This window comes from Gossypium hirsutum, chromosome D07 (genome assembly GCF_007990345.1).
Source record: "Gossypium hirsutum isolate 1008001.06 chromosome D07, Gossypium_hirsutum_v2.1, whole genome shotgun sequence".
Taxonomy (NCBI): domain Eukaryota; kingdom Viridiplantae; phylum Streptophyta; class Magnoliopsida; order Malvales; family Malvaceae; genus Gossypium; species Gossypium hirsutum.
This window is the reverse complement of record NC_053443.1, coordinates 20,980,560-21,052,648: the sequence shown is the minus strand read 5'-3', so window position 1 is coordinate 21,052,648 and position 72,089 is coordinate 20,980,560. Positions and strand designations below refer to the sequence as shown.

The window sequence follows — 72,089 nt, the reverse complement described above, 5'->3', positions numbered from 1 at the left end:
TTGAAACCCTAGCCGACCCCCCGCCCCAATTCTCTGCATCGTCACCTCCACATCAAGATGCAGATCTTCGTCAAAACCCTGACGGGGAAGACCATAACCTTAGAGGTTGAGTCCTCCGATACAATCGACAACGTCAAGGCCAAGATCCAAGACAAGGAGGGCATCCCACCCGACCAACAGCGCCTTATCTTCGCCGGGAAGCAGCTCGAAGACGGCCGCACCTTAGCCGACTACAACATCCAGAAGGAATCCACTCTCCACCTCGTCCTCCGTCTCAGGGGCGGCGCCAAGAAGAGGAAGAAGAAGACCTACACCAAACCCAAGAAGATCAAGCACAAGAAGAAGAAGGTCAAGCTCGCAGTGCTCCAGTTCTACAAGGTGGATGAGTCCGGGAAGGTTCAGAGGCTGAGGAAAGAGTGTCCTAATGCGGAGTGTGGGGCCGGGACTTTCATGGCTAATCATTTTGATAGGCACTATTGTGGTAAGTGTGGGCTCACTTACGTTTACCAGAAGGCTGGTGGAGACTGAGTAGCGTCCGGCTCCACCTTCTGTAAAAAAAAACCGAATCAATAGTTCATTTTTATCAGTATGAGTAGCATTCATATTCATAATATTTGGACCTTTTTTATTTATTTCTAATGTTATGATACTTTAGATATGATTTTCGACTTCTGCTTACCAATTTGAATTGAATTATGGGTTTTTCTACTTGTTTTTGTTTGGCTGATGACCTTTGTATATGCTTTATTTATGTTATTTTGGGCTCGGTGGATTGGTGAATTTGGATATTTCCAAGCACCGTGAATCATTTTATCTATATCTCCTACCTTTGTTGGGTATTATTTGAATGTTTAACGATGGTAAAGTGTAACGATTGCACTAGAATGCTTGCTATTTCTGACCAAAGCCGTTGTTTGCTATACGTGCCATGTATGTTATGGGGTTTAGCAGCATTATGATGTTGAGGGGGCTGGAACTCTGAGCAAATATGCTAAGTAGATGGCCGAGTTGCACAAGTCTGGTATGTTGAAAATGAAGTCAGAGAAAAACAAGCACTTATTGTCTGTTGCCTAGGGCCAGAATACCAATGGAATTATGGAACATCAATGGGGTTTAGTCAAAGAAAATACTTATTGTCTGTTGCCCGAGTCTTTTTTACTGGCTTGTTAATTTGCTCTCTCAACTCCATACCATTATAGAATTTGTTTTCATTAGGTTTATCGAAAGAAATATTTCAAGCTAGAACTTGTGATGAATGTGAAGCATCATTTGCTTTGGTGGAGGATATGGAAACAGTAGATAAATGGTACCTTCTGGTGTTATTTATGAAATGGTTTACCTGTAGGAAAATGAGACCTTAAAGTGTATTTCTTCTGTCTGTTTATGATGAGTATGAAGAGTGGGAAAATGGATGGAGTTGAAGTTTTCCTTCACATTCTAGTTTATATCATCCTGAGTTTCAACTTTCACCACTATCGGATTGGAGTCCAAGGCTTTAAGCAACATCCAAATCAGATTGCTCTAATGTTACTATTATGTTTTTTCATGCCCAGCTTATTCTGCAATAAGCTTTAACGGGCCTTTTGTGTTTGGATGAGCATTCGGGTAACTGAATTGATTATAATATAAAATAATCGAATTGGACCATAATTGACTTGGACCATAATTGGCTTAACATGACTTATGGCTTGATTAATAGTGCTTAAAAAAACACTTTTGGCTTGAAAACACTGATGAAGAAAAGCTGTGTTAAGCAAATTATTTTTAGTTGAATTCTTTTAGCTTTTCAAAAGTGTTTTGAAAAAGGAAAAATATTTTTCCTCTCCCAAAAGTACTTTTGGTGTTTAATTACATTTTCACTCCTCTAATAACATAGTTCTTTTCTTTCTTTTCTTCTTGGTGTTTAATTATAAATGTGTTAAAATCATTAATTAAAAATAAAAAATTATTTTTTAAAATAAGACAAATGTGTTAATATCTAATTACAAATATTTAATAATTATATTTAAATATTTAAAATATAGTTTATATATTCTAATTAAATTTTATAAACAATTGATATTTATTGTTTAAAAATATTTAAAATTTAAAATTTATATATTAAAATATTGACAAGAAGTTATAATAAATTAATTTTTTTATATTATTACTAAAATATAATAATATTAACTAATTTAAACATTATTTTTCAAAAGTACTTTTTGACAGAATGCTAAACACTCAAATCTTAAAACAAACTTTTCAAAAATATTTCTCAAAAGTACTTTTTCACCACATTTTTCAAAAGTATTGCTAAACAAGCTCTTAATCGAATTAAATTTTTTTAATTCATTATTTCCCTTTAATAAAGATAAAAATATCAATTTTAAGACCAACAAAAATATATCAAATTAAATAATCACAATCCAAAATAAAATAAAAGCTTTTGAAGCCTGTATTACACAGGTCTATGCATAATATTAATCCTTTTTTTAGTAATATTTTAGATTCATTAAACAAATAACTTATTAAAATAGTCAATTTTGTTTGCTTCAAGTTATATTTTTGTAATAGCCCGATTTTAGGCCTAGTCGGAACAGTGGTTTCGGGACCACAAATCCGACGAGAAAAAAAAAATGTAATGGCCTGAATTTTCAGAGGTGTCGGAACGGTGATTTGAGATCACTAAATTCGAAAAATGGGTAGAAAATATTATTAATTTAGTAAGTTAAATGTGAAGTTAGGAAAATTTTTGAAATAGTGAATAGTGCACTAGAAATAAATATTAAAATAATTAGAATCGAAATGAGGTATCAAGACCTCAGAGATTTTAAACCGAGCCATAAATATTTTTATAAATATTTATGGAGTGTTAAAAAGTTAGTATTAAAGTTTCGTTAAGAAATTTTAAAGTTCCGATAATTAATTGAACAAAAAGGACTAAATTGTAACAAATGCAAAATTTTGGAAAATGATTAAATAGCTTAAATGATAAAAGGAAGAGGGGTTAAAAGGTAAATAGACCCAAGGTATATTTGGGCTGGACGGCAAAGGCATGAAATCAGCAAGAAAGTAAGAAGGATTAAGGGCAAAATTGGAATATTGCAAAATTTGCTTAATAAAGTTAGGACCAAAGAGGAATTATCTAGATTTCTCTTCATTTTTCTGAATTCTCATCAGCTAAAACACCATGGAAGGGCTTCTTCAAGCTGGTTCTTCATATTTTTATTACAAGTAAGTTCAATTCTTGACTATTTCTTGAAATTTTTGTATTTTTATGACTTTTACAATTAGGCCCACTTGTTAAATTCATTAGTTTTTGATTTTATGAAAGAAGTTGAAAGTTGATATGAATATGTGCTGGAATTATATGATGATTTATCATGAAATTAGAGCTTTAAATTGTTCATATGCTGATTTTATTGAAAGAATTGAATAGAAAGTGAATGTTTGGGGCCTAATAGTAAAAGAGTTTGAAGATAGTGTTATATGTGGAAATTCTGAATTTCAATAGTTGTGTAACAACTTATAATGTCTAGGAAAAGTATTAATTGAGAAAATTATATTAATTGAGGGGTTAATTGATAAAGGACCGAATTGTATAAACTGTGAAATTTGGGGTAAAATGGAAATCAACATTTTGCACTAAAGCAGTTTTGGACAACAGCAGTAGTGTAATTTTGAAAAATCACCAAAAATTGTAGAGATTGAATTAGAGGATGAATAAAATATGAAACTAAATCTTATTGAGTCTAGTTTCTTATAAAAGAAACGGTGTGAGCAATGAAATTGTAAATTATGAGATATAATAGATTTTGTGAGACAAGGTCAGAATGAATTCGAGTTCCTCTGTTCTGACTTTAGAAAATCATTAAAAATTGTACAAAAATTATTATGAGTTATAATTTATATGGTTAGAATCATTAATGAGTCTATTTTTAGAAGAAACAAACAAAAACATCATCCAAATTCTGTAAAATGAGATAATTAATTTTTAGTTAATAGTGGTCGGAACTGTCAGACAGCGAAACAAGAGAAAATTTAAAGAATAAACTGTACTATTTGGCTGAACCAAAAATTCTGAAAATTTTATGGTATGAAGATATGTGAGTCTAGTTTCAGGGAAAATTAACGGATCTTAATTTGGAGCTCTGTAGTTCCGGATAAAAATAATTTAGTAAGTCTGACTCGGATAAACAGTTTTGAATATACATGTGAGTGAATAGTGAAATTATAGCTAATGTTGTTTAAGTGTGTTATACACATTAAGGATGTGGAATGGAGAGGAGGAGGAAAATTGGGAAATATATGAATGATTTGTGTATAATTGGTCATATGCTTGATTTTAATTGATAAACGATGAAATAGAAATGATGCTTATATTTGTGTATTATTGGTCATGGTTTAAGCTCATGTGTGAAAATAAAAGTTTCATAGTATGTGTGTATGGTATATTCGGTATATGATTTGGCATGAAATAATGTCATGAATGGTTTATGAATTAACACATGTTGGTAAGCCTGATACATGAATAAATGTTGTGCTCATCCATGCTTATAATGCTTATGCTATAAGTGTATTTGACTAACATATTTGGTGTATATGCTTAGAATTTGGCCAAGTAGTGGCTAGATTATGCCACGTTAAATTTATAAGTTATGCATTGAAATGGTTTATCGTGTGGTTAGTTCCAAAAAGAGTCATGTTTAAATACACTAGCTTGCAACTATGGTTGAAAGATATGCTTATATCTTGTGTGATGTGCATAGAAACAAGTGTGGAAAGATAATGAAATAATAAGTTCATATGGCTGAAATTTAATGATTAAATGTTAATTTCATGAATTATATAATGTATGATGAAATGTATTCATTTTTGAAATGAGAATAAAATAAAAATGTGAAAAAAATCGAATAAATGATCAAATTAAGCGGAATGCCGGATTTGAGTACTTCTGATCAAGAGATAAAGTGATAAGTGGTAACTTTAGCTACACTTATCTGATCAAGTGAAAAAGTGATAAGTGCTACACTTATTTGATCAAGAGACAAAGTGATAAGTGGTAGCTTTAGCTACACTTATCTGATCAAGTGAAAAAGTGATAAGTGCTATACTTATCTGATCAAGTGACAAAGTGATAAGTGTTAGCCTTAGCTACACTTATCTAATCAAGTGAGAAAGTGATAAGTGATAGCCTTAGCTACACTTATCTGATCAAGTGACAAAGTGATAAGTGGTAGCCTAGCTACACTTATCTGATCAGGGACAAGTGATAAGTGATCATACGTAAGACCATAGTTATACTATGGCAAAGTGAAAGTGAAGTACTCAATTTTCCGTAACCGTTCCCTAATTTGATTAAGGATGGTAAGTGACAAAAGGACCCAAAAGAATTAAAGTAAATGGATAAGTGGTAGTGTATTTATATCAGGACGATGTTGTTATTCAAGCTAAAGTGATATTTTCATTGCAAAATTGAGAATTTCATAAATGTGTTATTGAATGGTATAATCAATAAACATTGAGTTAAATGGTAAATACGTATTAGTGTTGAACTTGATGTCATTGAATTGTACGTGAATTAAATGGAAATTGGTAGTGATATGATCTAAATCGTGAGCATGAGAAATTGCGAATTGAAGGAAATGGAAATGAAGCATTGAATTGCATGAGTATGTATCGGGTCTCGTAAGCCCTAATTATTATGATTATAACATTTTGAGGATATATTGTGAAAGTTATAGGAGCATGTTAATTATTTTGAAAGTTTTAATTTAGATGAAATTTTATAACTCGGTTAAATACGTTTACAAGTGCATGTGTTTTGGTAATGCCTCGTACCCTATTCCGGTATTGAATACGGGTAAGGGGTGTTACAATTTTAGTCATTTATATTTGAAATGTTACATTTTAGTCACTTACTTTATCATGTTGTAACATTTTAGCCATTAAGCCATTAATGGTCATTAACGGTATAACAATAAGCTGACGTGGCACGTTAAATTGTCATTTCAAACGAAAATTTTAGGTTAAATTATAAAATTGGTCCCTATATTTTTTCGTTTTAAGCAATTTAATTTTTTTTCTTTTATGTTCTTTTAACTTTCTTTTTTTTCCATTCTCTTCCGCTTCTTTCTCTGTTTTCCTCCCTTCCCTATTTTTTAACGTAGTTTTTCTATGCTTTCCATTTGTTAAAACTAGTCCCTATATTTTTATTTTTTTTGATCAAATTTTTTCTTTATTTTCCTTTTAGTTTTTCTTTAAAACTAGTCTCATATTCTTTATTGCATAAATATAATCTTTGCCCACCAAATAAACCAAATTATTATTTCTTTCGCATGATTCCTAAATTGAATTTCAATCAAAACCAAATATAAATAATTTTTAACCAAATCCCGATTTGAGTATAACCTAATTTTGAAACTAAAATCGGATCTAACTAATCAATATAAAAAAAAATCATATCTTTAATCAAATCTAAGCATAAATTGAATTATCTTTAAGCAAATGATAAAATTGATCTAAACCTTCTTGGATATTCCCAAGCAAGCTTGATTGGAAGCTGAGCATAGATGTAATGGCCCAAATTCAAAGTTATCGGAATAGTGGTTTCGTAACCACAAATCCGATTTAAAGATAAATTTATTTTAATATTTTTGCATGAATATTGATATGATATGAAAATCGTATGAAAATATCGATAGTAAAATTTTACCGATTTAGTGGTTAGTTAGAAAAAGAAATTATTGAAGAAATTGGGTAAAAATAAGGTATCGAGACCTTGATCTCGTAAAACCGAGTCAAAAATAATTTTATAAATAATTATGAAATATTAGTAATATGGTATAAAAATTTCGTTAGAAAATTTTAATGTTTGGATAGTCAATTACGTAAAAAGGACTAAATTGAAAAGGTGTAAAAGTTACTAGAAGGATTAAATAGCTCAATTGTTAAATGAGGAGGGACATAAATTGCAAATAATCCCAAAAGAAGATATTTTGGGCGGCATATGTTGAGAAAAATCAGGAGAATTGAAGAATTAAGGGTAAAATTGGAATATTGCAAAAATTACTTTAAAAGTTAGGACTAAAGTGGAATATCTAGAATTCTCTTCATATTTTCTGCATTCTCATCAGCCAAAAACGTCCCAAGGGTTTCTTCAAGCTGGTTTTTCATAATTTTTGCACCAAGTGAGTTAATCCTTGCATTTTTCTTATAATTTTTGTGTTTCTAAGACTTTTACAACTAGGTCCTATTACTAAATTCATTAGTTTTTGATTTCATGGATGAAATTGAAAGTCACTATGGTTGAGTGCTGTAATTTCATGATGAAATAGCATGAAAGTGAAGCTTTAATTTGTTTATGAAATGATTTTATTAGGTAATTTCAATAGAAATTGATTTATAGGACCTAATTGTGAAAATGTTTGGAATTAAAGTATAGTGCTAAAATTCTGATTTCCAAAGGTTATAAAGTAGTTTAAAGTGATGGGATAAAGTGTTAATTGAGAAAAATCAGCTCAATTGAGAGGTTAATTGAGCAGGGATGAAATTATCATTTATTGAAAGTTTAGGGAAAAATGGTAATTAATATCATACATTAAAACAGTTTTGGACAGCAACAGTAGTCCAATTTTGAAAAATCACCAAAAATTGTAGAGATCGAATTAGAGGATGAATAAAATATGAAATTAAATCTTATTGAGTCTAGTTTCTCATAGAAGAAATGGTTTAATCAATGGAATTGTAAATCATGAGATATAATAGATTTTGTGATACAAGGTCAGAATGAATTCGGGTTCCCCTGTTCTGACTTTGGAAAATCATTAAAAATTGTACAAAAATGATTATGAGTTATAATTTATATGGTTAGAATCCTTAATGAGTCTATTTCTAGAAGAAACAAGTGGAAACATCATCTGAATTCTGTACAATGAGATAATTAATTTATAGTGAAGAGGGGTCGGAACTGTCAAACAATGAAACAGGGGAAACTTTAAATAATAAACTGTACTTATTGGCTACACCAAAAATTCTGAAAATTTTATGGTAAGAAGATATGCGAGTCTAGTTTCAGGAAAAATTAACGGATCTTAATTTGGAGTTCCGTATCTCAAGATATAAATAATTTAGTGACTGTGACTAAGTAAGACAGCTTTGAATGCACTATAAATAATAATGGAATTATAGAGAATCTTACACATGAACATGAAATGTATTAGATTAATGATTAAATTTATTTATTTAGATCCAGAAAGTTCAAATACGAAGCTAGATCGAGGAAAAGAAAAAGTTCGGGATTAGTAGATTTTTTTGTTTACGAACAAGTATCGAGGTAAGTTCGTGTAACTTGAATTATATTCTTAAATGCTTAAAATGTTTGTTATTGATGTGAAAATGAGTTGGATGTTTATTGTATGATAATTGATGAAGTATTGATATTCTTGATGAAAAGAAAAAATAAATCCCAGTTGAATGGAAGGAAAATTCGATGGATCTCTGAAAAAGAATTGACGGTAAAAAGGATCTAGCCCGGACGGGTGATCCTATCCTGATATAGCCCTCCCGAAGAATATGTGGAAAATAGATTTAGCCCGGACGGGTAATCCAAATTAGGGTCTGAATTTAGCCTGGACTGGTAATTCAAATCCAAGCTCATTAGAGTAATTGTCGTTGCAGGGGATTTAGCCTGGACTGGTAATCCCGACAATACTCTATGAGTTTATATTACAGGGGATTTAGCCTGGACTGGTAATCCCGCTGTAAGGATGAGGTTCGCGGGAGTGTGCTATCTGAAATGGAAATGTGCGCACATGAATATGAATTGACGGACCCGGATTTGTACACTTAGGTGTACCCCTGAAAATCCATCGAAATTCCAAGTAGTTTAACGGGATAAATATGGAAAAATAACAAGGAAATGGAAATCATGGAATTGATGAGCTCATCAATCATGGTATAAATTATTGATACATGGAAATTATTGGACTAATTTGAATGTTGAGTTTGTGCATGATAGGGGAATAATGTATTGAATGGATGTATGAATGTTTATTGCATTGTATAAAAAAAATATTAGGTAAGTATAATTCCTGTTACATGAGCTTACTAAGCACAAAGTGCTTACCCTGTTTCTTTTTCCCCTGTTTGTAGAGTTAAGAGCTTGGAGGTTGGATTTGGTCAGAGACACATCACACTATCAACCTCAAGATCTCGGTACATAAAGAAACTTATTTTGGAAATCAATGGCATGTATAAGCTAGTAAAGTAGATGTTAATGTGGAATGAATGTACGGTTAGCCATTAATATGGCTAACAAATTTTGGTTTTGGTATGTGATAAGATTATCTTATGAATACGGTAAATCTATCTTGAAAATATTTTGAAATGGCTTGGTTGTGTTGGATTGGTCTCGGTTTTAAAATTTTAGGGAAGAGTAGATATTTATAAACGGGTTATATTGAGTTAAAAAAAATTTATTCAGTAAAATCTGGTAATACCTCGTATCCTATTCCGGCGACGGATATGGGTAGGGGGTGTTACAATAGATGAACTGAAGAGAGAAAGAAGCATGGAACCAAACTAGTTTGGGTAAAATTGAGGGTAGTTTCGTATGGTGGTCATTTTACTCATTGAGAGTGTAGAGCTCGTTTGAAGAATCCGTGAAACAAGATAGTTTCAAGAGGATGAGAATGTTGCAAGTAAGGTAGATAAGGTGGTTGTGGGGGTTGTTTAGGAGGTTGAGGGAATGGGCTTGGGAAACTTTGTTGAGAGTAGATTGCCATAAGTCACGACTGACGAGGTCTTCGAGTGAGACGAGCTCTTCGAGTGAGACGAGCTTGTAGACTAAGTCATTGAGAGGCCCAACTTGATTCGTTAAAGCATTGATGGATGATGAGGGTTTGTAATTGTGGGGTGAGAATATGCGAAACAAGTTTTATTTTGGTTTCAGCTTTCGCCTTTTTTTTTCCATAAGTATAAAAAAGTTTTAAAAAATAGAAAACATAGAAAAACTACGTTAAAAGAAATGTAGAAGGGAGGAAAATAAGGGAGAAATGGAAGAGAATGGAAAAAAAATAAAAAAAAAAGGTTAAAAGAACATAAAAAAATCAAATTGCTCAAAACGGAAAAAATATAGGGGCCAATTGTATAATTTAACCTAAAAGTTTTGTTTGAAATGATGATTTAAAGTGCCACGTCAGCTTATTGTTACATCGTTAACGATAATTAAAGGCTAGACAAACAAAAGTGACTATTTTAGTAGTTTACCCTAAAAATTATTATATTTTATATCATTTATATTATAGTTATAAAAATATTTTAATAATGTGAACCTCATGTGTTGGCTTGATGAACAAGGTGTTCATCGTCCCAAGTATAACCTAGGTTTGAATCGTGCTAATCACGTTGTTGTTAGGGCTTTACCCTAAATTTTTTAATATAAGGGTATAATTGTTACTTTCAAACTATTTATTACCTATTTGGTAATATTATTTTACCAACCAAGCAATGTCTATTCAATTCAATTATTATGCTTATTATATTTTATTGAAGCTCTGTTCCATTCCCGCATAATAATATTTCATTCTCATAGAATACAATTTCATTCTATTTTAGTGAACCAAACCCGTTGTTAATGTTTTATTGGCTGTTTTCTAACCTTGAATAAATAGCATTTGTTTTTTTGGTAGTTGTTCAATGTATATTTTAATATTTTTTAAATTGGGTCGATGTTCATTGGCTTGCTACTCCGATCGATCCGATTAAAAATTTATTAAAAATTAAAATAAATAATTTTGATTCAATTGGTTTTTTTACTCGGCTCAACCAATCCGTACTGATTCTCGATCTGATCTGGTTGAAACAATATTGTTATATTGTAGTTGTTGTTGAATTAATGTGCCAGTCTTCTTGGCTTCAGCTTCAAGTTTTTTAATCATCATTAGTGGTATAGAACTGTGGCTTATTGACCCAATTTGCTAGCTCCATGCTTCTATACTTCAACCCTCCCACATTCAAGGAAGGTTATTTCATTCTTTTACTTAAACAATAAAAAAAGTTTCAGGAAACAATTGAGATTTTGGCAGACAAGACTGATGGATTTGTGAATATAATATATATATATAACATATAGATATGTCCCCGTGTGTGTGTGTGTTTGCAGATTACAAGGAAAATGCACATGCAATGTGCCGGTCGAACTTGGCTGATAAAGTTTTAAATAGGAGCCGAATTAATGGCCAATCTTTATTAAATATTGCGTTCTAACAGTGATGACTAGCATTAGTTATGAACTTCTGGAAAACTGTAATTAACCACTGAAAAGCCTCCATCAACTGCCAAGTTTTGGCCACTGATGTAAACGGATTCATCAGAAGCAAGAAACAATGCAGCCTCCGAAATGTGTCTAGCCTTCAACACAATACCTTTCAAGTTGCTCCTGGAACAAGTATTGGCCTCTACTTCACTTGGTTCCATATCGAAAATTTTACAAGCAAGAGGCGTGGCCACTCCAAATGGAGAAACGCAATTTACTCTGATCCCGTAACCCCCTAGCTCACTACATGCTCCTCGAACAAGTCCTACAACAGCATGTTTCGATGTCGTATAACCAATCGTTGCGATTCCTCCTACACAAGATGCTACACTCGCAGTGCATATGATGGATCCGCGTATGTTTTTAGCCACCATAGCACGAGCGGCATGCTTGATCGTGGCTGCAACACCTCGAACATTTGTGGCCATGGTGTTGTCGAAGCCATTAACGTCAAGTTCCAAGATCCCAGGTAACGGTCCATAGACACCAGCATTGCTGAACAAAATGTCCAGCCTTCCATATTTCTCCACCGCGTAACTCACTGTTGCCTCTACCTGCTTCTCGTCTCTTACGTCACAGTGACAGTAACTAACCTTGTCTAGGCCGATGGATGCCGCGACTTTGTTCCCGAGATCATCTTGGACATCAGCAATGATAACAAAAGCCCCATGTTCCACAAATAACCTCACCGTCTCCTCACCAATCCCGCTGGCGGCACCAGTGATAAGAGCTACCTTACCTTCCAACCTACAACATCTCACACATAGAATGGTAACAATACAACATGTTTATACTCTACAGTATTGGAGAAACACAAAGTAAGATCTAGCATACCTTGACTTAGACATCTGAGTGAGCCTACCTGCCTGCCTGCTACAACTTTTTTTTATAAGGCGCCCCCTGGGTTCTGCTGTTTTTTTTTCCGACCTCGTGATCTTTGTGTATTTATAATCAATCGTTCGCCTTAGGGAAGTCCATGTATTATTTTAGATTTTTGTATGCAGTTAGGCAATAGTTTAGGTTGTGTAGCAAGCCGCCGGTCAAACTCAGTTGTTAAATATTTTACATAAATTGCTTTTATGTCGGCTCTGACATTTTCCTTTTGGTAAGCATCCTATTAAATATTTAATTCGCAGACAAAGACACTGATTTTTTTCTCTAATGACTTTTGCCCGAAGGGGGAATCCTCAAACTATTATGGTATGTTTTAAACAATTTATTTTGTAGTTAAATAAGTCCATAATTTATTGTTTTTACCATTAAAGCCCTGAATTTTCACTCATGTCATAATTTTATTAGCTACAAGTATCTCTCTACAAAAAACCACAGATTTGTGGGATTAAAATTCGTTTAATCTACTAAAATATTTATAAAAAAATTAGTAGATTAAAAGAGTTTCTCATTCACCTACAACCCCTTTCCCCCTAACCTCTCGATGCCTTCCCCAACTATTTTGCTTACTTCCTATCCTTTAAATTTCTTTCATACCCAATCATCTTTTATTGGAGGAAACTTCAAAAGATTCAATATTTCTACGATTTGACTAGGCTTAATTAATTAACTGATGTTGATTCTTATATTATAATAACTAGGTTGATTATTTGTTTGTGTTAAATTATAAATTATAAATTTGAAGGTCTAATCTTACTTTTTATTTTTAGAAATTTAGACCTTTAATTTACTTTTTAGATTTAGAAATTTTAGTCCAATTTTTACTACAATTAAAATTCTTCTATCAAATTTATTAGCGTGACATTTTGAAATTAAAAACAAAAATCACTTGGTAGTCATATAACAATAAAAATAACATTAAAATTTTTTATATAGATTATTTTTCTTAAAACATTCATTCGAACTCATCATGATAAATAATTTTTTTTGTTGGAATAGTGTTCTTAAAAAAATTGATGTAAGCAGTTTGGTTGAAATAGTTAAAAATGTTAAATATTTAGACCGACTAATGATATTATAAAAGTAGAATGATAAAATTATGCCAAAAATAAAGTATAAAGAAGTTTTTGTTATGAATATCTTATTAAGTGGATGTCCATCATGATCAAGATAAAGTTTTGATGTACTTTAAATTCTAATAGTTATTAGAATTAGATATCTACTTCTTTTATACTTCTTATGCCTATAAATAAAGACTCTGATGAAGCATTGTAAATCATCCCTTTGATCAATAAAGTACATTCTTTATTACTTTCATATTTTCTTTGTTCTTTATTCTCTCCGCCTCTCTTTATTTTATTACACGTTATCAGCACGATGATTTACAATTGTACAAGCATGGGTAAAGAATTGGTTTGTCAAGGTGATGACGATGATGTTAAAGATTTTCAGGTATATTTTACTATATTTTATTTATCATATCATGTTTATTATAATTGGAGACTAATCATGAAAACATGAATATATAGATTCTAATTTAAAATCCACGCATGTTTGTGATGATGATTATGAAATAAAGAATCTATTGAGACGTTTATAAGTTCGTCCTAGTAAATCTATTGCATTCCCCGAAGTGAATGTATACAAAAATATATATATATATATACTCATGGACCACTAAAAGTGTGAATATATAGTAATAAATAAGAGAACAATGAGAGTTCTCAAGATAACTTTTCAAAGGGTGAAGATAACTTATGTTATCAATGTGATATGAAAGATTATTGACCACATATGTGGCATATGCCCAAATATTTTGTTTCTGTTAATATTCTTTGAGGAATGATATGAAATTGTAGTAATGAATTCTATAATTACAAATAGAAAATATTTATATTATTTGGTATTGAAACAAACAAATATTATTCCAATATTTGATAGTACAAAATTAGATGAAAGCTCCAGAAGAGCTAATAAATCACTATCTAAAAAGCACAAAATTTATGATGGTTAATACATTACTTTTAAAAGTTATTTGTAATGGATCTCATATTGACATTGTAAATAAGGAAAATATTATATTTCATATGAATAAAAAAAGGAGATTGAGTTATTAATTTATATTTATTTTATAATCTTTGTGATATTCTTTTGTCATCATCCCTATTAAAGGGTTGAAAACAAAATATTTGATCGTGAAAGATACACTTATGACCAATAGAATATGATAATTCTATCTAAAGCTTATTATGGTTGGATGCACCTAAAGTTGCAAGTTTTTTTAAAAACTGTGAGTATAACTCTACAGTATTTAGAATAAGTTCTCAATTAAAATTATGTGATAAAATATTACTGATGAGAACTTGCAAGAGAGAAAACTTATGTATGAAAAGTTAATGGTTATGTACCTGGTGCACATCTGGAAAATAAGATCTACTCTCAAAGTTTGCTATTAATAGATTTTTAGGCATTTGAAGATTTTGGCATATTCCCTAAAGCGAATATTGCATATAATTATTTGGAAATTATATTTATTGACTTGGTGGCATTATAGACTTCACATTGATTTAGACATTTCCAGTAGTAAATGTCACAATAGTACTTATATGTGGATAAAAATTAAAAGAAATGATAATAAAATTATCAATTTGTTACAATTTAGTACACTTGAAACACATGTTAAAGTAAACCAAAAGTTTACTAATACAGATGTGTTTGCTACTTGGCGTGACCAATTAGACCATCCTGGATAGTATATGATGCGAAAATTAATTGAGAATTCATATGGACATCCATTAAAGAACCAGAAGATTCTTTAATTTAAAGAATTCACATTTGTTGCTTGTTCTCAATAAAAATTGGTTCTTAGAAACCCACTAGCTAAAGTTGAGATTTAATGTTTGGCATTTCTGAAATAAATATGGGCACATTCATCCACCATGTGGATGGTTTTGATATTATATGATTTTGGTAGATGCATCTACAAAATAACCACATGCGTTATCAACTCGCAAAATGTCATTTGCGAGATTGCTTGTTTAAATGATTAATTTCAGATTATGCAACTAAAACAATTCATCTTTCTAATGTTGGTGAGTTTACATCTCAAGTTTTCAATGATTATTGCATGCCAATTGTGATAAAAGTTGAACATCCTGTAGCTCATGTTCACACACAAAATGATTTAGTTGAATTGTTTATCAAATGCCTTCAACTAATAGCTAAATCATTACTTATGAGAAAATAAAACTTTCTATTTCAGCATGAGATTGTAAAAAAAACTTTCTATTTCAGCATGAGATTGTATTGATTTACATGTTGTACACATCAAACCAATAAATTATAAATACTCCTCATTACAAATTATTTTTGGTCAAGAGCCAAATATTTCCCATCTTACAATTTTTTGGATGTGCGGTATATGTTCCAGTTGTTCCACCACAACACACAAAGATGGGTTATTATTAGAGATTGTGAGTCTATATTTATATGAGTCTCATTATAATATTTTTGAGCTATTAATTCGATATTTAGTTATGACAAGAGTTGTCAGTTTTCCCAACATCAGGGGGAGAGAATAAAAAGCTGGATTAATAAAGTATTTGACATGAATTATAAATATCTAAGATCCTCGTATTAAACAATGTGAGCCAGAAGTTCAACAGATAATTTATTTTACAAATCAACTGCCAAATTCATTAAATCTCACACACCAGCTGAAAATGCTCCAATATGAATTAATGTCCTAATAAGGCAAACTGTTAATGCAAAAGAAAGTAATCCATGCATGAAGCGTGGAAGACCGATCAGTTCCAAAGATAAAAATCCTCGTAAAAGTAAAGAAGTAAACATTCAAGATGGTCATATAGTGGAGGCGGAGGTTCCTGAAGAAACTCATGACATAATTAATTATAAAACTCAAGAAGAGATTCAGGTACCTAAAAGTGAAAATGGAAATGATGAAAATAAAGAGATATGCCAATACGAGAAAAAGATGGAACCAAAAAAAAGTAGTTGTCGATAATAATTTTGCTTATAATATTGCTATTAAAATAAAAAAAATGAGGATCTTGAGCCTAAATCTACTAAGGAATGTAAAAGTAGAAAAGATTGGCCAAAATGGAAAGATGTAATTCAAGCAGAACTGAGTTCACTTTCTAAACGTGAAGTTTTTGGACTTGTAGTTCAAACACCTAAATGTGTAAAAGCCGGTAGGGAATAAATAGGTATTTGTGTGAAAACAAAAGGAAATTGATGAAGTCGTAAGATATAGAGCTCGCCTTGTAGCACAAGGATTTTCGCAAAGGCCCGACATTGATTATGAATAGATATATTCTCATGTGGTGGATGCAATCACGTTTAGATATCTTATTAGTTTGGCAGTACGTGAAAAACTTGACATGCATCTAATGGATGTTATTATATCCTATTTATATGGTACATTTGATAATGAAATTTAAATGAAAATCCCTGAAGGATTTAAATCCCGAAAAGATATAAAGTTTCTTAAAAAAATTGCTCGATCAGATTAAAAAAAATTTATATGGAATAAAAAATCTAGACGTATGTGGTACAATCTTCTTAATGAATCTTTGTTAAAAGAATGTTAAGAAAATGATCCAATTTTTTCATGTGTCTTTATAAAAAGGTTTGGATCAGATTTTGTGATAATTGTTGTTTATGTTGACGATCTAAATATTATTGGAACTTCTGAAGAGTTTCAAAATACAATAAATTGTGTAAAGAAAGAATTTGAGATGAATGATATTGAAAAAACAAAGTTTTATCTTGGATTACAAATAGAGCATTTAAAAGATGAAATTCATGTTCATTAATCACCTGATATGGAAAAGATATTAAAGAAATTTTACATGGATAAAACACACCTATTAAGTACTCTAATGGTTGTACTATTGTTAGATGTGAATAAAGATCAATTTCGTCCTTGTGAGAATGATGAAGAGTTTCTTGGTCCTGAAGTGCCATATCTAAGTGCCATAGGGGTATTGATGTATCTTGCAAACAACACAAAATCTGATATAGCTTTCGTTGTAAACTTGTTAGCAAAATTTAGTTCTTCTTCAACATGTAGACATTGGAATGAAATTAAACATGTATTTAGATATTTCACAGGGACCATTAGTATGGGGTTATTTTATTCAAATGATTCAAAATCCATATTAGTTAGCTATGCTGATGCTGGATACTTATTAGATCCACATAAAGGTTGATCTCAAATAGGATATTTATTTACATGTGGGGGTACTATTATATCATGGCGTCAACAATGCAAACATTACTTACCGCTTCTTCAATCATGCAGAAATAATTGCAATGCATGAGGTAAGTCGAGAGTGTGTTTGGCTAAAGTTATTGACCTAACATATCTAGAAGATATGTTTTTTGCCTTTATAGGAAAAGATGTCAACTATCTTATATGAAGATAATGCAGCATGTATAGCTCAATTGAAAGGTGGTTACATCAAAGGTGATAAAACAAAACATATTTTGCCAAAATTATTATTCACCTCTGATCTTAAGAAAAAAGGTGATATAAATGTTCAACAAATTCATTCTAGTGATAATTTAGCAGATTTTTTTACTAAGGCATTGCCAACTTCAACGTTTGAAAGACTACTACACAAGATTGGAATGCGTCGACTCAAAGATGTAATGTAATGTTGTCATCAAGGGAGTCTAAAAACAAGTTGTACTCTTTTCCTTTAACCAAGGTTTTATCCCATTGGGTTTTCCTGGTAAAGGTTTTTAACGAGGCAACTTGTAATAGAAGATTGTATGCTCTTTTTCCTTCATTAGGTTTTTTATCCCACAGGGTTTTTCCTAATAAGGTTTTAACGAGACACATTATCTACCAATGGACATCCAAGGGAGAGTGTTATGAATATCTTATTAAGTGGATGTCCATCATGATCAAGATAAAGTTTTGATGTACTTTAAATTCTAATAGTTATTAGAATTATATATCTACTTATTTTATACTTTTTATGCCTATAAATAAAGACTTTGATGAAACATTGTAAATCATCCCTTTGATCAATAAAATACATTCTTTATTGCTTTCATATTTTCGTTGTTCTTTATTCTCTCCGTCTCTCTTTATTTTATAACAGTTTCAACATAGTATAAGGTTAAAACTGAAGTTTAATCATTGTCTTATAATATAAAAAATAAAACAAGGCAAACCTAAAAGGAATAAAAAGCTATGTATTCATCTGTAAAACCTTAAGGCATTCAAATTATATATAACCTAATAATATCTTAATTGAAAATTAAAAATACTAACTATTTTGTCTAATTAATAACAATATAAAACCATAGGGACCAAATTACATTAGAAATTAAAATGTAGTATCTAAATTTCAAATTTAGGCATAATAGATGAACCAAATCTAAAATTTAACCATTTTCTAAAACTGCAAAAAAAAAAGGGTAAGCACTTACGTAAACCTAAAAGAAATGGGAAGTCATATGTCAGTCTCTAACACTATTAAGGTATTCAAATTATATATAACCACAAAATATTTTAACCAAAATATTAAGACATTAAGTATAGGTTATATAGATTAAGGCATGTAGTACCTAATTGTATTTATGTATGTATTGAAGGCTATTTATGTTGATTGTCTGACCAATTTAAAAGTTATATCATATTTACTTTTAAATATGTTAAATGTCTATGTTTATTATTATTTATTTTTTTCTCTACCTCTTCGGCATGTATTTTTCTGCTTTTTAGCATGGTCTTTGCTTTTTTGCACGCCTTTATGATTTTGATTTCTTTAGGTTGTCTGGTTTTGGGTAAAGTGTGTTTACTTTGAATATATTACGGAAAAATCATTCAACAACAAAATATGATTTACAGAAGAGACTCCAACAGTTAAATGAGAGCTACCCTACGGATGTAATTTTAAGGGACACAGTAGATATGAAATTAACTCTAAATTTAGAGGCTGATAAAAATGAGGTTTATTGGGAACAATGGGCAAGAGCCAACTAGTTGAAAAATAGTGACAGAAATACTACATATTTTCATAATTTTTCTTCACGTAGGAGAAGGAGAAATCATGTGTCAAATCTGATAGATGAGAGTGGCACTTTGTATGAGGGTGATTCGGATCTGTTGAAAATTGCCAAAAATAATTTTCTTTCTCTCTTCTCTTCGAAGGGCTCAACGGGCATTGATGAAGTTTTGCAAAGGGTTGAGACTTTCATTTCAGCGGATATTAATGAAAATTTGTTATAGAATTTCTCGGTTATAGAGGTGTGCGATGCGATTAAGTCCATGAGTCCGTTAAAAGCGTCTGGGAAGGATGAACTCGGTGTAGTGTTTTATCAGAGTTTTTGACACATTGTGGGAATGAAAGTGGCTGCATACTGTATAAAAGTTTTGGTTGATAAGCAGGACATTACAAAGATAAATGAGACCCGAGTGGTTTTGATCCCAAATGTTAGTAACCCGTAAAACATGACTCAATTTAGACTAATGAGTTTGTGTAATATTCTCTACAAAATTATCTTAAAAATGCTTGTGAATAGATTACAATCGATGATTTATTTATGTGTTGATGAGGCTCAAAACACCTTTATACCTGGACGGCTTATATCAGATAATATTCTAACAGCTTACGAGATATTACACTGTTTAAAGAATAAGAGGAATGGAAGATTGGGGTCTATTACTCTAAAGTTAGATATGAACAAAGCCCATGATAGAGTTGAGTGGGTTTTCTCAATGCAGATGCTTGGGAAGATGGGTTTTTTGGATGGGTGGATCGAAATGTTGATGAAATGTGTGGAATCAATCTCGTACTTGGTTGTGTTTATAGAAAAGTGGGAGAGTCTTTCCGACCGGGTCGTGGGCTACGTCAAGGGGACCACCTTAGCCCATATTTGTTTCGAACCTGTAGCAAAGACTTATCTGTATTATTGCGCACGACATCTATGCAATGGCGATTAAAGGGAATTCGTATTAACCAGTATGCCCCTACCGTTACTCATTTACTGTTTGTTGATGATAGTATGGTTTTTGTAGACCGTTGTTAGAAGGGGAGATTACTTTGAAAAGGGTTTTGGAGAAATATGCTGACGATTCGAGCCAATTGGTAAATTTTGATAAATCAAGAGCTTTCTTTAGCTCGAATGTGTCCCACTTTTGAAGAATAGATGTGTATCAAATTTTAGGGTTTCACTCTATTCAAAATTTTTAGAAGTATCTAGAGCTCCTGTTGATCGTAGGAAGGAACAAAAAGGAGGCTTTTAGGGGACTAAAATAGAGATGTATGAGTAGATTAAATAGTTGGGGCTCAAAAACTTTATCTACTGGAGGACGTGAAGTTTTTATAAAAATTGTATTACAGGCTATCCCAATATTTGCCATGTCATATTTCTTATTGCCCAGTTCTTTTTGTAGAGAGCTAGAAGCTATGATGGCCCTTTTTTGTGGCAGAAATTGAGAGGAAGGAAAGGGTTGCATTAGTGTTTTTGAGAGACATTATGTTATTTAAAAGAGGATGAAGGGATGGGTTTTCAGGATTTGGAAAAATTTAACATCGCTCTATTGGCGAAACAGTGATGGGGGCTGCTTAGAAACCTGGATCGCTCTCGGTAAAATTGATTTATGCGAAGTATTACCCAAACACAAGTTTTATTGAGTTGAATTTAGGCTCAAATCCTTCTATTACATGGACGAGTATTTGGAGTACAAAAGGTTTGTTGAATTTGGGGCTAAAATGGAGGATCAATTTAGGTCACTTGGTATCAATATGAGAAGATTATTGGTTGCCGGGTAAGGAACCCGGAAAGATCACCACGTAGTGAGTTGCAGGGATAGATTGTGTCAGTGATTTAATTTTACAAGAGTCGAAAAGCTGGGATACTAGACTCATTAGATCTCTATTCACAGAAGAAGAGGTGGACACCATTATGAGCATCCCATTATCAATGAACACCACTTTGATGATTTGTTACCCATTATCAATGAACACCACTTTGATGATTTGTTAACAATTATGTTCCAACCATGCAAATTTTATACTATAAAAGAATTGCAATAGGACAGTTATGTCTACGATATCAGCTGGAGGTTGAATCAACCACTCATGCTAGTTGTGATTGTTATTTTGCAAAGCAGGTTTGGGGAAAGTTGGGTTTCCAATGGCCTGAAGTGGTGGCCAATGTTGGTTTTCTGGATTGGTTATGTTGGATTTTTGAACATTCAACCACAGATAATAAAGAAATTGCTGCTATTACAGTTTGGGCGCTATGGTATGCGCAAAATAAATATCTCCATAAAAGAATTTTGCAGAGTATAAATGAAGTTGTTACCTTTATTCATAGCTGTGGAAGTGAATATCGGGGGACTGAAATCTGTGTTGAGACACCCTCCTCCTACTGCGGTAGTCCATTGGTCCCCTTACTGCCATTGTGGGTCAAGATTAATGTGAATACGGGTTACTATGGACTAAGAAATAAAGTGAGTTCAGGGTTTATTGTACAAGATGATATAGGGCAAATTTTAGGATCAGGGTATCGTATCTATATCTAGGTTTCTACAATTTGTGTGGCGGAGGCGATAGCAATCCTACATAGTTTATAGTTTGTCCAAGAAATGAGCTTCCGACGAGTCATCCTAGAGAGTGATTCAAAAATTGTAATACTGAAATTACAAACAAATGATGAAGATTATTCAGCTCTTCGACCGATTACCTGGGATGTGAAAGCTCTTTCGAGAAAATTTAAGTTATATCGTTTCAAATTCGTGCTTCGATGATGTAATTCTACCACATATGCAATGGAGGCGCTAGGTCAGAAAGATTCAATTGACCGGTTCTGGGTGGAAGATGCCCCTTCAGAGGTCAGGAAGTTGCAGCAAAAGATTAACGTTGACTTGACCCACTGTGAGTTAGTTTACTCCATTAGGTTCTAGGATTAGGGTTTCATGATTTGGGAAAAGGGTTCCCTCAATCTCCTTCCTTCTCTTAACCCCTTCGGTGTGTTTTGTAGGGAGATTCATCGTTTTGGTCGATTTTTAAGGATATGGTTGGTCGTTTGTTTTCTGTTAATTTTAAGGTTTCAAGCTATGTCGATTTTGGAATTTGGGATTTTCTGAGTTGTTTTTTTTAGTTTTACTTTACTTTTTAGGTTTAGAGTGTGCGCGTGTGTCTTTCCTTTATTTCTCTTTGTATTTTATTTTGTCGTCTGGTCATTATCCCATTAATAAAACAAAAACAATTATTCTGAAAATATATATGTTAAATGTCTATTTTATATATGGTTAAGAAATTTATATTTTTAACAAAAAAAATTGAATTTTCATTAATTTTATTATTAATTATCATTTTCAAAGACCTTTTATCATTTAAGAAAAATATTTTTAAATGTTATTGGCGAGATGAATGTTTTAGATTTGTTTGTTTAATTAATTTAGGGACACGATTTTGAATATAAAATACAGATAAAATGAAGAATTTATTTTTTTTATAATTTAAAATCTATATTTATCAAATAATTTAATTATATTCTGTAATTAATTTTAAATAATATATCAAATAATTTTATAATTTAAATTCATAATTTTTAGTTTATTAAATTAATTAAAAGAGTTAATAGGTATGAAAGAAATTGAAAGGAAGAAAAGTAAATTGGCCAAACACCTAGTTAAAGGGAAGGCATGTAGGAGGAAAGCAATTATAGCTGAATAATTATGCTTAGAGAGGTGGGGAAAGCAGAGCCTACTGCCTAGTAGGAAAGGAACTGTAGCTGAATAATTAGCAGTTAACTGTCTTTTAAAAGTGAGTAGATTAAAAGCTGTGTAAAAATAAGGTTTACTAAAAATGATTTTTGAAAAATGATTTTTGAAAAATGATTTATTTTTTTAGAAAAATTAATATTTTCTGGTGTTTAGATGAATCTGTGTAAAATATTTTCTTTTGTTTGGCAGGTTTTTAAAAAATATTTCATAAAAGTCGTTTTCAATTAAACAAACATACATTTGAGATTTTTTTTTATTTTTTCATTGTTTAATTGAGTTTATTTTATATCTATAATTTTATATTTTACATTATTTTTACATATATTAAAAATATTTTGTTAAATTTAGGTTTATTGCAACGATTATTTTTTAGTTACATGACTACCAACTGAGTATTTTTTTTATTTAAAAATGTGACTTTAACAAAATAGACAAAAAAAAAATTAACAATGTCAGCAGTTGGACTAGATTTTCAAATCTGGAAAGTAAAGGGACTAAATTCTTGAAAATAAAAGTATAGAAACTAAATTGCAAATTTGTGAAGAGTATATAGACTTATGACATAGTTTAACAATTATACTACAAAACATTTATTATTAATATATTTATAATTGTAATAAATATTTAGTATTAAAATATTAGTATTGATATTTTCAATAATATGTGAATAATATTATTTAAAATTATTATTTTTAAAATTTACTATTAAAATAAAATTTAAATATTAAATAATTTATTATATAACTAAATATAAATAATTAAATACGTATGTTTAATAATATTAAAAAATATAATATTTTAAATATTTTTAAAAATAAAAATAAAATTTATTATCAATATAATAATATTAAACTTGATTTAAGTTAATTTTTATATAAAAGTAAAATTATCTATTGAGGAGCTCTTTTCTGGAAAATGACTTACTTTTTTTAAAAGGGTAAGTCATTTTACAAGGAAAAAGGCTTATTTTCAGTTGACCTGTAACTCATTTTTCGTTGACCAAGCTGTTTTCTGTGAAACAAACACAGGAAAATGCAAAAAAACATTTTCCGTAAAATCTTTTACATGTAAACAAACGGACCCTAAAAGATAAAAAAATATACCTAAATTAAAATTAAATGAGTAAAAATAATAGATTAAAAGTTTATAAATATTATATAATTATATGAAATTTTATTAATAAGAAAAGTAATTATAATATATTTTTATGTTAAATTAATGAATTAAAATAAATTTTAAAATTGTTAATTATGAATATAAAATATTTTTATGCAATAGTTATATATATACAAAATTAATAATTATTCAAATATACAGAATTTAAATTTAATGATTATATAAAATATATAATGATATAATATATTAATTTAATAATATAATAACTCAAGCATAGTAAATTAATAAATCAAAATAGAACCAAGTGGATAGCTGGGTGACTATTTTCATAATTCACCCTAATTTTCTTCCTAGTAAAGAAAAAGGAAAACTCGAGTTTTTATGATGAATTGAGTTACAAAGGAACATTTGGCTTCATTCCATTTCCGTAGTTGAATAACTCAATTCTTAGTCTTTTTGTGAAAAAATAAAATGAATTTAAAAAAGAAATGAGTGAATGGAGCGAGGGCAATATAACATCCGATTAACAATGACGATGGGTGACCAAAATGAATGGTATGGTCTAAAATGTAAACAGCTCAAAATGATACTTATGAAAGTTGAGTGAATTTACCCTTTCGTTTAACAAAAGAAATAGTATTAAGCATCCAACTAATATTAAACTTATTATTAATTAAATAAATGTTACCGTATTACTAAATAACAATAAAAAAATTTACATTATTAATTTCATAATAACAATTTTTGGATATGGTATTAACATTAAAAAATAAATTGACCAAATTTCGTAAAATTTAAAATACAAGAATTAAATTATATTAAATTAAAGTAGAGCGTAAAAGAATAATTAGAGCAGTTAAAAAAATATCTAAGCATAATTTGTTTCATCTTGATATTCACGTTTTCCTTCATTTGTGCAAAACTAAAACGCGTGGCAAAGGCCTCAGTGACCACATCCAATCAAACTCGTACTTTGCTACTCATTCCACAAAAATATTTAAAAAATTATATAATTACAAAGAGCAGAAACTTTGGGTGAGTATGGTGTGTAGTCCAGTCGCCTTCAATCTTTCATTTATTTCTGTTGAAAATTTGTTTTCTGCAGCAAAAAAGTCTAGCAGATATGTGTTCGTCTGCAATTTCCTTCATTTCAAGTCCACAATCACTTAGCCTCACCCATGTCTTCCCAACTAAAACAAATCCAATATTCAATTGCAGGGTCCCTCCCTTGAAGCCACCTTCCTTCATCAGAATCCCATATGGTTCCTTTAAGAAGCCCTCCTTTTTCACTTCCTCCAAGCCCTTTTCTCCTCTCATGAAATGGCAGGATTGCACGTCTGTTTCATAATCTTCTTCTCTCTCTCTTTTCTTTTTCCTCATAAACAAGCAAGTATAGGTTGGACTGAATTTTTGTTGACTGAATTCAGGGTAAAAATGGAAATTGATGTTCCTGCCTCGGTGGCTTACCAATTGTACTCAGATCGAGAAGCAATTCCCAATTGGATGCCATTCGTTTCATCTGTGAAGGCAAGTATTGTATGTATATATGGTACAAGGGCAGGATATTTGTGAGCTTGCTTCTTTGTTTTGTGTAACTAGGTATTAGAAGACAAGCCTGATTTGTCACGGTGGTTCGTGAAATATAAAGCATTTGGTCGTAATATTGAATACTCTTGGCTTGCTAAAAATATGGAAGTATGTATCAGTCATCTCTTATCCTTTCAATTTGATAAGTTTTTGTTGCATATTTTGATTCAACTAGTGTTTATGCTGCAGCCCATTCCCAATCAGAAAATTCATTGGAGATCTTTGGAAGGATTTGGTAACAGGCAAGCACAAAAGAACCCTGTAACCCAATTTGTTATCCACTCAATTAGTACAGTTTCTGGGTTTAGTTCTGCTCTGTGGTTTTTTGACATCTAAAGCTTTAAAAATTAACACTAACTGGGCTTTTAACATGGTAGGGGTGCTGTTCGATTCTATCCGAAAGGTCCCTCATCCTGTTTAGTAGATGTGAGGCAGCTCTACACTATATTTTCATCACACTATGAGCATATATAACCTGTTAGATTGATGTTGCTGTTGTAAGACCAATATGATAAAACCATAGACGAGAGCTAATGAGTGTTTTTATTCGAACTGTACTCACTTGCTGCAATCCTTCTTTTCTTTTCAGCTAAGAATTTCATATGAAGTTCCTCAACTTTTGATTCCGGTGGCTTCCGTAAGTAATCTTTTTCATCATTTTGAGGTTAACATGAAGTAATCCGTTATTTTTCTGATATATTCAGGTACTTCAACCTTTCATGGAAAATTTACTGGAACGAGGTATGGACCGATTTGCAAAATTTGCTAAAAGTTCAAGCTCAACAAGATAATCATTTCATAATCGCTGATCCATTGATGTGACAGTTCACCTATATTCAAACCCCAATACCCCACCGTGTGGGTATAGTTCTTCATTCATCTCTTAAAATATCTACCCTGATTTTAAGATTTATCACATTATTATTATTATTTTATTTTTTGCATAAGCTCTGTAATTCCATTAAACCAGATGCAATTTTGTGGGGTTGGAACTAAAGGCATCAAATTTTCATTGATAAGATCTTCAATGTTCATATTCTGCAAAATCCTAATTGATAAATATCTCTATTGACAGTATAACTAACTAGCAATATATATAGAGGACCATCCTGTATGTACATTCCCCTTAAGCCCTGCAAAACTGGTAGCTGCTTTTTATAGACTCTAACTGAAGCAGCCAGAAACAGTACGAATGTACCCTACTAACAAATAGTATCATCTAAAAAGTGTATTTACATTCACCGGAAGACCTCATTTACATGATGTAAAATGTTACCATGTTTTGATTATTGTAATACTAAAAGCTTGTTGGATTTAGTTTTTTTGAGTATTTAAATTCACCGATTGGCATTTCCATCCAACAAACTCCTCAAACTACATAGAGCTTCTGCTGATAGACTACAACATTTCAATCTTCTTTGCCGAGGTGATGGTTGCTCTCGGCTGTCAGGTGCGGAGAAGCATATAACAACCACCGTGAGATTGTCAAATGTGTTGCGACGTAAGGCTTCCATGACAAGGTCTTTAGCACATTGCTCAGGATCGTCATGCCGTCGCAACCCTCTGCAAACTAGGCTTACTGCATGCTCACTTGACATAACATCCCAAATCCCATCACACCCGATGATGAGGAATTCATCATCCTCTGTAAGAACCATCCGTCGGAACTCGGGCTCTGCAATGAGAGGTGATGGCAAACCCTTTGGGGACTTCATGTCCCAATCCCCCAAGGCTCGAGAAACTGACAGAACACCATTAAGATACCCGTCATCAATAAACCCTCCCAGCTCTTCTACTCTCCTCCGTTCTGATGGATATATAGGTCTGTGGTCTTCAGACATATCTATTGCCTCCCCTTTTCGGCAGAGAACTGCTCGGCAATCACCAGCATTGGCCACCATTAGAAGCCTAAAGCACACAGAAATCAGGCATAGATTTAGAAGCTGAAAACAACACTCACTCAAGTAAATATATAGCAATCAATGCTATAAAGCATGAAGTTACCTTCCAAATATCAGAGCAGTAATTGCTGTTGTCCCAGAAGAGCTATTCACCGTACAATCACCCGCAAGAGCTAGGTCTGCAAGAAGAAATGATTTCCGGAGCGAATTCTCAACCCCTTCCAAGAAAACATCATCAACCTCACATGTCTGGGGAAATTTGACATCTTCGAAAAAGAATCGAAGTGCATGTTTCCTGACATACGCAGCTGCCTCAGGACCGCCATGACCATCAAACACCTGCATACAAAATAGAACCAGAAATTAGTTAACAAGTCGTACAACATCATCGAATTAAGACAGTAGCAACATTGGCCGAAAAGTAATTACCCCATAAAACGCACTAGGCTTTGGAAACTTGAAAATGGATCCTAAATGTGATGATAAATTATCTATTCTAATATGTTCATCTTCCATGTATCTTCTGGGTCCGATGTCGGCAAAACTACCTGAACGGATGCTCGGTAAAAATTGCAGAATGGTGGATTCAACACATGGATCCGGGACTTTTTCTACAGATCTCGCATCCTGAAATGGGAAAAAACTCTCATCTGGTAAAAGGTTTAAGCTTTAATCTACCAAGTAGATTTCCTCTTAAATTGAGATTACAGCAACTAATAATACATTTACTAGCACCTAAAGGATTCATTTTTCATTCCCTAGATTCCATTCACCAGAGCTTGTAAATTTAACACCTTTTCAAAACACCCGAAAACATAAAATCTACGAATCCCAAAGCTATGCTATGAACATATTCCATCTAAAACTTTCTAACCGTACTAAAAAAATTTAGTTGGGGAAAAAAGAGAGAGAGAGAGAGAGAGAGAGAGAGAGAGAGAGAAACCTGTTGAGAGAGGGATACATCGGATTCAGCAACACGAACTTGTCCGAACTTCGGCGATCGAATCGCAAGAGTTTCATCGATCTCTTCAATATTACTTCCTTTAACAAAAAACGGAACGTCCGACACCGGCACGCTCTGGTGACAAACAACCTCAGCTTCAGCTACCATCTCCCTACTTTCAGACAATTACCATAAACAAAAAGCAAAAGCGCCACAACAAAATTAAAATGATTCAAACTCAGATTAAAACGATTTGGGTTTTTCTTTTTCCTCCCTACTCGCGGTTGATTTGAATTTTTTTTTGGTTTGGGTCAGCAAAAATATTGATCAAACTTGGTGCTGGTGGGCTTAAACTGAAATAAGTTCGGAAATGGGGATGGACATGTAATTAGCAACGGGTTTAAAAGTTGCTGTTGATTGACGCGTGTAAGCCTTACAGCCTTATAGGCTTATAGCATATTTACAAATTCTACCCAACTAAAAACATAATAAAATCCAAATCATACGCAACATAATAGGAAGCAGCTTTGGCTTGACGGACACGTGAAAAATCTTATAGTTTTTACGTCCACGCGTCACACTGTTTGTTTGTTTATTTTTCCGCAAGCACTTTGCCGAATGCCTTGCTTCGTTGGGTAAAATGACCAATTCATCCTTCACGTACCTTCCACGCTTCCACCGGTTGTCAAATTTGACTTGGAGTAAAATGTAAACAACAAACTTGCTCACCTTGGGAAACTATGGACTCGTCGGTTGTTTATATGACTTTTTGTTGGGTTGTACTGCTCCTCGTTACTTTACATATCATTTAAGCAATTTATTCCTTTGTAACTTTATTAACCCACGGCCTTGTATCTCAATCTACTATCGTACTGCATCATCGAATGAACTGAAGCAATTATACTAGCACATATGGTGTATTATCAGATAAATTAAATCAATCATATTGATATACATCATGCATCATCAGATAACTGAAGTAATTATATTGACACATAAGTATATTATCGGATAAATCGAAGTAAATATATCGATATGTAAGTGTATTATCAAATATACCAAAGTATAAATCTGTACCGTTAACAGAGTAATCAATTTTCAATTTCATCACATAGTTTAATTCACATTCCATCATTCTCAATTCAACACCAATTCACCATTTCATTATATATATTATGACATAATTCAGCTTAATTTCACACCAATTTCCTATATCAGTTAAGTCAAACAACTTTCTATTTTATTCAATTTAATCTCTATCTCTATATTCAATTCAACCATAGCATTTCAACTCAATAACCATTAACAACTCACATCAACATTATATAATGCATAATGTCATGAATATGCAGTAATTAGATTGATTTCAGATCATAGAGATGCAAACTGAAACTCTAAGCTATTTGTCGTCAACTTTCGATTTTCCTTTCCTTCTCAACAATTCCGTGTCAACTTTAGCTAAATAAAATCATAAAACACATAATATTATCAAATTCCATTCAAATCAGGACCAGTCACAAAATCAAGCATATTTTACAATTTAGTCCGTAAACTCGAGACAAACATAACTTCCAATTTAAAGCTTTGGATTGAAATCCAATTAAACAATTACTCACTAAGGACCTCCTATTTCTTATTCCTATTAAAATTTCATATCAACTTTACATTTTATTCAATTTGGTCCCTAATGTACAAAACTAACAACTGAGCTTTACATTTTAGTCATTTTCTTAAACTAAGCTTAATTTCTATCAATTTAACACCTAATTCTTCAAGAAACTATTTCATGTAAATAACTAATGCAATTGTGCAAGTGTACACGTCATTCAAGTAATAAAGTGATAAGTAAGTATCGTCTCCACAAGGATCAGAAATTGGTAAGAAATTGAGTAAGTTATTATAATCCTATTGACTATACTGAAGAGCAGGAAATACTTTCAAGTTGAATAAGATGTTTGTATAATGAATTAATGAAATCAAATGGTAAAAACAAAAATTTGATATGGCAAATAAAATGTTGTGGCAAATTATAGAGAAAAGTAAGAGTATTTATGTTTTTTAATGAATATGGATGGAATTATTCAGGTGAAATGCTCATATCAAAATAATACCATGAAAAAATATTGTCTAATCAACTGCTCAGAGAGTCACTACTATAACCTGTCTCTTTCGATAGCTAGAACTTAAGCTAGAAATCTAAGTTGTTGTATGTCTACAGAACTCTAGATTAATAACTACAATGAACGTTCTTATCTGTACAACTTGCAACATCTATGTCTAGAGTGTTACGAATATTCTATCGAGTATTCACTTGCATCAAACAATTCAAGATCCAGTATATTTAACCTTTTCAAAATTAAAAATACATCTAAAAACACAATACACAATCAACTATGTTTAGGGCTTGCATGCATGTATTTAAAATAAGCATAAATCGAATGAAACAGTGACATAGACAATCTCAAATCATGGGCATTAAAGATGATAAAACATTTACCCAAATAACTCCAACCCAAAAAAGATTTAGTTCATTGGTGGAAAAGTTAACATCAAAATAAAATCATTCATCAACATTCTCAAATAAATTTGAATCACAAAAATCATAAAAATAAAGGCAAAAATGCAGGAATTCTCGTCACACTCCAGCTTTTCTTTGATCTTTAGATTGTACGTAAATCTAGGATACTTGTCTCTCCTCATTCTTCACGTCTGTATTCTGCTCTGTTAAGCTGCTACTCTTTCTTTCTTTAGAATTCTCCACTAATTTTTTTTGAAGAGAAAAACTAATCTCTAAATCATCTCTAAATCCTCTTCTCCAAAAAATCCTCTCCTTCTTTATTTTCTCTTTCCTATTTTATAGGATAAGTCCTCCTCTCTTTGCATACACTTTTCTCCTTCTTTTTCAGGCAGATTTATCTAGTACACGGACAGCTGGTTGAGAGTGACGAGGATTGAGTGTTGCGTCAGCATTATCCTGGAATTGCCATGGCATTTATGTTGGCAATCCATCTAACATTTTACCATGGTAATATTTCACTTCCTGTATTCTCTTCCTCATTTTCTTCATCTTTTCTATACCTATTGCATACAACAACCAATTCTCTTTCTTCCCCTAGGAAAAGTAACAAAAAAATGACATTTAAGGCACAATCCAATTGTTATTATGCAATGTTCTAAAAATAACCTAAAAATGCAAGTATATCTACTTTAGTACATGCATTTAATCAAGTTTAGAGACTCGAAATATAATTTTTTTCAAGAGTTATCAAAAACCAACAATGATTTTTTTAAAAAAACTTTAACAGTTTTACAAATTGGTACATGGTCCAACTAAATCAAGCTCTCTCATGGCCTTAAATCTATAAAAATTACAAGAAAAAGATTTAATTGCACATACCAATTTAATGGTTGAATGGTTGAACCTTAAAAGCTTTCTTCTTTCTTTTACTCTTTGGTTTTCACGGTTTTGAAGAAGATGATAGTATCTTCTCTTTCCTTCTGCTAAATTTACTATTTATACATGATTAACTTATTAGTTAAACTTAATTAACTAAATTTTAACTAAAAAAATCTTAAAATATTTAATATAATTGGCATATAATGATATCGTACATTAACATGTTTTTAGTGATGGTTTATTAACCATTTTGGCCCTTTGAATAATTACAATTTAAGTCTCTAAGTTGTTTTCTAATTAAAAATCTATAGTGATTAAACTATACAATTTAGTCAATAGGCCTTAATTAAACACAATTTCAGCTATATTAACTATCCAAATTTCAATTCATCTAAATATTAACTTTGTAAATATCCTTATTTAATACTTATAGACTCGATTTAGGGAAATAAGGTCTCACAATCGTAATTTCTAACACCACTAACTTTCGGGTCGTTACATCGACATCGTGTGAGGATACCCATCATGAATTTTCATCTACGATTTGGAAGTCTAGTGTGCTCATAAAAAAATTCCAATGTTCTGGCCTTAATTCGTGAAGATATTTGGCAATTGTATCTCTCGAATCAAAAGGCCAAAGCTATGTTCGTGGTTTCTAATGCTTAAGGTGTCCCAACCCTTCTACTATGTCACCCCGCACATATCTCATAGCACATTGATTGCGAAGACAAAAGCGCAATACCCCAAAGGATGAGATATCTCGAGAAATGACTAAGATCAAAAGAATATTAATAAGAGAATAACGCTCATGCCCATTGCGAATATCTTCAAGCCTTGAGTGATAAGTACATTAGAAGGTTGTAAGTCTCTTTTATTCGATGGGAAACCCAAAAGATCCCCCAAACATCAATTCCACTAATATATATTTATTTAGGTCTTGGGATAACTTGCCCACCCCTCTGAAAATAAGTTGTTTTGTTCCCTCTTTCCAGGCCACATAAAAAATGTCCAAGACAATTGTCATCTTCTTTTTCCTGAAAGTAGTACATATGCTGAAATAGTAGCACATCGGGCCATATATTTTTTTGCTCACACAATATAATAATTCTTATGATTACCCATTGGGAACTGCTTGGATGCCACATTATAAGTGTTTAGAAGATCCCAAATGAATGTGTGTAGGGGAAAGTGAAAGCCTACTTCTAATGCGTATAAATGCAAATAAAACCTGGGTCTGCCCCCACCATAATTTGGCCTGAATACAACAGTTAAATGGCGTGTCCCACTTGGAGCACTAAAACCATATTTAGGATGATTTTGAAGGAGATTCTTACATATCAATACCCTCCACATTTGTTGCTTTATAGTAGTACTTTCGTACTCACTATTAACAATTGTTTCATCCGTTACTCTTTTATCTTTTGGGTTTCTTCTCTTCAAGCTTAAACTCGTCGTGATTGGCCTATTTTTTGTGGCGAAGGACTTGCCCTTTGATGATTGATCCCTCATAGCGTTCTTTCTTCTTGTATATCTAGATCTTTGAGTCCTAGCCATAGTTAATCCTTGCAAAAATAATACCAGAGAAGACAAATGTTTATAAAAATTCTAGCAGTAAATACAAGAAAGCCCTTAACTCTAAAAACTAAAGAAAAGCTTGCAACGATTGAAGAAAAAACAAGGAAAAGCCTGGAAAATCAAAGAAATAAAAAATGGTTTCAGAAATGACTAATACTCGAATTTATAGATATTTTCAAAGGACCCCACAAATGCACTGTTTTGGATTTGAAGACCATAACAAATGGTATCTGGTCGTATGTGTCATGTCAGATACTTTTCATTATTGCCACTACTCCGAGAAGTAGTTGAATTATATATTGTATTTATGGCTAGTCTTCTAGAAGGATTACAACAACTTTTCGTTTTCCAAGGGGAAACATTTTTTCTTCCCTTAAGTATTATGCAAAGGAATGTCTCATGGAATACTACTTTGTAACCTATCATTCGACTTGGGGAGGCTATTATACACATGTTAGCAAGACAAATGACATTGACTTTTTCTCTAACTTTACTTGAGAAGGCAACTCTGCCTAGTCACTTGCATTGACTGGAGACATACCAACCTTTTGTACCTAGGACCACCCGCTCGATAGATTCTCCCAGCAAATCCCCCAACTCTTATATGATGGAGCAAACACCCATTTTTTAGGTGTGAACATGCCTTTAAGGTAATGGGGACCCAGTTAAGCATAACAAGCTCATACTGATCGAATGCATAATAGAATGGGCCGCACAGTGCATGTCTTTTACGTATTGCACGATGGTAGCCTCCTTCATAACAACTTGCCACATCATGCTAATGGACAAGAGGACCTCTCCTATAAATATCCTCCCAACGATGAAGAAGAGATCAACCCTCAACTTCTCAAAGTTACTTTGCACAAATATCCTCTTTCCTGACAATAAACATGTCCTCTTGTTTCTTTCTAGCTCTCTGCCTGTCTAGGTGAATTGGTCTCCACAGCACCACCCCTACTCCTCCCCATCTCCTCTCTTGTTATATCTTGTATCAACACCCTTAATTATTATTAATTAATTAATTAACAATATTTTTATTTAAATTTAATTATAAAAAATATAAATATAATTTTTTAATATTAAAATAATAATAAATTTAAACTTTTAAATTATGTCAGATTTAAGAACCAAAAAGAAAATTTCTAACAGTAACTAGACCAAATTATCGTTAATTTGATTCCTGGGCATTCAAACCTTGATCTAGAATGCTCGCTAGCCAATATAGTCTTAGATGATGTCATTTGGAACCTTGATTTGTTTCAACTTTGGTTGCCAGAGATGGTCATTCGTAATATTATCGGGATACCCCACCCACACCCATCAGCAGGAGTTGATAGGATCATCTGGGGAGGTACGACAACAGGTTCATTTTCTGTTAAAAGCGCCTATAGGAAAATCCGAGAGAATTCTTGGAAGTCGAAGGAGGAAGTGTGGAAGATCCCATGGAAGTTTCAAGGACCACAAAGGGTTAGATTTTTTATTTGGCTTGTTCTCAAACAGAGATTGCTCACTAACGTGGAAAGAGTTCGGGGGATTAGCCATAGTTCAACGTGTGGGGTCTATGGGCATATCATCGAAGATCTGTTGCATACTATTTGAGATTGTCCTTTAGCAAGAGAAATCTGGAACCTTTTAATTCTTATTGACCGACTTGTTAGTTTTTATTATGGTAATTTGTAGGATTGGATCACTTAAAATTTGCAGAATAAACATGATCTTAGCTTTAGGGAGGTTGATTGGCAATGTTTATTTGGGATCCTCATCTGGCGTATAAGGAAAAATCGTAATTTATTTATTTTTCAGGGTGCGTCTTGGAGCAATAATAACACTATTAAAGCCTCATATAGTTGGGCCAAACACTTTATATGTCAGATAGGAGGCATATAAGTTAGTTTCGGCGTCCTTGTTCATGCTTTAACTTGTCTTGGAATGGGGTTTACTTGAATACTGATAGTTCTATTAAACCCAAGGTTGGCTTTGCTATAGCAGGGGAAATTTTATGTGACCGAAGTGGGCAATGGATCTTGGGTTTCAATAGATTCTTGGGGAGCTGTTCAGTGTTCGAGGATACAAAGAGGTGCAGATTTAGACTGATAGTATTGAAGTGACTAATGCTATACAGAAGAGTCAAATAGTTTGGCTAAACTCGGCCTTGACTAGAAGGATTCTTCAGCTACTTCCACGGATCCAACATTGAAGCATTTGCCTTATCCCTTGAGAAGAGAACCGGGAAGCTGACAGACTGGCCAAGTTGGCTCACATAAATAATTAAGGATTGCAAGTATTTGAAATCTCCTTACTAGGGTTTGAATTATGTAATTTAGTCTTTTCTTTATTTTCTTCTTTTATCAAAAAAAAATTAAATTCTATTATATCATTCCATTTGAAACCTTAAAATATGCTAATATGATAAGTCACGATTATGTTAATTAGCAATATGTGCGGCTCCAATTGCAAGTCTATTTAACCAAAAAAATATATTGATTATACAATATAGTTATATTGTTGGGTTAGTGGCTTCAAAATGCTACCCAACTCCTTTCAACTTCATTTCTAAAATTATCCGCAAAGAGAAAGACACTAATGTTTTTTCAAATAATTTTTTAGATTTGGTTTTGTGAAATTAAAATAATTTAATTAAAAAAATGAATAATTCTTTGACAAAATATATGAAGTGTGTGTTTTTTATTTTTATCCTTAGCATCAATTTGAAAGGTACACAACATCCACCTTTACGTTCAAGACAACCTACATCGTTTGTCTTGCTTTAACTAAAATATTAATCACTACTCCTAAACAGTTGATTAATCATTTATATTTTCATCATTCAACCATTAATTATAGTTAATGGTATAATAAAATACTAACGTGACGCATTATATATTATTTCAAACGAAAAATTTAGATCAAATTTCATAATTAATCTTTATTTTTTTAGCAATTAAATTCTTTTTATATTATTTTATTAATTCTAATTCAAACTATTTTTGGAAAAAATTTAAACTCGATCAATAGAATACAGCTTAAAATTCAAATGATAGTTTCATGGTTATACATGTAGTCTACCAATTTTGAGAAGTATCAATCCCAAGGTGCTCCATACACATGCTTGACTACATTAAGTCCTCATTAAACTCTTCAAATTTAAGCTCTTTATCCAAAATGTTATCTCCTCAATTTTTTGGAAGAAGACCTTGTATATTGATGAATGCTAGATTATAAGCTATATGAATTTATGATAACATCCACTTTATTGTGCTTAAAATGAGTCAAAAGATAAATTCTTTAAGAGAAGACATTGTATATTGATGAATGCTAGATTAGAAACCATATAAATTTATGATAACATCCACTTTATCGTGCTCAAAATGAATCAAAAGATAAAATGAAAGCAATTTATATCTACACCTAGGCATGGTGAATTTGAACTAAAGCTCATTCGGGAGTAATATTTTTTTTTTGTTTTGACACTGTTAAGATTTTAATAATAAAAAATATAACAAACCGATAACATTAGTGATTGTATTGTAATTAAAATTTAATGGGCAAGATATAATTTAAATCATACATAAATAACTAAATTTGTAGCAATTGATAATCAAACATAAAAGTTATTCGATTGCAGCTGATTGAGTTTTAACTCAATTGACATCGGCATTGTTGCTAGTGCAAAAGGACGTGAATTCGAGTGCGTTTAAATGCATTATCCTCCCATTTAAGGTTTGGAAAAAAATTATAAATAATTTTAAACCTTGTTTAAAAAAAATAGTTATTCAATTGCATATGCATAAACAATAGTGAAGGCTCTCAAAAGTCAAAACAGAAGAAAAAGGATATGGGACAGAGAGTCAGATACCATAACATTCCTTTTATGGGCTTCATTTTCTTAACATATGTTGGCAACCCATGTATGTGAGATGCACTCAAGTCAATTTCAATTTTCAACAATCGAAAAGAAAAAAGGCCTTGTTTTACTGACAGCCTACTTGCAGTGCCCCCAAAGTCACCTTTTCATCTCCTCCTCCCATTAAACATGGCTGCTGTAGCAACATCAAACCCCCTTTCTCCCCTTCTTTTCCCTTTCCATGGTAAAGACCATCCTCCCATTTCTAGTTCTATTGTTCCCAGGTTTTGAGATTCCCATTTATCTAAGCTTAAAGTCACCCTCAAACGCTCAACAAATGCTTCAATTCTTCCTGTAATCAGAGCCCAAAACTCTCTTGGTATGGATGGATAACTTAGCGAACAGAAACATAGCTTTACCAGTTTTCATTTTCCTGCATTTTTTCTTCATTGAAGTATAGAGAAATGGGTTCCTTTAAAATTTACTGGGTTTTCTTTTTTAAATGTTTTCATTGCTTGTAAATTACACCACCGACGCAGAATTTTATAAAGTTGAAGTTATTCTAAGGTGTTCACTATATTCTTCTTCCCTTTTTCCCCTAATAATTGAGAGTGGATGGCATAGTTGGTCTGTTAGTTATATAGCACATCTAATTTCATTTGGGTTTCTTGTTGTGCTAAATAATTGAACGCAATAGACCATGGTGAATTCAGCAGGTTTCTTCGGTAAAAGCCACTTTTACAGCGTAATTTTGATTTTCTTTTTACCGTATTTGGAGTTGATATAGTACTGAAATGTTAGGCAATGTGACAATGTGTGTGGCAAATGTTACTTAAAAATTGCGCCTATGGTATGCTTTCTAGTATTGCAGTGATTTTGAGCATTACGTTCTTAAAATGTGTTCAAGTTTAACCTTAAATCGTAAACCTTGTAATGATAGTGAGGCATTATTGTGGTTAGGGGTGAACAAAACTCGATTCGACTCGAAAAAATTGAAAAAAAATTCGAATTTCGAGTTAAACGAATCGAGTTATTCGAATCAACTCGAATTTTTTTTTCAAATTTCGAGTTCGAATCAAGTTGAGTTTTCGAATTCAAATAACTCGAATAATTCGAATAATTCGAATATCAAACTATAATATTTTACATTTTTACCCCAAACTCCCAAACCTTTTTACTTTTACCTTAAAACTTTTACTCCCCTCCCCTCCAACCCCCAATCTACCCAAAATTCATTTCCCACCAAAATTTTACTTTCCCATTTATTTTTTCTCAAAATTTTACTCCCAAAAACCCTCAAAACCTTTTATTTTCTCCCAAAATTTTTACTCCCTCCTACTTTTCCCCTAAAACTTTTATTACCTTCTCATCTCACTTCCCATCTACCCCAAACCCTCCCCCTATTTACTTTTTCTCAAATTTTTATTCCTCAAAACTTTTTATTTTCCCCCTAAACTTTACTTTGTACTCTCAAATAAAAAATCAAAATTATCCAAAAAAATCACTAAACATAAATAGTAATAATTTTATTTATATCTACTATTTATATTATTAAATTAAATTTCACATATTATATTATTTATATTATTGAATTGTTTAGTATATTGAATATTTATATTAAAATTGAATTATTAATTATTCCATAAAATATTCGTGTTAAAATTTTATATTGGTATCAATTTCACATTTTATTTTTAAAATAACTTTTATTAAAAAAAATCATATTTTTTTACATTTAATATATTTTTTAATTCCAAAATATATAGTGACAAGAATCTGAATATAATTGAAACAACTAAGCAAGCAAAGAAGCTAACCAATATATAAAAAATTAATAAATAAATTATGAGGTGATGAAAGTTAATAAAAATTTTGATTAAGGCGGACAAATTTTATTACGATGGGTGACAGTGGTTACAAGGACCCAAAATTATTTTTTAAAATTTAACTCGAACAAATATTCGACTCGATTTGATTCGAATTTCATCTCACTCAACTCGATTCGAGAAAACTTCAAATAAAGTTAGGATGATAAAATGAGATTCGGAAACTCGATTAACTCAAAAATTTTCAATTCGATTCGATCGAATACTCACCCCTAATTGTGGTACTCTTTTGAGCCTATGTAATGCATCTGCAAAAAAGATGGGCTTTATTAATGGCAAGAGGATAGTTTATAGGACAGGGCTTGGACCTTGGAATAATTTTTCTATATAATAGCTTAAGATGAATGGGGAGGGGAAAAGGCCACAGGGGAAAATTGCCATTTAGGCCCTCTAAGTAAAGGTAAAATTTCACTTTGGCCTCCTAAAATTATAAAAATTTGATTTAATCTTTTAAAAATTATAAAGATATAGACTATAAAAAATTAAAATTTCATTTGGCCCCCCTAAACAATTGCTCTGGTTTCGCCCCTGTCAAGGAGGTTCAACAGAGAGACATGATGGTAAGCTCTTGTTATATACAAGGGGCTGAAAGTTATACCTTTTCCTTATTTGTTTTGATTTTCCCTTTATCAAATTCATGATATATATGTGTTAATGATGATCTTGGTGGAATTCAACAATTTTTTAGTTAATGTACCTTAGTCAAACTTCTCTATTCTTTCTTGGGCAGGCTTAAGTTAGCCGATATTCCTTTTGTTGACTAAATTTTCTTCGTGTTTATTGTTCTATAGGCTCTGAATTTTCTGAAAACAAGCTTGTCGCTAAAGTCAAGATAGAGATTGTGGTGAGCAAGGACCAGGTATGTACATACATAATCTAAAGAGTCATTTCTCCTATATATGAATGATTTGGTAGTATGTTTATATTTATTTCTAACCATGTACATTTCTAAATGACCATCCTGCCAAAGGTGGAAGCATCATTATGAAAATTTAGTCTAAATGACCATCCTGCTATAGTAATAGACAAGATAATTGAGGAAGCAAGGATGAATGAGATTGGTGATGGCAAGATTTTATGTAAGAGATCAAACTCTCTACTCTCCATATCTAATAGTGAAGTCCTTTAATTTCCTTTTAGCTGAAATTTATGGCTCTGAACTATCAGGTTAAGTACAAAGCTTGCTTACAGAAAAACTTTAGTCTAGTTTTGTTCTTTCGTGAATGGAAAATGGTTTGGTCACTGAACATGTGATGCAGTGTTTGGTGTGATGGGAATAAGGATTGAATTCTATATGTTTGTGCTGGCATTTGGAAAAATTGGAATATTGATTAAATTCTGCATGTCTAAGTCTAAATGTCATAACAACTGGCAGCTGCATCATGATTACTACCATTTGTTGAACTGTTTATACTTGACCTCACTGACTATAACATTCCGAAATTGTATTGGGGTCTCTTATTCTTATTCTTGTGTCCAACCATTAATATATGAATGAATGAAATTGTTAGCAAAAGGCTATAATTGATCTGATTTTCATGCGTGTAAAGAATTTAACCTGTTGCTGTTGATTAATACTAATATTTTAATTGTCGGTTCTACAGTGATACCTATCACGGATGTTATAAGAGTTCGCACAGGTAAATTCTAATTACTATTTAAGATAATAGTAGCTCAATCATTTCTTTGCTTTAACAACTACCATACCAAGGATGGGTGCTTGTTTATGCAAGCCTTAATAACTGTAGACACAATTTTCAGGCGAGCGTGGAGAGAAAGTTGAGAGGATGACCGGAGGACGTGCTGATATGTCTGCCATGAAGAAATGCAGAGTTTAATGTGTAAGTTTCTATTTTGAAAATCTGATTTCTAACTTGATTTTACAGAAGGCTCATCTAGAGTATTTATAGACTCTAACTTCTCTTAACAGACTAGCTAACAACCCAGCTATACTGTAACTGCACTCTAACAGATTTATTATCTTAACATGCATCCATCTCTTTCTCCGAACAAACCCGAAGAAAATTCCAAAACCTAGTGAAGGACCCAGCTGATAGTGGTTTAGTTAATATATCAACAACTTGATCAGACGCAGGAACTTCACCAACCATAATTGATTCATCAGCAACCTTTTCACGAACAAAGAACAAATCTAACTCCACGTGCTTGAACTTGGAATGTAACACAGGATTGGCAGCAATAGCAACGACACTGGAACTATCACACCAGATATTAGGCGGAGCAGTAGACTTAACGTGCAACTCCTGAAGTAAGGAAAGTAACCACATGACATCACTAGTTACAGCAGCAAGACTTCGATATTCAGCCTCTGCCGTAGATCGAGACACGACCTGCTGTTTCTTAGACGACCACGAAACGAGATTTGACCCAAAAAATACACAATATCTTGAAGTTGATCGTCGATCATCGAAATCCAACCCCCAATTAGCATCAGAAAACCCAACCAAAGATAATAAACCAGACCGACGAAACGTAATCCCAAAATCAAGAGTTCCAGCCAAATACCGCAATATCCTCTTAAGTGCACCCATATGAACTGTGGTAGGATTATGCATGAACTGGCAAACCCTGTTTACCGCATACGCAATATCAGGCCTAGTAATAACCACATACTGTAACGCACCAGCCAAACTCCTATACTTCGTCGGATCTGGCAAAAGATCCCCATCATCCTTAGAAACGTGCGACGAACTAATCATAGGTGTATGAACACTTTTAGCATTAGACAAGCCACTTCGTTTTAACATATCGTGAATGTACTTTTTTTGACATAAATGAAGACTCCCAGTAGAGGACCTAGTAACCTCAAGACCCAGAAAATAATGCAGACTTCCCATATCTTTGAGCGAGAATTCATCATTCAGCAGCTTCACAAACCAGTCAATAGAAGATGACAAACTACCCGTTATGATTATGTCATCAACATACACAAGAACATATAGTATGGAGTCAGAACAAACCCGAACAAACAACGAAGCACCGGATTTGGAACTAGCAAACCCAACTGCCAGAAGAAAAGTCTTTAACTTCTCAAACCATGCGCGAGGAGCCTGACGTAGACCATATAGAGCCTTTTTTAAACGACAGACCAAAGGTTTTCCATCAACTCCAAGCTGTACATATCCCGGAGGTTGTTGCATAAACACTTCTCTATCAATATCACCATTTAAAAAAGTATTGTTAACATCCACCTGATGAAGCGACCACCCTTTAGTGACCACAATTGATAAGATAACCCTAATAGTCGCAGGCTTGACAATTGGACTAAATGTTTCTTGAAAATCACATTCCGGAACCTGAGAACAACCTTTCGCAACCAAACGTGCTTTGCATCGTTCAACCGTACCGTCTGGATTTTTCTTGACTTTGAATAACCATTTGCAGCTAATAACTTTGCGACCTGACGACATAGAAACAAGTTCCCAGGTACTATTCTAAATGAGTGCATCATACTCAGCTTGAGCAGCAGTCTGCCACTCAGGGCTAGCAAATGCTTCTTCAATCGTTGAAGGTTCACTAACTTCAACCGCAAGAACTTTAGGTTTGAAAATCCAATCCTTTGATCGAGTAGTCATGGGATGAACATTCGTATCAGGCACAGAAATCTCTGGTCCTATAGGAACAGATGGAATTGAAACAACTGGTGTGGGAGACTGATCATCAGAATACGAATTAGTACTTTCGGAACTAACAACAACTTCATTTTGAGGACCCAAAGCTTCATTAAAAACCGGGACACTAGGAGAAGTAGTACTCGTTGGATTAGCATTAACTTCATTCGGAGGAACCGAAGACCCACTCAAAACACCCGGGCATGCAGAACCAATAACTATGTTCCTATGAGCAGACACATTAGTCTTAACTACCGAAAAATATGTAGGTGCGTATTTACCTCCTAAGTAGAGCATGATAAAGACGCCGGAAAAAGAAACCGCGATTCATCAAACTCTACATGACGAGATACAATGATTCGACCATCAGGTAAGAGACATTGATACCTTTGTGACAAGAGCTGTATCCCAAAAATGTACACGGTTGAGATCGAAAATCTAACTTGTGACATTGAAACGACTTCAAATATGGATAGCAACAACAGCCAAATACCCGCAAATGCTCATAGGTAGGATCACACCCACACAAAGCTCTATACGGAGTCTTACCATCCAGTACTGGTGTGGGAAGACGATTTATCAAATGAACCGCACATGTAAATACATATGCCCAAAATTCCATCGAAAGCCCTGCTTGAGCTAAAAGAGTAAGTCCCATTTCCACAATATGTCTATGTTTACGTTCCGCAACACCATTTTGTTCAGAAGTATGAGGACAGGTAATGCGATGAATAATGCCTTGATTAGCTAACACCGAGGCAATCGCTTTATACTCCCCGCCCCAGTCACTCTGAAATTGTTTGATAGACTTGTCGAATTGATTCTGCACGAGTTTCTGAAACTGAACGAAACACTTCACAACCTGTGACTTTTTTCGAATTAAATACACCCAAGTGAATCGAGAACACATATCGATAAATGAGACATAATACCAATTTGACCCAGAAGCAACGGAGGTAGGGCCGCACAAATCCGAAACAATCAAAGAAAAAGGATCAGTATATTCAGTAGTGGAAACCGGAAACGGCAATTTATGAAAAATTCCCTTTTTACAAGCAGTACAGACATCGCTTATATCAACTTTATTTAATTTGAACTGACAATTATCAAGAACATTCTTAACAATCTTCGAAGACGGATGGCCAAGACGCTTATGCCACAGTAAACAAAACTCACTATCAGCAGTTTGAGTTGAAAGGTCAACCTGAGCAGTGGATGGATGAAGCAAAACAAGAACAGTAGTATCTGATATGGAGAATTGATAGAGCCCATTATGTATATGGCCCGTCAGTAAAATCTCCTGTGTCATGCTATCCTTAATCACACAATAATTTGAGTGAAACTCAAAGAAAACACCATTATTAGTTGCAAATTGTGATACTGACAATAAATTCTTTCGAATAGCCGGCATACACAGTACATTAGATAATCGAAGTACCCTAGACTTTGTAGCCAAAACACCCTGACCAACAGATGAAATCATAGCAGGCGAACCATCACCCATTAAAAGGGAAGACGTACCTGAATATGGAACATCATCATGTAGTGCCGAAGGATCTTGACACACGTGATTGCTGGCACCCGAATCAGGATACCAAGATGATGAGCCAACCGGCCTCGGAATCGGAGAGTCAAACTCATCTCCACTAATGCCACGTGGTGTAGAATTTATATGCGAGCTAGAGATCGACGGATCAGAGTAATCAGAAGCATGTAAACTACCCAATCGAGGAAGTCCAAAACATGGATTTGATGCCGAGAAAACACGAGCTCGTGGCTTAGTCTGCCATGGAACACCTATATTATCTGATGGCTTTGATGGACCCAACTGCACATTATTCGAAACAGGATTAGTAGCTATGAAAGGATTATTACCAATATTAGGCCCAATACCATCCTTCGGCCCAACACCACCATTCGGCCCAACAGTACCACCAATCCCATCATGTGGCCCATAATTTTGAGGTCTATAACCAACACCACCATTCGGCCCAACAGCACTATCAATCCCATCATGCAGCCTATACTATTAAGGCCTATATGTTCGGCGCTCATTGGGCTCCCTATGCGGTCTGGGCCAACTATTTTGCCCAACATAAGATGGACCATACGGCCCCACCTGTTGCTCATGAAAAGCATTAGTCCCATCAGCAAGCCACTTTTGACTAGAATTATAATTTTGACCAGAAACATAATTTTGACCATTTTCAAAACATTAGGGTTAGAGAACCTAGGCCTTGTATTTTGCTGTACAGACCATCCCCGAGGACCAGAATCATTAGGAACCGGCGGCAGAAGTGGCGCCTGAGATGTGTCATCACGGTGATAGCGATAATAACACCGCTGAGCAACATGGCCGAACCTCGAGCATATCTGACATTGAAGTCACGGCCGGAAGTTCCTACCACGGCCACGAGATCCCGAACGGCCTCCACGCAACGAGCCATCCTCGACCGGCAGCGAAGATTCCTCCACAAGGTTTGCCGCATACACAACTTCTTGAGAAGCCTGCGCCTGCCTGTTCTCATACTCAACGAGCGCAGCCACTAAACGCTAAAACGGCAGAGGAGTCGGCGACAGCGAGGCAGAAGAAACAACGCCTTCAAACTCTGACGGAAGACCCACAAGCAAGACCGCCGTGCGTTCCGCCATCAAAATAGGATCACCAGACGCTGCCAAAAGTGCACAAATACTTTTCAACTTAGTGACATAATCACGGATCGACATATTACCTTTTTTAGAGAATTAAGTTCATGACGCAGACGCGACTGCTTGAGATCCGTATCTGCCACAAACAATTCCAACGCCGTCATCCACACATCCGAGGCCGACTGAACCTCCGAGAACGAACTCAAAATCGACGAACTTATAGTAGAGAGAAGCCAAGACGTGAGAAGCTTGTCTTGCTGTTGAAAGGCAGATGACGCTGAATTCAAAACCAGAGCACCGTCTGGTGCAGTGACGAACTTCGGCGGAGCTGTAACAGAGCCATCAAGAAAGCCAAATAGTTCATATCCATTAACAACAAATCGAACCTGTTGTTTCCATTGAAGAAAAGATCCTTCATCAAGCTTAACAACATCGTGCCGAGGGAAAGAATTGACCAAACGATCAGTAGCAAACGCGGCTCCACGCGACTCAAGTGACTCCGAGGCAGCAGAAGTATCGTTAGCGTTAGCCATGAACAAGACTCACCTAGTGACTGATACCATGAAGAAATGCAGAGTTTAATGTGTAAGTTTCTATTTTGAAAATCTGATTTCTAACTTGATTTTACAGAAGGCTCATCTAGAGTATTTATAGACTCTAACTTCTCTTAACAGACTAGCTAACAACCCAGCTATACTGTAACTGCACTCTAACAGATTTATTATCTTAACATGCCACTACATTGACCTAAGTTGTGAGATCAATGATATTGATACCGCTGATTAGCAGAGCATACTTAATTATACTGCTTGCTGCTGCATGTTGTAGACATAGAAGCTTATGATACTACCATTGTTTTCTATAAATATATTTCTGATGGTGAAAAAGATAATTAAGAGAAATGACTATTGTTCATGATTTAACACCTTCTAAGAATTCACTTAATAAAAAGAATTGAATAATTAGGATGATTATGCTGGGTTTTCTTTTCTTTTATCAGCGTCAGTTGAACATGGGGGGGGAATCCGTATAGAAGAAAATATAAAGGTGTTTGAAATGTTTTACTAGGTAGAAAGCTTCTGTTTTTTTGGGGGGGGGGTTAATTATGCTTTTGGTCTTTTTTCTATTTACACATTTGAAATTAGGTCTCTCTACTTCTAAATTTCTATTATTTTGATTTAATCAATTAAACTCCAATTGATGTGATTTCTGTTAAATTGAATTAAGTGATAAGCCAATAAGAATAATGAAGTTGGAGTTGTAAGGTCTTTTATTCAAAATTTAGGATTGTAAAATAAGGTGATTATAATTTTTACTTGCATAAGTTTCGTATTTTCGAATAGTAGAGGGACTGAGAGCAAAATAGGAATAAAAACTATTCAATTTTTTAAAAAGATCTCATTGGTCGAAGGGAAACCGACCATTTATTTACTAGAAGGGATAGCGATCTAAAACGCGTGCGTATAAAGGACGAAGCTAACTAACTGGTAAAGCAATAAAAAACGGCTGACGGCGTATCCCGTTTTGGATCTATCAATCTCCAAATCCCCGTAAAAACACTGAAAGACAGCTCCTTTGATTTCGAGGGAGGGGTGTAGATCTTCGCTTCTCTCCTTCGATTGTCTTCGCGTAATAATCGTACACATTTCTCTCAGGCAAGTCTCTATCTCTTCTCAAAACCAAAGAATATTCTCATTTTTAACTTATTTTTCCCCATCTCCCTTCTTCTTTTCTAAAATTTTGACTTCAACTTTGTTTAAATATCTTGAGTTTTCAATTCCTTGTTATTTCATCTGCTTTGATTCTTGGAAGCATTGTAAGTTCATTAAATTGCTCCGATATGCATTTCTTTTAATTGATTTCGTGTAGTATTGGTATTTAGATTTTCATGTTTTGATATGGACTCCGTTTGGTTACCGATCGTCTCTCTAAGATCCTATGCTTGTTTTCAATTATGACCGTTGGATCTGCTCTGACCTTGAATACTTCTAGTTATTTTGGTTTTCTAATAAATTGATGATGTCTGAAATTGATGTGGATTTTGGTGTTTGGCAGACATGAAAAATGGGGCTATCTTTCACAAAGCTATTCAGTCAGCTTTTCTCCAAGAAAGAGATGCGCATATTGATGGTTGGACTTGATGCCGCTGGTAAAACCACAATTCTTTACAAGCTCAAGTTGGGAGAGATTGTCACTACCATTCCCACCATAGGTAACTCGCTCTTTTATTCTTTTGATGGATGGAGTTTTAACATTCGTTTCTCAATTGCATTTTGTTTCAAACAAGATGGCTTATTATGATATACTATAATCTTGTAGGTTTCAATGTTGAGACCGTGGAATACAAGAACATCAGTTTCACTGTTTGGGATGTTGGTGGCCAGGACAAGGTACCGTCACATATATTATTAACTGTAAAGGTTGCATCAAAAGATTTTATCTAGGGCATTTTTGTGTATGTTATTTTGTCTATTACTATGACCATAGAATGGGATTGTGCTGATCTCATATATTGTATTAAGTATAAATAATTTCTTGATAAACTGAAGTTTGTATAGTTCCTTGAAAGGAGAGAAGCCTAGGTAGATGTTCATTTGGTATATATACGAAGGTGGATACTTAGTCTGTCAAAATTGGACCATCTGTTTTGAGTATATCTTAGATCCTGTTAGAAATTAAGAAGCGTTTATGGTTTTTGTTGATCTTAATTAATCACTTGGCTTATTTGCTTTGAGTTTTCTATATAGATCCGACCATTGTGGAGGCATTACTTCCAAAACACACAAGGACTTATTTTTGTGGTTGATAGCAATGATCGCGATCGTGTGGTTGAGGCTAGAGATGAGTTACATAGGATGTTGAACGAGGTACTTGAGCAGTAAATTTTCTTATACTGGTGCAATGATTGCTATAAAAATGGTTGTGAAATGATTCGAAGTTGCTCTCTAGGTTGTTAGGGGGGCATGTGTGCTGCTGAAGTTTAACATGCTATTTTTTGTGCATTGGCAGGACGAGTTGAGGGATGCTGTTCTGCTAGTATTCGCAAACAAGCAAGATCTTCCAAATGCTATGAATGCTGCTGAGATTACTGACAAGCTTGGTCTTCATTCTCTCCGCCAGCGCCACTGGTAAGATGATCAATTCTCTCTGTCCTGTATCTGACCCTCTCTGCTTTGTGGATCCGTATATCACCCTCTAGAATACATTCTGCAGGTATATCCAGAGCACATGTGCCACTTCCGGTGAAGGACTGTACGAGGGACTGGACTGGCTCTCGAACAATATTGCAAACAAGGTAAAGAAGCTCACACATAATTCTTATTATAGTTATACCTGAAGTTACAGATAGTAGTATTTTGGCATCTTCAGTTACACCTGTGCTGATACATGTACGCACCTTGCAGGCATAGATGGCATAATTGAGTTCAGTCACCACTAATTCAGGTTCCTTTTTGAGTTATATGGATCTCTACCCCAGTTCAAGTGTGCTGTATTTTTCATGGTTTCTAGCAAAAATTGCCATTTGTTGCTTGTAGTTCAAGAATAATTGTTAAATTTTTTGGTTTTTCCTTGTGGTATTATCTGAATATAGCTACCAAAAGAAACAAACAGTTTTGGGCCATTCTTCCTTGGTGAAAATTGATGGTTACCCCGTTTGATTGCTTTAATGTTAAATATATAAATACAATATAATGTCGTTTCTTTGTTTGGGTTCTTGAATGCTTGTTTAAGCATGTGCAATAAGTGGACCTTTTTATTCTTCCCTAAATTATGTAACATAATCATAACAGTTCTTTAACCAATTTCTATAATACCAAGCTCATGGAAAGATCTGAAATTAATTTATGAATGTTGAACAAAAATTAGTCGCAATTGAGAATCCAAACGCAAAAGACAGTTCTACGTTTGCAGTAACTTTTACAAGCATCAATCCTCTATGCAAGTTGATGGTTCATCTGCTGAATGTTCCGCATTCAAGTCATTGCATAAATCCTTCTTCCAAGTGTAAGACCCAATTTTCGCCTGGGCCCAGGCAAACAGAAACGAACCCAAACATTTAACCCAAATATAAACCGAGCAAAAAAATTATAACAGTCCAATAGCAATACCCACTAAACCTAACCCAGTTACAACCCAAACCCATTAACCCAAACTTAAACTGGACTAGGCCCAACAACCAGACGGCCCAAATCCTAAGCCTGGCTGGGAATATTTCCGAATTAACCCTCCATGTTATTCGCGCATTGTACATTGGCCCCTATTTTGTTTATTTATGCTTTTCCTGTTTAATTTTGTTTTAGTTGTAATTTAGTCCCTCTTATGTAATTTGTTTCTTTTAAATTCGTTTAATAGCCCCATTATTTTTATTATCATTATTATTTTTATTATTAGCCTTTTATTATTATTATATTATTATTATTATTATTCCTATATATATATTCATTCATATGCACTATTTTTATATAATATATATATATGCAAATTTTTTGTCTTGTATCCGCCTACCTATATACACATTTTTACGTATGTTTTTTCTTATTTTTGTTTCCTAACTTCAATATATATACATACTTTTATATTTTAGTTTCAAAATTTTTTATTTTTGTACATATGTATACGTATGTTACTTTCTTCTTTTCTTCATAAATTTTTTACAAACAAATATATGTATACGCACATTTTTATATATAAATACATAAACATAAAAAATATACTTTTGTGTGTCTTCTAGAATTTATGTATGCTTGTATGTATGTACGTTTCTATGCATATACATATGCTTTTACTTACATATGTTTTCATGAATTATAATCTTGTAATATATACATATGTATACTTTTTTTACATTTCCATAATGTTGTTTATTTACTTATTCGTATTCGTATGGTTTAGAATGAATATTTTAATTTCATAGATTATATGCTCGCTATTGTGTATCATATTAGTTTGTCCTTTTATTCATTTTATTTTATAGCCTATGTTTGTATTATTTTATTTGCATTATCATCATTATTGTTATTTTACATTCATTTTTTTACTCAGATTTGTCAAAGATGGAAAAATTCCGAAATAAAAATAATACTCGATATTTAGGATTTTCGAGAGAATCGAGCCCTAACGTATTGGGTTCCGATTTCCTTTGTTGAATCTAAATAATCGAAACTATTTTTTATAAAACATAACTAAAAGCTCATTATTGAGAATTCAACACGTCGTGTCTTAATGCATTGGATATGACACGTTGTTTTCTCGAAACGAGGATTCTTCTTATAAATGCAATATTCAATGTTTAATATTTTGAGAAATTGAACCCTAACGTATTGGGTTGCAATTCTTTCACATCACTTAAACAATTGAATACCCTTTTAAATTTTATTGCGTAAGTTTTTAGACAAGCTCATTTCGGAAGAGGTAAACCATCGTGCCCTAACTCATTGGGTGTGACATGTTCTCTTTCTGAAACGAGAGGGTCTTAACGAGTAACTTGATTTATATAAGTTTTTAAATAATAATAATAAAGGATCGTATTTTAAATTTCTTCAAATTTTCCAATTTTCGACATCAAGACATTAATTAATCAAATCGGTACCAATTTTGGGCGTCACGAGGGTGCTAACCCTTCCTCGTGCGTAACAGACTCCTGAATCTATTTTCTCAAAAATTCGCAGACCTAAAATTATTTTCAAGGTGATCCGATCACACCACAATAAAAGATCGATGGCGGCTCCCATTTTCCTTTTTAATAAGTCGATAGTAATTTTTTTTATTTTCAAAAAAATGGTTTCGACACCAAGGTATGCTGCTTTTGCTAAAAAATGAATGAGCGTAGTGCTTAAGGATAGATAAGCGTATGAACTTTGGCCAAAACAATCAATTTAGTCCCTTTAACCACTAGTTTCAGTCATTCACCGTTAATTTTCTGATTTTTTTAAGTCAGTTTTTAAGCAGTGCAAAAATAAAAATTATTTTAAATTATTTAAAAACGTTAAGTCTACAATGAACCTAGACACCCATACAACTAGATTTGTCCATGGGTTGGGCCACCCGGTTTGACTTGAAAGTCCGTCTGAAAAGTGAGAGAGTTTGAACAAAAAAATAAAGCTCATTTTCTAAATGAGCCAGTTCTCAGGTAAGCTTTTTTTGCTTGGGCTCAGCCCAAATTTGCAAAAAAAAAAAAACTATTATTTTTTTACGATTTTGCCACTGTTATTTCATTGTTTTTCTATCATTTCACTATTACATTCTTACTATTTTGTTGTTATTGTTTGGTAATTGTATAACTCTTTTTTTATTATTAAATTTGCTACTATTTTATAAGTAGTTGTTTGTTAAGTTGTACTTATCTTAGTGTTATTTAAGTATTTTTTTATAGTTTTTCCATTTGTTGGGAAACATTTATTTTAATGTTTCTAGTGTATTATATTTTTTAAAATTTATTTATATATAAAAAATATAAAAATTTGAATACGAGTGGGCTAGGCCAGACTCAAATTTTAGCATTTTTCTCTGGACCTGACTTGGACAAAATTTAGCCCCATTTCTTAGGCTGGCTCAGGCCTAGAAAATGAGCCTAAAATTTTTACTTGGCCTGACCCAATCCATGGACAACTTTATATACAACCATTTGTTTAAATAATTTAGGCTAGGTTAATTGCTTGGAGATAAAAGAAGGGTTGTTTCCTTGTTTTCCAAGTAGTTTAGGTTTATATATATGCCATTATATTTTTTATAGTGACCATATATATTGTATGTTGATTATTTTGATTAATAAAAATGCTCCAATGAAGTTCTTTCTTACTAGAATAGCTTCTTGTTATTTTCTTAATAGACTTTACTTTATTTCTTAAAGAATTGTTGAGGAGGTTTATCATAATTTCAGTTTTACCTAATTCAAGTCAATTGGGAGAGTTGATTAAAGACGAATATAGTTTTTTTTTGTGCAAGTTTGTTGAAGAACGTTTGTTTTGAGAAGAAATTGAATCGAAGAGAAGATGAGAGAATAAGAAGAGAAAGAGCTAGAGAGCAGAATAGCTGAAATTCAATCTTCAATATTCCTGCCTTCCCCCTTTTCTGTTACACGTAATATAATGAAAGGAAATAACCGTTTTTAGCTAACAACTTACTAAACGCTCCCGTTTTGTCCAACCCGAAACTCACCGTATCATTAAACCAATTAATAAAGACGCAGCTCTCAACTAATTATTTTCAACTATTTAAACAGAAATATAAATCATAACAATTGCCCAGCGTGAAGATATCCTTGTCCTTAAGGATCAAATGCAGGATACCGACGTTGTAGCTCCGACAACTTCTCCCATGAAGCATCCTCAGGGAAAGTGTTTGCCTATTCAACCAAGACCTCCACTGCTGCATGATTCCCTTGTCTGACCATCCTCCGTTCCAACACTCTAACTGGTGATTTAAGGAGAGCACCATCCGAGGCTACTGGAGGCAAAGTGGGGGTGCTCACAGTGGAGCCAATATGTTTTTTCAACTGTGAAACATGGAAGGTGTGATGAATTCGAGCTGATGAAGGTAACGTTAACTTGTAAGCCACTTGGCCTATTCGAGCTTCCACAGGAAAAGGGCCACAATAGCGAGGTGACAGTTTTTGGTTCTTGAATTTGCACAAGGAATGTTGGCGATATGGCTGTAGCTTCAGGTATACTAAGTCACCCACCTTGAATTCCCTCTCAGAACGTATTTTGTCAGCCATTTGTTTCATTCTTTCTCGAGCCCGAGAAAGATGGAACTTAAGCGCCTTGTGCATAATCTCCTTGTGTTGTAAAGTACGATCAACTGAAGCTACTGGAGATGCACCAAACACATAAGGTAGATGAATGGGTGGAGGTTGTCCATAGAGTGCCTCATAAGCGGTCGTTTGAATTGCGGAATGAAATGTCGTGTTATACCACCACTCAGCTAGAGGTAACCACGATAGCCAAGCTGAGGGTTTTTCCCCAACCATGCAGCGCAAATATCCTTCCAAACATTTGTTTAACATCTCCGTCTGCCCATCTGTTTGAGGATGATAGGCCGTAGATCGCTTCTACTTGGTCCCCATTTGTTTGAACAGCTCTTGCCAAAATTGACTCAAAAACATTTTGTCCCTATTCGAAACAATAGACTCCGGAATCCCATGAAGCTTGTATATGTGGGTAAAGTACTCCTGCGCTACTGTAAGAGCTGTGAATGGGTGAGACAATGCCAGGAAATGACCATATTTAGTCAATCGGTCAACCAGTACAAGGATGGTTGATTTTCCATGGGAAAGTGGCAATCCTTCGACGAAATCCATGCTGATGTCTGACCAAACTCGTTCAGGAATGGGTAACGGTTGCAAAAGGCCCGGAGATGCTGCATTATCTACCTTACACCTTAGGCAAGTCACACATTCACGAACCCAAGCATAAATGTCCTTGGACAGTCCCTTCCAATACAATATGGCCGATATTCGCTTGCGAGTTGCATGGACGCCAAAATGACCACCCAAAGGAGTGTCATGGAAAATGTCGAAAATCTGTCTACGTAGTGCTACATCTTTGCCCACCACCACTTTATTCTTCCTACGCAAAAAGGTGCCATGCCACGAATATTTAAGGTGTGATTGTGGTTGAACACGTACTTGATCACAAAGTCGAGAGAGCTTCTGATCAGTCTCGTACAACTTTAAAATACGTTCCCGGATTGTAGACCAACTTGACTCCTGACTACCGTCACATTGGAACAATTGGTGATCTAATGCTGAAGGTTTCCTTAATAGCGCATCGGCTACTGCATTTTGGGTCCCCTTACGATACATAATTGAGTAATCATACCCCAACATTGTAGCGACCCACTTCTGTTGATATGGTGTAATAGCTTGTTGCTCAGAAAGGAACTTCAAACTCTGATGATCGGTTTTGTTAATAAAGGGCCTGCCGACAAGGTAAGAGTGCCACTTTTTTACTACTAATAGCACTGCCATCATCTCCTTATCGTAGATGGATAGAGCTTGGTATTTGATTCCCAAAGTTTTGCTAAAGAATGCGATTGGCTTGCCATGCTGTTGAAGAACTGCCCCAACTCCTTGCCCACTGGCATCTATTTCAACACAGAACTGCTTTTGAAAATTCGGCAAAGTCAAGACTGAAGCCTGACAAACCGATGACTTGAGTTGGTCAAAGGACTGTTGTTCATGTTTTGTCCACTACCATGATACACCTTGGCGTAGCAATACAGTGAGGGGTTTAGCTGTTAACCCGTAGCCTCGTATAAACCTCCTGTAATACCCAGATAGTCTAAGAAATCCCCGCAATTCCTTGACCGATCGTGGAGGGGGCCAATCTAGTACGCTCGTTATTTTGGTTTGATCCATGCTAACAGTCCCTTGACAGATGATATGGCCTAAATACTCCACATGTGTGGCTCCAAAACTGCACTTAGACTTTTTGACAAAAAAGTTGATTGTCGTGAAGTACTTGCAGAACCTCACGTAGATGGCTTAAGTGATCAGTCCGCCCCTACGAATATACGAGAATGTCGTAAAAAAATACCAGCACCGACTTCCTCAGCATGGATCAAAAAATAGAATTCATCAAGGATTGAAAGCTCGAAGGTGCATTGGTCAGGCCAAAGGGCATGACCAAAAACTCATAGTGACCCTCGTGAGTTCGGAATGCTGTTTTGAAAATATCCCGCTCATTCATTCGAATCTGGTGATAACCAGAACGCAAATCCAGCTTCGAAAAAAAATTTGCCCGTCCCAGTTCATCTAACAACTCTTCAATGATGGGAATTGGAAATCTATCTTTAACCATTAGCTGGTTCAGTTGTCTGTAGTCTATACAGAGTCGCCAACTTCCATCCTTCTTCTTGACCATGACTACCGGAGAAGCAAAAGGACTATTACTATCTTTAATAATTCCAGCCTGCAACATCTCCTGAACGAGTCTATCAATTTCTGCTTTTTGCATTGCGGGATGTCTATAAGGCCGAATTTTGACCACCTGAGCTTCATTCACCAAAGGTATCTTGTGGTCCTGTAGCCGAGGTGGGGGAAGCTGTGTAGGTACCTGAAACACATCCTCAAAATCTTCCAGAAGTGTTTGCAATTCGGATGACGATGGAACTGACTGCAACGTAAGGATAGTTTGATCACTAGAAGTCAACAACACCGGACAAGGACCATTACCTGCCAAGCTCATGCATTTGGAGAACCGACTACTCGAAACAAGCTGCATCGCCCCAGGTACAATACCCAATAGATTGCATGTCTGGTTCCCACACTGGAACTGCATGGTTAATTTAGCAAAATCCCATATAATTGGTCCTAGGGACAATAACCATTGAATTCCAAGTACTAAGTCAAACCCCTTGACCGAAAGTACTAAAAAATCAGTAATGAACCTATATCCCTGAGCTTCCCACTGCACAGCCCGACATAGACCTTGAGTATTCAGTCTGACACCATTTGCCACCATTACTTTCAAACTAGGGGCAGGTTCGATAGTCAGCTTCAAACGTTTAGCCACCTTAAAATCAATGAAATTGTGTGTACTGCCTGAGTCAACTAAGGCTACTACCTCAACTTGGTCAATGACTGTGGAAAACCTCATGGTGTTATGACCTTGTGAACCATGCAAAGCATGCAGTGATAACACCAGAGTAGAACTTCCCGACCCAACCTCCGTAGCTTCTAATTGTTCAGAACAGTCTTGAAAGTCTTCCTGAGAGGGGCTCTTAGCTTCAGCAGAACTGTCCTCCAAGGGCTCCACCACTAACTGATACACCAGGGATTTGGAACACTTGTGTCCTGGTGTATACTTAAGGCCACACTAGAAACAAAGTCTTTTTTTCCGTCTGTCCTCCAATTCAGCTTGCGATAGTGATTTGGAAGGAATTTTAGAGCTGAATTTGCCATTGGTTGACTCATTGTTGAACTAAGGTTGCCATTTCCTCTGAAGTGTTTAACCCCAAGGAGTAAGGGTCTTCCCACACTGGCTTCTATAGTAGCTATGTCCCGTTTAGCTGTGCCAAACACAATGTTTTCCACTTGCCTGGCCAAGTTGAAAGCCTCCACTAATGACTGAGGCTTAAATAACCGAAGATATTAACCTATCTCAGGCTTAAGATTACTCAGGAATATACTCAAAGCATACATTTCAGGTAAGTTTAACTGGTTCAATAAGCTTAAAAATCCATCATGGTACTGATCAACAGTACCTATCTGCTTGAGAGTCACCAACTCAGCCATAGGATCAAGGAAAGAATCCGATCTAAATCGCTCCCTCAACCCCCGTGCATAAATTTCCCATGACAATTGATGTAAGCCCCCATGTCTTCTAGCAAAGAAGTGATGCCAATCAAAAGCTTTACCTTCCAGATGAAGCATTACCAGCCAAACCTTAGCATGATCCCCGATCCCCTCGGATTCAAAATATTGCTCAAGTTTCGACCACCATCCGCGAAAGTTGTCACTATCGAATAACGGGCAGGACATTCTAAAAGAGGACCGATCCGTCTCTGCTAACATTGCTCATGAAAAGGTGTTAGAGTGACCTAGCTCCGCCACTGGAGATACGACCACATGCTCCTGAGTCGAGAATCCAGGTGGAGATCCCAGAATACCTTTTCCTTTACTACTACCCGCACATCCCGCTGCCACTGGAGGTCCTTGACCAAAATACTGCTCAAACAGAGAATGGAGCTCAGAACGAAGTTCAGTACGTACCTCCGATTTAATGTCTTCCTGTAAATCCTTCAATCTACTATCGATTCGTGCATCCAAGTGAGAAAACTCTAATTGTGTATGCAGAAGTTCACCTTGGATCTGACCCAGCTCCTTTTACATTCTCGTGGTGATTCCCTCGCCGGCCATGAGGATCGCTGAAGCTCTGATACCCTTGTTGAAGAACGTTTGTTTTGAGAAGAAATAGAATCGAAGAGAAGATGAGAGAATAAGAAGAGAAAGAGCTAGAGAGTAAAATAGCTGAAATTCAATCTTCAATATTCACGCCTTCCCCCTTTTCTGTTACACGTAATATAATGAAAGGAAATAACCGTTTTTAGCTAACAACTTACTAAACGCTCCCGTTTTGTCCAACCCGAAACTCACCGTATCATTAAACCAATTAATAAAGACGCAACTCTCAACTAATTACTTTCAACTATTTAAACAGAAATATAAATCATAGCAAAGTTCACCAAAGTAGTCTAGGCTATCTATCTATCCATCTACTTTTGCGTCATTTATCATTGATCTTCTACCTTCGATTTCATCTTTCTATTCTTTCATCTTTGTTTGTTTCATTTACTTCTTTAATTCTAGAAATTCTTGATTGAGTTTTAATTTATTTGATTGAATTTTTTGAGTTCTTGAAGGTTCAAAAGTCTTTGTTGCCCTGGTTTTCTTCTTTTCTAAGAAAGCTTTTTTTTAATTTGGTTTACTTCGAGTTGATTGTTGGAGCTTCTAAAATTTAATTCCTAGCTTCCGCATCACCCCACAAAGTAGAAGTAATTAAAAACTAATATTAGTAAGTATAAAGCATTTGAAGCCATCATATTCCAACAAAAGTTTAAGCCTCATCCCCAGTGAGAATTTAAATTTGATCAAATATACAATTTTTTATATTCTTTAACAAATATAAAAAAATTAATCAAATAATTGAATTTATATATGTTATATATTATGGATGACATTAATTTTGAGTAAATTATAATGCTAGTCACTTAAGCAAGTATTTTTTAGTTACCCAATTATGAAAAGTTACAAAATAGTCACTCAACTATTCGATCTTTTCCTTTTTTTCTCACCAACTGTTAAATAGGTAATGGAAAGATGATGTGTTAGCTTTTAAAATTGACATAATAATAACTTTAACCCTCAAACATTTATACATTGTGACAATTTAGTCTTAATTTTTTTTAAAAATAGCTCTTAATGTTTACACATCTCCTAATTTATCCTATTTTTACATGAAAATATAATTCAATACACAATGAATAAATTAAAATTAAAAACAAAAAGTTTTTTTTTAATTTTGCTTATTATTAAATTAGATAATCCCCAAATAAATTACTTTTCTTGTGCTTTAAATGGTTGAGAACTTGATATTTCTCAATGATAATTAACTATTTTTTGTGGACATTAATAGTTAATTTTTTAAAAAAATTAAGACTAAATTGACACAATATATAAATGTTTGAGATTTAAAATTGCTATTAAATCATTTTTAAAAAGATAAAACATCAAATTTTCTTTAGCCATTTAACGACAAGTGACAAAACAATGAAAAAATTGAACAATTATATGATCTAAAAAAACAGTAATAGTTAGATGACTATTAATATATTTTACCCAATAATTTTAATCGCTTCAATAATGGATATATCATTATTATAGAAATAGATTGGTATTGGGATGATAAATCGGTATTACAGCCGGTTGCAAGCAATACAATATTGAAATTTTTGAAGAAATTTTTTCCTTAATTTTTTTAATTTTTTATGACATTTAAATTATTTATTGAATAAAATAGTGTCATGTAGTAAGGAATCAAATAAAATAATATTGATTAAATTGAATAAATGCGAAAAGGTGGATGGCTAAATTTGTTATTATGATTATATATAAAATACCAAAATAAACATTTAATAGTAAATTTCCAATTGAAAGAATATTTTGCTTTTTGTCTAATGTACATGGACCAATTTACTTATTTTTTAGTAAGAGAACCAAAATATAGTACAAAGACTTTTATGATACTTTTATAGTTAACGAAATTTAATAAGTTTCTCTTTTATTTAAATATCCGCCTAAAACCCAAAATTTAAATATTTGAATAAAAAACTAAAATTTAGGTTTTTTTTCCGTATATAATATAAAAAATTAATAAATATCTAAAATGGTATACCAACTCAATTAATTATGAAAATGGTATGGTAGGGGTGGTAAAGGGTGTTAAAGAGGCGACACCACCCCTCTTTTCTGATACATGTCAACCACCATTAAACAAAAAAAAACAATTTTTAATGGGTGAAGGCATGTTGATTGGCGGCACCAAAAATGGTCTTTTATAAGGGTTAAATACGGGTCTGGTCTAGGTCTAGGTCATATATGTTTGGGTCGTTTGGTGGTGGTGCCCATGTCAAAAGCGGTACCAATCAAGCCATACCAGTATTTAACCAGTGTTTTGTGCAAAAATTTTTTGAAAATTCAAGAATAACAAAAAAGATTTTCTATAGAAGAAGAGTAAATAGACAGAAGAATTTACAAGGTTAGTAGATATGAAATTCACTTTTTTTACATTACAATAATTCTTTTGCTTGAAATTATATTGAGAGTTTTTATTTCTTTTTTAACAAATTTAGTATTGAAAATAGATAATCAATTTTTCTTATGTGTTTATTTCGATGGAGTAATTTTGACAACAACAGTTGGATGTATATTTGAATGTCGCCAACAAATAGCAATGAGATTTAATAGAAATGTCTTGGTTGATGATATGAAGGAAAGGATTAGTGCGAAAATTGTTAGGCGTCGTGGGAGAAGGATCTCAAAACGTTTCTACAAGTTTCTAGTTTCGACATATCCCATCAAAATCACCGAGATAGAACTTGTAAATGATGAAGACGTGCAGACAATAGTCGCTCTTTATTGTGGGAATAGGAGCCACATAAATGCATCGATTCAATAATTTGCTGAGTTAGCTGATGTGGAGTCAGCTGAAGTCCCACTTCATTAGGTGAAGAATATTGATTTCAAGATCTATGTTTGTTGGTTCCGATATCGTACACTGATAGCCAATCGACTGTACATGGGATCGATATCGATCTTAATGTTGCACCTGTGTTTGAGAACCAGAACCCAGGACCTCGTTTACAACTACATCCGGGGGTGTTTGAGACTAACGTGGATGGTGATTATGGATATGATAATAGTGATCCTTTTAATCACAAGGTTTATACTGATCTCGATCTAGACGAGGTTCCGGATGATATCGACGATGCAGGCGCAAATGACGATGGAAATGTTAACGAGCCTTTAGTCGGGAACCTGATTCGATGCATTGTGATACACAGTGATCATGGGGCACATATGCCGCTCATAAACCCCGATGCGACACATGCAGCCGAGTTCCTAGAGTACCCTGATATACTACCTGCTCACCAGTTGGCCGTAGATTCCTAACTTGAAGAGTTGTTCGTGGGCCAAAAATTCGCAACCAAGGAAGAGTGTGTATTTGTCATTAAGTGGTATAGCATGAATGTGTCGGTGGACTACAAAGTCATCTTGTCTAAACCAACATTGTATATTGGGGAGCATTGGAGGTTGATAGAAGGCTGCAATTGGCTGGTACGAGCTGCATTTATCCAGAAGTCGTAAATGTGTGAGATACGAAAATTTATTGGGCCTCAGACATGTATTTCAACACATATGACAGAAGATCACCGAAAACTTGATTCCAAAACTATCTGCACATACTTCATGCCAATGGTGAAAGACATGCCAACCATTAAAGTTTTGGTACTGATTGTCAAAATGCAAGCATGATTCCAGTATTAAGTATCATACCAGAAAGCATGGATAGCTAAACAGATGGCAATTGAGCTGTTGTACAGGGATTGGGATGCGTCGTACAATGAGCTACAATAATGGATAGTCGCTATGCAGGAGTATGTACCGAGGACTGTCATTGAGTTGGAGACACAACCTTATTATGGCCCGGATGACCAACTACAATTGAGAAGAAGAATTTTCCATCGAATGTTCTAGATGTTTGATCCATGCATGCGGCCATTTCCCTACTGCAAGCCACTTGTGTAGGTAGATAGGACCTAGTTATACGAGAAATATACCTAGATCCTACTTATTGCGGTTGCTCAAGACGAGAACAAAAACGTGCTCCCGATAACATTTACCATTGTGGACAAGAAGAACATGAAATCATGAGAATTCTTCCTCACTAACCTGCGGATGTATCTTGTTAGGGATGATAATATTTGCATCATATTCGATAGAAGGAATGGAATAATTGTCGCCATTAGGTGCTCCAGTGTTCCATAAATATCCATTTATTACTTCTAGCACATCACAACTAACTTCTACCGAGAGTATAAGAATGCAGACTGGCAGAGACAAGTTGTGAAAATATGTAAAATTTAATTTCAATATATGTTTTACTATTATCTATACTAGAACAATTTAATTCGAGACTATAACTTGTCTTTTCTTAATACATACACAGCGTACGAGCTAGAGCCATACATTTTCCAACAAAGGATGACTAGACTTGAAAGTGACATAGAAGGTGAAAGAAACACTCCTTTCCGACAGTGGTTGAGTACCATAGAGCCATGACAATGTGCTCAAAGTTTCAATGACGGGTTTCGATATGGTTATATGACCACCAACTTGGCAGAGGCGTTTAACTTCGTGTTAAGAAAAATATGACATCTTCTGATTTCATCTGTGTTCTTGGCTATGTTCTACAAGCTAGCTACCTTGATGCCAAGAATGTGGCTGAAATAAGTCAACCAGATGGAGGTGTGACATGTGTTTGTTGAAGATGTCAGGAATGCAATGGATGTGAACTGTCAGAGGGCGAGGTTGATGAATGTAGAAATATATTCATGACAACTTGAAACATTTCAAATTGCGGAGTCAATTGGTCGTCAACCCGGTATCTCACCTAAGTCCTACGGAGTTTATCTCCAAAACAGACGGTGCGATTGAGGGAAGTTCTAGACACTTCATTATCCATGTGCTCATGTTGTTGCAGCCTGTGCTCACACCTCGATCAATACTGAATAGTTTAACACTGAGGTGTATACTCTTGAGTGCACGTTGCGTGTTTGGGAAAATGAGTTCCCTATTTTATGTGATCTGTCTATATGGGAGGTGCCTCCGATGACTTTCAAGCTTGTCTCGGACAAAGGGTTGCATAGGAATTCGAAACGTCGTCCGCAAGTGACTAGAATCCTTAATGAAATTGACATTAGGGAGCAAACGGACGGGAAGTTTTGTGGCATGTATAGATTAGCTAGGCATAATCAGAGTAAATGCCCATAGCAAACCTACCATATTGGACAACCGTCATGATCGGGTAGGAATTGTACTAATGTACTCCATGCTGGAATTTGGATATGTATTTTACAGAGTTTGTTCCAATGCATCTAATTTAAATTACAAAGTTTGTTCCAAGTTTGGTGCAATGCATCTCATTTAAATTACGAAGTTTGTTCCAAATTTCTTCCAATGCATCTAATTTTTGCATGTATATTTTCTGTATGTATGTTTTGCATATATGTAAGTCGATAATTTATATTTTAGATACAATCTCATTTAAATTTAGTAGCAAAATATCCAAAGTTTGTTCCACGAGAATTTAGTTAGAATGCCCAAATATTAATATAATTAAATAAATACAAACTTGAACATTGAAATTACAGAAACCTCTAAAATTAATGATTTGATGGTGTGGTCTAAGGGGTAAATCATTGTAGTGCCCGATGTTGACGTTGTGGGAACTCGCGGCGATCAACGTTATCTTCAACCATGAAAACCGCCTGTAACTGCACTCTCGTCGATTGGGAGCGCGAGTTGTAGTGCAACATTCTCCAGTATGATGGTGCACTCCCCACACAGCAAATGAAATGTGTGGGTCTCTAGGTGCCACCACTTGACTAAAACGGATATTAAGTCGTACCGCAAATCAAATGTTCAGATCAATGCTGCTGATTTGAATCTGACTAACTCTAAGTATGGGATAAGGCGTTCATCCGATAGATAGCCTACACCATTCACACGATCCTTTAGTGCTCAATATGGGCCCTGGCAATATTAAAGTACCAATTAGTTAATATAACCTAATTTAATTCCGTAAATGACTGCACTTTTTATAAGAGGGCCGTTGAATAACAAATAACAATTTTATTAACTTCACATTGACCTTTTTTATATGTGATTTTCGTCATTAATCAAAGAATCCATTTAGATATCTGCAATTTCAAAAAAAAAATCAATTTAATTAATTTATTGCAAAAAACACATTTCGGTAACTAATTTGCATTTGGGCCTTTTTACCCTACACATTTTAACTAATAATTTATAATTATTACTAATAAAATTATTTCTAAGCTTCCTTTAAAACCCTAAAACAAAAATTTATTCCCTAATCCCTAATCTCCTCTGTTTTTTAAAACAAACACACATGCCTTCTCCTTCCTCTTCTCTACCCTAATATATAAGTTTTTCTTCTTCTTTTTTTCCTTCTCATTTCTTTCTCTTTTACCTTCTCTATTAATTGTTTTTTTTCTTTTTTACCTTCCTTCTCCTTCTACTTTCTTTCTCTTTTATCTTTTCTGCTAACTTTTTCTTTTCTTTTTCACCTTCTTCATTTTCTCTTCTCTACTCCTTTCTTTTCAACTCCAAAACTCCTCCCTCTATTTCTTTAGCACCGAATGGGGGACCATGGCTGGTTATAAGGCCCTCCAAACCAAAACATCCACTCACATGAAGTAACATTGCCTCATCCCATCACGTCAGCTCCCCTATGTCGACAAGACCTCTCGCTGACACCGGTGTTGCTTGTCAGTGAGACTTCATCAATAAGGTGCCGCCTGTCAGAGAGGCTTAACCCATTGGTGTCACCTATCAACAAGGCTTCACCAAAAATACCATTTTCATATTTTGACCCCTATTTTAATCCATTTTGACCAGTATTTAACCCATTTTGACCTATATACGAGTTTTCAGTGCCGCTAATGAAGATACCTTCACCCATTAGTTTTTTTTGTTTAACGGTGACTGACATGTTTCAGAAAAGAGGGGTGGTGCTGCCTCTTTGACACCCTTCACCACCATACCATACCATTTTTGTACAGTAAAAACTCTATAAACTAATACCCTTTGGACTTGGAAAAATTATTATTTTATCGAGGTTATTAGTTTATCGATAAATGAATATTTTATTAATTTATCGATAAATTAATTAGAGAAAATTTCATACTCTATGCATGAGTTTTTTTTTATTTATCAAAATCCAATATGCATGTAGGTGCAATGAATCAAAGTTAATTGGTTCATGTAACAAAAAAAGAGTTAATTAATTGGCTCATGTAACCAAAAAGAAAAAAAAGAGTTAATGGTTTCAAAATCTAATACGTATATATTCATTGGATAGATTAAAAATTTTATTATAAATAAACACATGTACGTATCAAAATATTGTAATTCATATAATCTTTTCCTCCATGGCTCCCATTTGAAAAGTGTAAAAAAGTCTACATTGACAGATGAGATGAGAAAAGCATTATGTGAGTACAAAAATGAGCATCCCTCTTCAAGTCAAAAATATTTGCAACAGTGGGTTCAACAAACATTTGATCTCTCTATTAGCCAATCAACAATATCAAATACTCTTAAAAGGTCATCTGAATATTTGTCAAAATAGATAAAGAATAGCAATGTTAAAAGGCACAAATCAGCCAAATATTCTTAATTAGATAAGGTATTGTATGAGTGGTTTCTCCAATATCAAGAGAAAGTAAACATGACTAGAGAAATAATTCAAACTAAAGCAAAAGGGTTTCTGCAGAAAATGTATGATGATGCAAATTCTAAATTTAACTTCTCAATTGGTTGGCTAGAACAATTCAAGGCAAGACAAGGGATTAAGTCTTATAGAAGATTTGGTAAAAGTGGTTCAGTTGTTATGGAGAATATTGGAGATGCTTTACCTCAAATAAGAGCTAAATTGGAAAATTTTGATTGGAAGAATATCTATAATGTGGATGAAATAAGCTTATTTTATCGTTTGAAAGTAGAGATCATTTACTGGCTACAAAAGCAATTATAAGGACAAAAAAAGGACATGAAAGACTTACTATTGTGGTTTGTTACAATAAGGATAGTTCAGATAAAATGCCTCTTTTGGTTATTGGTAAGTTTGTTAATCCCAGATGCTCTAAACATGTGAATATTGACAATTTTAACTGTCATTATCGAGCCAACAAAAAAGCATGGATGACTGGATTACTTTTTCAAGATTTTATTCGTTGGTTTGATGCTAAAATGACTAGTAGAAAGGTATTGCTTATGGTAGACAATTGCCTAGCCCATCCCAAGGATATTGAAGGCTTGAGAAACGTTGAATTATTCTTTTTGCCTTCATATTCAACCATGTGATGCTGAAATTATTAGAGCAGTTAAGATTTATTATTAGCACCGCTTTTATTCTAGCATCTTGGAAGGTTATGAGAAAGGAGAAATAGATCCTGAAAAGATTAATGTATTGGATGTAATCCATTTTATTAATGCTGCTTGGAATATTGATGTGAAGACTACAACTATTGCAAATTGTTTTCGACATTGCAAAATTTGATTTGAGGATATGCCTCTCGAACAAGAAATTAGTGATGTTGAAGGCATTCATAAATTAAAAGAAGTAATTTCTTGTTTACACTATAGAAATGCCATGGATGTTGAGCAGATTTTGAATTATCCAAGTGAAAATGAATCTTTGATGGAGTCACCTACGGATGAAGAAATTATTCAAGGAGTAATGGATGTGCCGGCTGATGACGAGCAAGATCTAAATGACAATAGTGTTTTACCACATGTTTCTCCAAAAGAGGCTTTTCTAGCTGTGGATACCTTGAAGAATTATTTAATATAACACGAGAAGAATATACGAGATTTGGTTTATACCCTTCTAAAAGTTAAAATAAAATTGTATTTGATTCACATGCAAAGAATAAGTAGTTAACTATAGATGCATATTTAGCAAAGAATAAAATTGAAAAAAAAAGAGTTATCTAGAAAACACTTTAGTTTTATGTATTGTATATAAAAATTTCAGTATATTTAATGAATTATTATTTTATATTTTCATTGGGCCCTTAAGGATTTTTCTAAAAAATATTATCTTATACATTTAGCGATGTTATTATTTTATCCCCTTGGCCCCAAGTCGGGACCGAAAATTATTATTTAACTGAGATTATTAATTTATCGAATATTCATTTATTGAGGTTTTACTGTAATTAATTGAACTGGTATACCATTTTAGATATTTATTAATTTTTTTATATTATATACATAAGTCTAAAATTTAAATATTTAGTTTGATATAATAAGAAATTAAATATATGGAGGGTTAATTCTTAAGATTAACTAGAATTGAGATTACTTGTCAAACAAGTAATCACGTTTTCTCAATCCCAGTTTGTGGAGAAGTTTAAAATCCTACGGAGAGTCGAAGAAGAGATTTCAAGTATTGTTTTTAAAAATATAATATGAATATCCTACTTCCAAAAGAACCTGGAAAACATACTTCGAATCCAACAACAATTTCAATGTGTTACAAATACCAAAGATCTCATTGTCTTTCCTTGCATCCTCTCTCTTCTTCCTGTTTCAATGGAGAGTTCAACTCATCCCCAAAACCCCAACACAATGGCTTCCATGTATTCTTCTTCTCTTGAAGCACTTCAGCTTCCTTTTGAAAATCTGCATCTTTTCGACAATTCGTCTTTGTCTTTGAATGCTTCTTCAACTGGCGTTTTCCCTGATCCTCAACGGAACCATGGTTTAGGTTTTTCAAGGGTTGGGAGTTTTCGGTCTTGTTTGGATTACTTTACCGGAGAATCTATGAATCTGGGTTCTTCCATGTTCGATGACGTTAATTCTAATGTAAGCCCTGGGTTTCAACCTATCTTCAGTTTGGATTCAGAGTATTCTTATGGTTACAGTAATTGGGTTATTGATATGGCAAAGACTGAAGAGGGATCAAAAGATCTCCAGAAATTGTTATCTAATTCAACAAATAACAATAGGATATTTAGTTGGGTTTTCGACTTCATAGTCGAGTTGATGATCGATCAATCCGGTCGCTATTTATTCCAAAAATTGATCGAATCTGCAGACGAAACCCAGTTGCAAATGATACTGGAAAAGCTATTAGTTCCTCACAATTACATTTACTATGCATCACTTCTCAAATATGGAAGCTGTTCAATCAAGAAATTGATCACTGTTCTTGAGAAATCACCATTGATTACTTGTGTCATTAAAGCTTTGGGTGACAAATTCGAAAAATTGATGATGGATCCGATCGGACACTATGTGATATTCGAGTGCCTCGATGTTCTCGATTCTCAGACTAACGATCCGTTAAACATTCAAGCGATGAAACATTGTTTGGAACTCGTTAGACACGAGCAAGGATCGGTGTCGATGAGCGGGTTTGTGACCCGAATCAAAGGACCGCGACGAGATCAACTGCTGAAATTGATAAGTAGGAATTCGGCATTCCTAGCACAAGATCCCACAGGGAACTATGTTGTCCAATGTGTGATACGACTCCAAAACCCTGCGATGAATGACCAAATATTCAGGAATTTGGAAGGCTACTATGTGAAATTGTCGACAACGAAAACCGGAAGTTATGTGGTGGAGCACTGCTTGCTATCGTCAGGGTTGGATCGGGTGATAAACGAGCTTCTTCGAAGTGATCGATTGGTTTCGGTCGCGAAAGATCGGTATGGAAACTATGTTGTTCAAACAGCTTTGAAAGAGAGTAAGAAAAGGGAAATTTCACTTCATGGAAGTCTTGTTGTGAAACTGGAACAACATTTGAAGTGTCTGCAACATGGATATGGAAGAAATGTTGTGTCAGTGTTGAGATGCCTGCAGTAAACAAGCTTCACGTCTTTCATTTAGCTTTTTTTAGGATAATTAAGTGTTGGATTTTAGTGAAATCTTTGTTGATAATTCCAGTATTTTTCTAGTGTAGCATCAATTCTTTGTTGGTTTTCTTTTCTTTTTTTGTTCACAATCATTTGTTACTTGTTAGCTATGGAGTCCCTGTTTTGTTATCAGATGTGATGAATTTTCTTCTTCTTTTAAAAAAAAAAATCATAAATGCAATGGATTTTCAATAATTAATATTTAGCACACATGAATAATTTTTTTTCATTAAATCCTTTGTTTGGGAAAAAAAGGTAAAATATATGTATTAATCCCAATTAATGTGAAATATTATATGTTATATAATATTTTTTTTCACTCATGTTATAAAAAAAAAACCAAACACAATGATATTTAGAAAAAAAAATTAAAAACAACTTAAACCAGCCTGTTTATGTTGAAATTTTATGGTGTATATATATTTTTAGATTATAAAAAGATGAAGAATACTCTCATAATAATATTTATTTATTACTTTGTAAAAAGAATGCGTTTTTGGTAATTTCTTAACTGAGTTGGAATTCGATTGATAGGTAATACTAAATCAAATAGTATAGAAACTTAAGTGATACACTTTCTTTTATCTTTATAACCAATCATTATAATTCGTTTTACTATTTGAAACTAGTCATGTTTGGATCGAGAGTGCCATTCAAATAAAACCCTCTTAATAATAAGGATTGACTCTAAGATTCAAACTTTGTCCAAATATATATATATCTTATAAATAAATTTGAATTACTCATAACAATGTAAAATTTATTATATCTGTATAAAATTTAAAAAAAAAGAAGAAATGTGTCAAATAATGGGCACAATACCAAAAAAAAGCCCTATTTTTTTAAAATTTACCGAAATGGGCCCGGTGTTTTATTATTTACCGGAATGGGCCATTTTTCCCGAAATCGCATTCACGTCAGCGCGATGTCAGGGGATGTGTCAGCAAATCGCGTCCACGTCAGAGCGCTTTGCTTACATGGACACAAATCGTGCCTACAAGGACACGATTTGCTGACACATTACGCTGACGTGGACGCGATTTCGGGAAAAATGGCCCATTCTGGTAAATAATAAAATACCGGGTCCATTTCGATAAATTTTAAAAAAATAGGGCTTTTTTTGGTATTTTGCCCCAATATATATTACTGTAATATTGAAGAGTTAATTGATTAAAAAAATAAATGCAACAAGTACAAAAAAAGATTCAAAATTATTGCCAACAAGGTACTAAGGGAAAAGAGCAAGCATCTTAACCAACTAAGCTAAACTAATTAATTAACCTATTATAAAAATACTGTTATTATCTTAATTATATTACTTACGTTCTAACGATTTATCGGACCTATTCCATACACGTGTCAAATCAGAAAAAATAATACAATAATTCTGTAAAAAAATCTGGTGTTTACTTCAAATAAATAAGGAAAATAATGATTTAAATGTTTCAAAATTCAATTTTAAACTGAAAAAATCAAAATTTAGAGGTAAAAAAGGATCTTTTTTGATAAAAACTGCGGCAAACCACCTTTGGCAGTTTGTCAGCATGTAGATCTTGAAAAGTTATTCGAAATAAAAAAAAATCGTCTCAATCGGACAACCGAGCCAAAAGTTATGGCCTTTCAAAGTTTTCCAAGCTAAAAAACCTAAACGGTCAATTTTTTGACTGGTGGGTACTGTTCACGTACGGCGCAAATCGCGTCCACGTAAGCGCGATTTGTTGCCAAGTAAGTAATCGCGCTGCCGTGGACGCAATTTGCTGACACGTCCCCTGACATCGCGTTGACGTGGACGCGATTTCGGGGAAAATGACCCATTCCGGTAAATAATAAAATATCGGGCCCATTTCGGTAAATTTTTTAAAAAATAGGGCTTTTATGTGTAATTTGCCCTCAAATAATGTCTAGGTTTTATAAATAAATTTCCAATTCTAAATTTGATATATCAAAAAATAAAAAATAAAAATTGGAATTGGAATTGGGATTGGAATTTAAGGAATTGGAATTCAAATTTTTTATTTAATATAAAAAATAAATTTGTAAATCCAAATTCCTGATTATTAAGATTGTTTGAATCAAACTAAACTAGTGGAATCGAGAATTAATAAGGTATTTATACGTAGAAAGGCATTGAACCCGTTAACTTGAAAATTGATTGAACCAAGCAAAAAATTAATTCAACTGATGATTAAACTGACTGTAGAAGCTCACTTTTGCTTGGGCCCGAAAAAAAAAACAAACCAAAAATAAAATAAATAAAACCAAAAATCAAAAGTCCATAACAGTCAATTTACAATATGGCCCAATATAGCCCAAATTAGAAAACCCTAATGGCCCAAGAACCTAAACAGTATTCAAAAAAAAAAACCCTAGCCCCCTGGCACCACACGTCCCCCACGACAACACGCTTGCACCCTGAGGTCTGCCACCGTCAACTGCTTTACCACTATAATCCTCAACAATTTGCTTGTAAGAAAAAAGAAAGAAAAAACAGCGAACAGTGAAAAAACAATGTAATGTATTCAACTATAAAAACCAAAACAAAAAACTATGTAAAAAATATACGTACAAGGAAATAAAGAAACATTGAATCTATTTTTTTTTGAAAACGTTAAACAAAAATAAAAAAGTTCTTACCTTGCCGCCTTCGCTGGTGACTTCTCTAGCTTAGAAAGCCACCGAACCCTTGGTGGTTCGCTGCAAGCCTCGTCGAAGAACTGGAAATCGAAAGGTTTTTTGGAAAATTTTTAGGGTTTCGGTATCAATTTTTTTAAAAAAAATGGGTTGAAAGGGTTTAAAAGGGGATTTCTTTTAAAAAAAAGAAAAGAAAAAAGCAATTTTTTAATTTTCTGGCCACGGGAACGGCAGTCTCCGTCGCCGATGGCTGGTGGCCACATGGATCAGCTGCGCTCCGGTGGCCGGACCCAGATCCTCTTCAGAGAAAAAAAGAGAGAGAAAACAAAGTGTTCATTTTTTTTAAAACAGTTTAAAATGAATTTTTTGGATTTTTTTACTTGAATAGGGCGCCAAAACGACGTCATTTCAAGGGATTCCGAAATGCCCCAAAATGACGCCATTTTGGGCCAGAGCTGATGTAACAGCCCAACTCTAGGCCTAGTTGGAACACTGGTTTCGGGACCACAAATCCGACGAGGGAAAATATGGTTATTATTATATTTTCATGGTCTACAATTTCACGGAAAATTTTTGTAAAAAATTCGTTCGAAAATTTCGACGTTTGGGCACTCAATTTAGTCAAAAGGACTAAATTGTAAAAAGTGCAAAAGTTGAGTTCTACATCTTAAAGGTATCTAATTGTTATGAAATTTTAAATTGGAGGTCTTTATGTGGTAATTAGACCATTAGTTAGTTGATGGACAAAAATGGGCATAGAATTAGTGAAATAGATTTTTTTTAAGTAAGGGCATTTTAGTCATTTGGTAATTAAATAGAATTAAATGGGAAAAAGATGGAAAAATATGCTCATCTTCTTTATGGTGAACGAAATCAGCAAGGGGGAAACCATAGTTAGGGTTTTCAAGCTTCCAAGCTCTATAATCAAGAAAGACGAGAAGAATACCTCAAACAGGGAAAAGAGAAAGTAGTGGAGTAAATTGAAAAATTACGATATTTTGCACCGAGTGACATCAATCAACTCGGAACTTGGGCGGAGTGAGATAATCATCTACACTATCATCAACGCTTGGGTATTTTGCAACTCATATTTTGGAAACATGGCATGTATAGACGACTTTATGTATTATGGCATAAACAAATATATAGTATGTTTCGGTTTAAAATGTTGATGTTTATTATTAGACAAATTGAGTATGATCATACAACTGTTTTTGGTTGGATTATTGGAATTGTTTG

At 33.8% G+C, this 72,089-nt stretch overlaps 7 protein-coding genes and 1 long non-coding RNA gene across 10 annotated transcripts in view; 5 read left to right on the top strand and 3 right to left on the bottom strand.

Moving 5' to 3' along the window:
• The window catches only part of LOC121219086 (ubiquitin-40S ribosomal protein S27a), a 798-nt gene extending 90 nt beyond the window's left edge, over positions 1-708 (top strand). The window contains exon 1 of the mRNA XM_041096666.1: positions 1-708. This exon is cut by the window's left edge and continues 90 nt beyond it. Within this exon, the coding sequence (XP_040952600.1) occupies positions 58-528 (471 nt within the window). The 5' untranslated portion in view covers positions 1-57 and the 3' untranslated portion in view covers positions 529-708.
• Positions 709-11,189: 10,481 nt separating this feature from the next.
• Positions 11,190-12,757, bottom strand: LOC107954386 (short-chain dehydrogenase reductase 3b). The gene is made up of 2 exons (XM_016889928.2): positions 12,131-12,757; positions 11,190-12,043 (listed from the first exon to the last, which is right to left on the bottom strand). Exons 1-2 carry the CDS (start codon positions 12,142-12,144, stop codon positions 11,263-11,265), a joined length of 795 nt encoding a protein of 264 aa, XP_016745417.1. The 5' UTR covers positions 12,145-12,757; the 3' UTR covers positions 11,190-11,262.
• An 8,676-nt stretch (positions 12,758-21,433) lies between these two features.
• LOC107954385 (uncharacterized) lies at positions 21,434-22,413 on the bottom strand. The gene is made up of 2 exons (XR_001699532.2): positions 21,914-22,413; positions 21,434-21,623 (listed from the first exon to the last, which is right to left on the bottom strand). It is a non-coding gene; the product is annotated as an uncharacterized lncRNA (long non-coding RNA).
• A 2,619-nt stretch (positions 22,414-25,032) lies between these two features.
• LOC107954384 (uncharacterized) lies at positions 25,033-26,680 on the top strand. 2 transcript variants are annotated; one of them, XM_016889927.2, is made up of 7 exons: positions 25,033-25,409; positions 25,502-25,601; positions 25,674-25,769; positions 25,851-25,903; positions 26,039-26,087; positions 26,251-26,298; positions 26,366-26,680. In XM_016889927.2, exons 1-7 carry the CDS (start codon positions 25,198-25,200, stop codon positions 26,450-26,452), a joined length of 645 nt encoding a protein of 214 aa, XP_016745416.1. In that variant the 5' UTR covers positions 25,033-25,197; the 3' UTR covers positions 26,453-26,680. The 2 variants fall into 2 exon arrangements, with proteins under 2 accessions (XP_016745416.1, XP_040952599.1); XM_041096665.1 differs by lacking the exon at positions 26,366-26,680 and having other exon boundaries at positions 26,039-26,158; positions 26,251-26,293.
• Positions 26,681-26,876: 196 nt separating this feature from the next.
• Positions 26,877-28,960, bottom strand: LOC107954383 (probable protein phosphatase 2C 49). Of its 2 annotated transcripts, XM_016889925.2 has the most exons (4): positions 28,506-28,958; positions 27,992-28,189; positions 27,666-27,901; positions 26,877-27,569 (listed from the first exon to the last, which is right to left on the bottom strand). In XM_016889925.2, exons 1-4 carry the CDS (start codon positions 28,671-28,673, stop codon positions 26,999-27,001), a joined length of 1,173 nt encoding a protein of 390 aa, XP_016745414.1. In that variant the 5' UTR covers positions 28,674-28,958; the 3' UTR covers positions 26,877-26,998. The 2 variants fall into 2 exon arrangements, with proteins under 2 accessions (XP_016745414.1, XP_016745415.1); XM_016889926.2 differs by lacking the exon at positions 27,992-28,189 and having other exon boundaries at positions 28,506-28,960.
• A 5,795-nt stretch (positions 28,961-34,755) lies between these two features.
• On the top strand, positions 34,756-42,774 carry LOC107956088 (nitrogen regulatory protein P-II homolog). The gene is given in 11 exon segments (XM_041096831.1): positions 34,756-34,944; positions 37,631-37,700; positions 37,843-37,888; positions 38,019-38,046; positions 38,185-38,242; positions 39,744-39,767; positions 39,999-40,066; positions 40,178-40,286; positions 40,812-40,847; positions 40,969-41,017; positions 42,686-42,774. Coding segments are annotated over 11 exon segments (729 nt in total). The 3' UTR covers positions 42,738-42,774.
• Positions 42,775-46,906: 4,132 nt separating this feature from the next.
• LOC107954382 (ADP-ribosylation factor) lies at positions 46,907-49,190 on the top strand. The gene is made up of 7 exons (XM_016889923.2): positions 46,907-47,143; positions 47,544-47,700; positions 47,808-47,878; positions 48,236-48,355; positions 48,498-48,616; positions 48,702-48,783; positions 48,893-49,190. The coding sequence occupies exons 2-7, from the start codon at positions 47,553-47,555 to the stop codon at positions 48,896-48,898; spliced, it is 546 nt and encodes a 181-aa protein (XP_016745412.1). The 5' UTR covers positions 46,907-47,143; positions 47,544-47,552; the 3' UTR covers positions 48,899-49,190.
• A 17,635-nt stretch (positions 49,191-66,825) lies between these two features.
• On the top strand, positions 66,826-68,403 carry LOC107956695 (pumilio homolog 18). Its single transcript, XM_016892263.2, has one exon. It carries the CDS (start codon positions 66,892-66,894, stop codon positions 68,167-68,169), a length of 1,278 nt encoding a protein of 425 aa, XP_016747752.1. The 5' UTR covers positions 66,826-66,891; the 3' UTR covers positions 68,170-68,403.
• Positions 68,404-72,089: the final 3,686 nt, after the last annotated feature.

Bases quoted from the DNA above. Each gene is read 5' to 3' on its own strand.
- LOC107956695 (XM_016892263.2), top strand. From the start codon at position 66,892: ATGGAGAGTTCAACTCATCCCCAAAACCCCAACACAATGGCTTCCATG.
- LOC107954382 (XM_016889923.2), top strand. From the start codon at position 47,553: ATGGGGCTATCTTTCACAAAGCTATTCAGTCAGCTTTTCTCCAAGAAA. The intron at 47,701-47,807 runs GTAACTCGCTCT...ATAATCTTGTAG, and splicing joins CACTACCATTCCCACCATAG to GTTTCAATGTTGAGACCGTG. The intron at 47,879-48,235 runs GTACCGTCACAT...TTTTCTATATAG, and splicing joins ATGTTGGTGGCCAGGACAAG to ATCCGACCATTGTGGAGGCA.
- LOC107954383 (XM_016889925.2), bottom strand. From the start codon at position 28,673: ATGGTAGCTGAAGCTGAGGTTGTTTGTCACCAGAGCGTGCCGGTGTCG. The intron at 28,190-28,505 runs GTTTCTCTCTCT...TTCCCATTTCAG, and splicing joins ATGTATCCCTCTCTCAACAG to GATGCGAGATCTGTAGAAAA. The intron at 27,902-27,991 runs GTAATTACTTTT...TTTTGTATGCAG, and splicing joins AGCCTAGTGCGTTTTATGGG to GTGTTTGATGGTCATGGCGG.
- LOC107954384 (XM_016889927.2), top strand. From the start codon at position 25,198: ATGTGTTCGTCTGCAATTTCCTTCATTTCAAGTCCACAATCACTTAGC. The intron at 25,410-25,501 runs GTCTGTTTCATA...GACTGAATTCAG, and splicing joins ATGAAATGGCAGGATTGCAC to GGTAAAAATGGAAATTGATG. The intron at 25,770-25,850 runs GTATGTATCAGT...TTTATGCTGCAG, and splicing joins GGCTTGCTAAAAATATGGAA to CCCATTCCCAATCAGAAAAT.